Source organism: Tiliqua scincoides, chromosome 9 (genome assembly GCF_035046505.1).
Source record: "Tiliqua scincoides isolate rTilSci1 chromosome 9, rTilSci1.hap2, whole genome shotgun sequence".
NCBI lineage: Eukaryota > Metazoa > Chordata > Lepidosauria > Squamata > Scincidae > Tiliqua > Tiliqua scincoides.
The window spans coordinates 122,521-188,502 of record NC_089829.1 but is presented as its reverse complement, the minus strand read 5'-3'; the positions used below and the strand labels follow the sequence as shown (position 1 = coordinate 188,502).

The following is a 65,982-nucleotide window of genomic DNA, read 5'->3' as shown; positions in this document are numbered from 1 at the left end:
GCATAGGATCGAGCTGTTTCCAAGCCTCAGTTTCCCCCTTTGTGAAATGAGAATACCAATGGCATAAAGTAGGCTAGATGGCTCTTCTCAACAGGAGCCACATGGCCCCCTGGGGTGCTCTGACACATTTGAAGGGGGCACAGACTAAATGCTGAAAATGCTACATGATTGTATGTTTATCTGTTTTGTTGTATCCTTGTTTGATAGGAGGGCCCTGAGACCCCTCTTAAGAGGAGCCACACAGAGCTGAGAATGGCTGCGCTAGAAAGTGTTTTTTACTCTCATCAACCTCATCCAGTTTTTAGGTGCCAGCAAAAGACCTTTGCGATTATTTAGCATTCATTAGAAGATTTTGTTTTATAACTTCTTTTGAATTTGTTCCTAAAATATGCATTTTTTTAATCCTGAATTTTTCTTTTTAGAGTATGAGCAGAATTTTCTGACTTTTCCCACTCACCTTTGTGATAAAATGAATTGTAGGCACCTGGAGAGGGAAACCCTGAGCAAGGCTGCAGCCCCAAGATTCCAGACCTCAATGGATGATTCAAACCCATTTTAGTGCAGCTCTCACGATTGTAGACAATTCTTTCACTGTTGTTTGCTGTCGTTCTTGCCATCATCACCCAAAATTCTGCAGCAAGAAAGCAGGATTCTGCAATTCTGCAAAATTATACAAATCAATATTGTTGGTAGCAAACGGTTGCAGTTTATTTTAGTTTTTGCACACCCATCTCCCCCTTTTTCTACCCCCAGACCTTGTCTAGACTGTTAGAGGAGGATCTGGAACAGCCAGTGGGGTCTGAAGAAATGGACCAGGAGCAAGATGAGACCCTCCTAACAGGGGCTGTGGAACAACCAGATGCTCCGCTTCAGTGGTCCAGAAGCCCCCGGGAGGGGCTTCCCCTCCCAGAAGGCTCTTTCCAGAGGCTCTTCAGCGACCTCCTGGCGTCCTCCCGGAGGTACAGAGGCAGAAGCAAAAAGGGTCTCACAAGGGGATGCTTTGGTGTCAAACTGGACCGGATCGGAACCTTGAGTGGTCTGGGATGCTAAACTGGGATGACGATGATGGTAAGAGAGTGACAGACTGGCACACGTTCTGGGCATGGCAGTCAAAATGAAATAATGTCACACAAATGGGAAATGTGCCAGCCAAGCATTGTTTCCAGGAAGTGGCACAGGGTGATATGGAATGTCTGTCCAAATTAAAACCTCTCCTGAGCCCAAAGTATACCCACCTGCAGATGAGGCTGCCCATTGCATCTCTGGATTAGTTACATACAGTCAGGCCCGAGTAGTATGTGGAGGGATGATTCTGCTTCATGTGTGATGGAGCATTTAGTTAGTCCTAATGCAGAGACTTTAGGGAATGACTGGTGCTCAGAGGAGACTTCCTATAGGGTCTCTGCATGAGTCACTGTCCTGGACTGGTCTCCTAATCACTGCTGATGCAGAGACTCTGGAAAATGTCCTACTCACAGAGAAGGCCGCTTACTGAATCTCTGAAAGAGCTGTTGAGGGTTACTTTTTTCCATTGTGGTGCATGACAGGTTGATGTTGATTTTTTTAAGAGCTGTCACTCAGTTACAGTATCTTGGTTGAATAATCCATTAATTATCTTTTTAAACTTGCACATGGGCTTTGCAGAAGGGCTTTGATTTTTAGCTTCTACCCACATGTTTTTCATCAGTCTCATAAGAGGCATTCCTTCCTATGCTCAAGAGAAGAGGGCACATCTCTCTTAAGATAGCATTTCCCATTGGTTCTGACACTTGTACAAAAAATAATGTTGCTTTAGAAATCTGCTGCCTGATTAATTGGGAGGGAGACACCTTTTCTGTGAATCTCAATCAGTTCAACCAGCCAATGCATCAAGTGTTTCAACCTCCCTCTCCTGGCTTCTACAAGTGTTCCAAGGTGGGGATTTCAGACTGTGATGCTTCTTTTCTTTCTCTCTTCCCAGGACAATGCCTTTGGGACCCCATGCCTTGCATCAAGATCATCCAGCCCACTTTGTCCAGGCCCCCATTCAATCACCTGTCAAGTAACCCCTCACAGCCCCCCCCTCCAACACAGCCCCAGTATAGTTGATCTGTACAGGCCGATTCACATACCTACAAGGAGTCAAGAGAATTGCAAGTCAGTTCAAAGCAGAGCAGTGAGAGTCTCCCATCTCCATACAACTCTCAGTTCACTCTCCCTTCCCCCCCCCAAGAGGCCGTGATGGCCTCTTGCTGAGACAGCTTAAGGAGAAGGTTCTGTTGGAAACAGGAACCTGATAGAGGCCTTGGTCCAACCCAGCAGGGTTTTCCTTTTGTTCTTATATTAGCCACCATGGTTAGAAATTTCATGACCAGTGAACCTTTACGGACCAGAGGCTGGAGACAAACAGGAGGGCTGTTGATTTTGTGCCCTGCTTGTGGGACCCCTGAAGACAACTGGTTGGCCACTGAGGAGAGGTGGATGCTGGGCTAAGGGGAGCCTTGGGATGAGGTCCAGCAGAGCCACATTCTTACCACTTGCACATGTGAATAAAGCAACAAGATCAAACTTTCAGCTCACCTTGGACACCACCAGCAACGTCAGTTCTCTGCTCAGCTTTGCCTCACCAAGCACTGAGTAACACAGAGAGATTCAGTGATGAACACACACCAACCAGCTCTGCAAGCCCAGAAATGACTGACTCTGCCTTCTTCTGCCCCTTTGTACCAGTGTATTAATTTATGAGGAACTGTACCCAATTTCATTTCATGTCTCGTTCACGTGCGACCAACAAACTTGCAAACATTCCATGCAAACTCTTGTCTAATAAAATTGATTTTCATAATTTATCCAAATTAGTTTCCAAAACCCAACTCCTCTTCTTTTTGGGGAAGGAAGAAGAGGAGCAATCCTGGTTCACTTTCTAATTCCAGTGATTGTTGTAGTATAATCTTTTCAGTCTTCAAATGATATTGGAAATATATTGCCAACATATCAATCCACAATAGAAAAACAATATGCTTACTGTCAAAGTTAAATTGAAGACAAATCAAATACAAAAATGGTATTTTCCAGTCTTTAAACAGGGAAGAAAATCAGTCTCTATAGAGGTCTTGGAATGATTCAAACTCTGTTTAAAAATAAAAAGATATCTGAATTCTTGAAGAGAAATATAGTCAAAAGGTAAAAGATCCTCAATTCATGTCAGAACTGGAGTTTCCAACTATACAAAAGTTTTTAAATTATGAAAGGTTGTTAAAAATTTATTGATCACATTGCAAGTGACATTTTTCAGTATGAAACCTGAGGAAATAATTAAAACCCATTTCAAAATATTCCATTTCAAAATGTCAAGATCAGGTTAACAATCCTTCACGGATAACACTCAGCTTTCTGCGCATAAGAAAGTCCAATGATTGTTGAGAAGCCTGATGTTTCCACTAACACAAGGGATTTTAATTGGGAAACCATCTACATTTTAAACCAACCAATCCATTAGTTTATTGATTCAACATCAACACATTTTCATCTTATAATATTATAAAAAACTTCAGTGTGGTAGTTTGTCATATTAAAGGAAGTGTTGGGAAATCAGGACCCACAAAAACCATCACCCATTGTAAGGAAGGATATTCCTTGTAAAGTAACACGCCAGAAATAAATTGCATTAAAAATAATAATAAATGTACCTTTGTTTTGAAGCCTCTCAATTAAAACTGGTCATCAAATAAAACTTTAGTCGATTACATCAACCAATTAATTTTTTCAGTGCTAGTAAAAATGAGTATTTTGGCTGCTGTGTGCAGTGTAACTCACTTCCTTGAGCCATCTGATTTGCAGGTCTCTGAATGTGGAGCTCCTTCTTAGCATGTGTATGCAGGCAACCTTCAGTCTCGAAAGACTCTGGTATTGTGCTCTGAATGGTGGTTCTGGAACAACGTCTAGTGTGGCTGAATGACAATCCCTTCCACACTGGGAGCAAGTGCAGTCTGTCCCTGGTCTGTCTCCCTGGCTATGGGCCTTCCTTCTTTGCCTCTTTGCCTCAGACTGTTGGCCAAGTGTCTCTTCAAACTGGGAAAGGCCATTCTGCACAGCCTGCCTCCAAGCGGGCCGCTCAGAGGCCAGGGTTGGCATGTGACACACATGGATTTTGTGGGGGTAAATCTGGAGTGGAAGGAGAGGCTGAGGGATTCAGACTCCTTCTTTAGGACGGCAGCAGTGCCCTGAGCTGATGATGTTCGTGTTCCTTGAAGTCCACTAGTTCTATGACAAGTAATGTTTTCAGGACCAAGAAGCAGATGAACAAAATAACATGAAGCAGTTCATAAGAGGGAGAAATGGAGAGCTTCACTCAACATCAATTAAAGATGCCCTAATTGACTGGAGTCCAGGTGTTCATTGCAAGGTGAGAGGATGTCAGACTGCAGTATTTTCCTGCATAAATTCATTGCAAGGGAGTTGTTCTGTGAGTAAAAGACTGAAAAAGAACAAAGATGGGGGCTGGTTTCCAGCAAGGCAGCGTGGGTAGCAATGTGGCTGGCAAGCGAACTGAAATATGGGCACTTCACATATGTCAAGTGGGAGGAAGAGCAAGGGAGCTGACATGGGCTTCCTTCAAACCTTTCAGCCCAGTTCTAAGAAGAGAACTGTGAGGACCAAAGTTCAGCACATGGAGAAGAAAAGGTTTGACATTCACATTAATATTGGATGCTGTGAGATGCCTGAAGGCTTTGCAAAAATAAGCAAAAATTGTTGCTTTCTTGCTGCAAAGAACAGGAGGGGAGAAAATGACAAAGCCACATCTCCGGCGGTGCAGTGCAGGCAAGCGCTCTGTGGCTGTGCATTTGAAAGATACTTCTAAAATTGGCAATCAGTGTTTGCAGTGATGCTGATCATCAACACCCTGGACGTCTTGTGAGTTCTGTGAGCTCCTAGCAGGGAGGATGGGATACAAATGGGATAAAAAATGAGTGGATGTATACAAGATAAATGACTCCCATTTTACAGATGGGGGATTGAGGGCTAGGAATTTGTCCAAGGCCACATCATCGAGGACTTGTGTGTGTGTCCTCTTGTACTGACCTACACAAACGAATAAACTCAAAACTTCAGATCACAAAAATTCAGAGAGTGTTTCTTAAAGAAACTGCATTATACAAAAAAAGAACGTCTGCAGATATTTCCCCTGTTGCATTTGGCCTTTTGACCAACCATTGGAAGAGTAAGCCACCATGTAGAGAACTCAGGAGGGCACCTAACCACACAAAACTCAATAATTCACCTTTAGTTGAGCCCCCTGCTGTAGTTTCTCTGCTTTTGGCAGAAATTGCCCACCCTAGAGATGCCAAACTTTCCAGTGTACTTTTGCAGTCATAAGGGCCAGAAACGTGGATTTATTTTTTTTTTAAGGAAAGTTGAAAAACTTTCATTAAAAGTTTTGTTCTGTTCAACAAGCTGAACTGAGTAATTGCTGCAGAACTCTGTACTTGAACAGAGAAAGGGTTTGAACTAAGCCAATTTTCCTAGCTAGTGAATTGGCGACGGGATGTTGCACCCTGGTAGAACCCTTGCTTTGCACATAGAAGGTCGCAGGTTCAATCTGTGGCAGCGTCTCCAGGTAGGGCTGGGAAAGACCCCTGCCTGAAATCTGGAAGAGCTGCTGCCAATCTGTGCTGACCAACAGAGCTAAATAAACTTTGCAAGGAGGTCTGGTCTAGAGGGTAAAGCCTCCGTCTGCCTGAAGATAACATCCACAAGGTCGCCAGTTTGAGGCCACCGGCACCGTGCGACCTTGGAGCAGCTGGCAAGCTGAAGCCGAGCAATTCCATCTGCTCGGAGCGTGGGAGGATGGAGGCCAGAATGTGAAGCCAGATCGGAATGAAACACCTTGAATGTAGTAGTTCTTGAAAGAAAGAACCTTTTTTGAAATTGTAAAAATCCCTATTTAAATAGGGATTTAGATAAAGCCTGCCTATGTAAACCGCCTTGAATAAAGTCTTGAATAAAGACCAAGAAAGGCGGTAAATAAATACCTGTTATTATTATTATTGCAAGTGACACACTCCCAGTGGCAGGCCCCCCCATGCAGTGGGCGGGGCAACACCCCAGGTGGTGGGTGTGGTGTGGTGATGTACCATCACTCTGCCCCCACTGGTTTTTCGGCTGTACCTTTGATAGAACAAAGATAGAACACCTTCTGCATGAAATTACACATTGATTGATATATAACATGATGGTATTATTCCTCCAAACTGTGATTTTAGTGATTTTGGTCACTAGTGGCAGGAGGTCTGGTCTAGAGGGTAGAGCCTCCATTAGCCCAAAGTTAACATCAGAAGGTCGCCAGTTCGAGGACACCGGCAGCTCCCTGAACGGCGAGACCTTGAAGCAGCTGACAAGCTGAGCCGAGTTATTCCATCTGCTCTGAGCGAAGAAGCGTCTTGGCTGCCCTCCGTGTGGGAGCTGCTGTCAGCTTGCGTGGGAGGCACTGGAGGCCAGACGTGAGATCAGACCTGGAAAATCCACCTGAAATGTTGTTGGTTCTTGAAAGAGAGAACCTCTATGATTGTCAAAATCCCCTTGAGGGATTTAGAAACGCCTGCCTATGTAAGCCGCCATGAATAAAGTCAGAGGAGTAATCCGATGACCAGAAAGGCGGTATATAAATACCGAGTTATTATTATTATTATTATTATTATTATTATTATTATTATTATTATTATTATTATTATAGTGGTGTCACCCCCCCAGGGTGTCAACTTACTAACACTTTATTGCAGCAGTTCTCAAACTTTTAGCACTGGGACCCACTTTTTAGAATGACAATCGGTCCAAGACCCACCAGAAGTGATGTCATGGTGGAGTGACATCATCAGGCAAATTAAAATAAAATAAAATAAAATAAAATAAAATATGTCCTATGTACATAAGTATTAATAATTAAAGTAAAACAAATAATTAAATAAGGGGAAGTCAGCCCTGTTCCACAAAGTGAATTTTCTCTGTAGCCTGCCTGCAATAACACCCCTCCCCCCCCAAGAATCAGTAAGATTTTCACCCCTACCCAGTACCCAGTTCAATTTAAGTTCTTATATTTCAAGCATATCTCTATCAGGACCCACCTGGCTTTGCAAGTCCCCAAAAAATTCACCTTATCAGCTGAAGCCTCTGTTTTGATCCTTTTTAGTGGGGGGGGGGGCTGCCTTCTGGAGGATTTGTTGAGCTCATCATCAGATCAGGACCATCAGATCAGGACCATTCTGGTGGCTTCCCATTCCCCTTTGCCTGGCCTGACCACCAGCCAAGGCATGTTTGCTTACTCGTGAGTAAACATGACAGTGAGACTTAGTTTTGCTTTCCATAGGGCTCAATACATTCGACTGCTTGGAGGGAGGGACTTTCTTCTCAGGTGTTTTTGGGGGCTGCATTCATTAGATCAGGACCATTCTGGTGTCATTGGATTCCTCTCAGCCTGCCCTTTCTGATGGACTAAGGCACGTTCGCCTACTCATGAGTAAACACGCAATATGGCTCAGTTTCACTTTCTATAGGGCGTCATGCATTTTTTGTTCTCTGGTTTTTTGGCCTTAACTTTTGATAGAAAGGAAATATTTCACTCTGGTTTTTTGCATTGCATTCAGCTGGACAGCACGCATCCAATGGTATATAATGTGATCAGGTTACCCCTAACCAGCGTGATTTTAGCGTGTCACTCCCCCCGTGCACATCACCCCCCTGTGCGTGTCACCCGGTGCGGCCTGCACCACCTGCATCTCCCTAGCAACACCACTGCACCCTCCTATGTACATGGTGTGAAACCAGCATGAGTGAGTGGAAAACCCTGGTTGCTGGTGCTTAAAGAATTTTTAAACTTCTTTCAAGAATACGAGCTTCGTTCTTGCCAGAGGGGACAGGGCAGTGGCAAAATCCAGATCAAAACCTCTCTATCTGTTCAAACTATTTATCAGCCAGCATCCATCTTCCCCTCACACCCTCTTGGAAATATCAGTCCTGTTCCAGTGCACTCCAGGACCGGCAGGCCAGAGACCCATGCATTAAAATAAATGCATGTCATTATTGGTCCATCTTGCACCACAATTCTCTCAATTAAAATGTGCAAGAGAATGCATTTCCCTCCTGCGCATAAAAGACACTCTAATTAAACGCTACAGTCTGAAGCCCTGGGTGATGTGTTTGTTCCTATTAGCATATAAATGATGACAGGCGTCCTTTGATGTTGACCAGGGTGCAGGATACATAGGGAAAGGTTTCCATCGGTAAGGGGGCTGGTTGCCACCAACGCACGGGGTGAGGAAAACAGCAGTGCACCAGTCTGGCTGCGGAAGGAGGCATCGGCTTCTAAGGAGACCAGAAGGTGCTTTCTTTTTTAATGTTATTTTTAACACAGCTGAGAATCTCATGCAGATTGTTGAGGTCTTTGTGCTGTGGCTCAGAACTTGCAAAACAACACTTTGGAACACCCCATCATAAAACTCTGTGTTATAAAAGGCCTGTTTTTGGAAAAGTCTGCTAGTACCAGACAACCTTCAACATCCTTCACCTTCAAGAGCCTCAAAGGAACCAGCAGGAGGACACCTTTGGCTGAAAGTGCTTTCCTCCATTCTCCCTCCAGGTGTGAGAGCACAGCCCTGCTTCAGGAGGCTCCAGGAGAAATCAGGCTCCTTAGGGTGTCCAGCCAATAAGCTATCCTTACTCTCCTTCTCAAGAGCACTTAGTGTGACAGCAGAGAGGCCAGAGAAGCGGCTTCCTTGGCCAGAGCACTCTGGCACAACCTGTCAGAACAAGCCTAATGGTGATGAATAGACCAGCCAAGAAGCTTCAGCTATGAGCTTCTCCCAGCTGGAAACTCCCTGCAAGGTTCAAGGGGGAGCAAGAGCTGCAAATGGCTTTGCCACATCCAGCGGGAGCCAAGGAGTTTGGTGGCACAGGAGACAGGCTCTAATTGCTGCATTCAGGGTGGGGGCTGAGCCCTGCTGTTTCTAACAGGCAAAACTCCTCACTCTGCTGGCTGGAACCAGTTTCCTTATCAGAGCAAAATGGCCTTGCACACTGGTGTCTGGCCGGCTGGAAGCAGCAAGGAAACCTCCTCTCCAGGGGCTATAAAGGAGGCTCTCCACTTGCACAAGAAGCCGTTCCACATCCCAGGCCGAGGCTGAACAAATCACAGGTCTGAAAGGAACAGGCACAATGAACAGCCCCTCCATGGTTGGCTGGTTCTGTCTTGTCTTGGTTTTCCTGCATGCAGGGCTGGGTTCAAGCCATCCGGTGACACGGAGTCCTTCTAGCCAGGAGCTTCAGTCCTTGCAGGTGAGAAAAAGGGGGAGGAGAAGTGCCACATAGGGAGTGTTCACATGAGCAACGCATTCTGTACCACTAGTCGTGAGGACAGCTCTCAGCTTAGAAGGCTTCCAAAGGGGAGTACTCAAATTCACGGAGGAGAGATTTAGCTCTGTCTTGATGGCCAGGTGGAGCCTCCATGTTCAGGAGCAGTATTTCCCTGCATGCCAATTGATTTTGCCTTGCTAGTAGACTCCTCACAGGGGCATCTAGTTGGGCACAATTCAGGGTTCTTCTTATGGAAGAGGACTTTTCCACATTCTTAGGGAAAAGTCCCTTTTTCTGGCTAGGATGGTGCACAGCATTTCACCCGCCACTTGTTTGCAGCTCCTCAAACCTCACAGCGGTCCTATGGTTGACTCTCCAGCAGTCCGATGAGTGGACAAGGAGCTCCGGGGCGGGGGGGGCCCTCTCAAGCAAGGCACCCCCAGTGGTTCCTTGGCCCACTCGCATCCAGCTTTCCAGTGCTGGTGCAGCTGTGCCAATGGGCAGCACCCTGCAGTGGGGAGGTAGTCACGGAGAAGGAGGGAAGGGGGAAGAAGGGAACTTTTGTTCCCTGAACTGGGGGCTGCATTGCGGCTGCACCAGGGCTGCAGGTTGGATAGGAACGGGCCTTCAATCTGGAAAAGTAAAGGCAAGCAGAGAATGCCTTCACAAGCTCTGATCCTCTGGATGCTCTCAACACACTCACCTGTGGAAGAGCTAGTAAGGCAGTGAAGATCTTTGCCGGCCCTGACACAATGGCCCAGTCTAGACAATTCTGAGTGCAAGAATCAAATGTGAGGGAAAACTGGAAGGGGTCCAGTCAAACACCCCTTTTGGGGATTTCTTTGCCCCCAAGAAGGAAATCTTTTTTAAGCAGAAATTTATCCAGTCTAGACTTTCTTTCCAGGTTTTCAATTTTGATCCTCCTTCTTCAGTTCCTTTTTCCCCTGATGGATCATGTTCAGTACAGGATTTTGGAGGGGAAGCAGAGGTATTAAAAAAATACTGGATTTGGCATGTTGATATACAATAGGATTGCCTGAAAATCCATCAGGGGCATTTAAGAGCAAGCCTGTGAAGTAACCCTTAAGGTCACACTTTCAAAGGGGGAAATAGCAGTTTTGCCATTTTGATGCAATGTGGTTTCTCCATGAAGAAGGATCACTGTTGGTGAGTATCCAGTGTGCGGATAGCAGCCAGCCGTGTCGCCCTTCACAGCACAGCAAACAGAGGCAGTTGCTTCCCTGTTGCCCTTGCAGAGATGCTTGATGTGCTCTTTATTTCCTCTTCCACTTTAGGACCTTCTTGAGCAACTGAAGGAGAAATTTCAGCAAGGGGAAGGGGAAAACCTGGATCTTCAGGTTCCCGATTATGGGGCCGGAGATGTGGGCGACAGCTTGTACTCTGACCTCTATGCTGGCCAGCTCTGGTCTCCATCTCCCCTTCATCAGGCTGAAGTGGTGGACCAGTGGAGGAGATTCCTGGCCTCTCCAAAGCGGAGGAGGCATTTCTCTGGGTGCTTTGGGACTCGGCTTGAACGAATTGGAACCCAGACAGGGCTCGGCTGCAACATCTACAAAGCCCGTAGGTATTGTTTAAGAACTTTACTGAGGGGGAAGTGTTTCACACATGCCATAGAAATAAACCTGGGTTTGCCATCAACACACATTTGGCAGGGAGTAGCAGCCACTCCTAGCTTTCCAATGAGCTTGACGCACATATTTCCAAAGGCTCATTTGTTGCATTCATGCATTACATTGCTAGGTATGTACATCTAACTATGCTGTTTCTGTAAAAGCTACTCCAGTTTGTCTAAGGTTTGTAACACTTTGAAATGTAGTAGATTGTGGTCACCATGTCAGATAGTAGGAGACAAATAAGAAAAACAAAATTCAGTAATTTCAACTGGAACAAGCTAGCCTGCTCATGTCAATATGATTAAGTGGGGGCTATTCATATTTTAAATAAACGAATAAATTAATCAATCAATGAGGAAGGAAGGAAGGAAGGAAGGAAGGAAGGAAGGAAGGAAGGAAAGGTCTTTGTATTATACTGTGATTGTTCTAATTTCTCATCCTGCTGGATGAAGTTCAACAGCTTAAATATTCTTACAGAAATCGGAAAAAAAAACAAAAAACTGGACAGGTTTCACAGACAATAAGAAGACAGCAAGAATTCCCAGAGTTCAAAGACCAGAGCATGTCATTGCATGTGCTGCTTAGTTTTTGAGTGGGGAGAAAGAGGAAACAGGCAGAGAGGACCGAGCTGCTGTATCTGATGACTGTTCTGCTGAAGAGTCGGTTCCACAGAGGTGCTGGCAGCTGGCGTTGAAGGGTCCTATGTGTGCCTTGGAGTAGAGTCACATGTCAGCCTGCACAAGAGCCTCACTCCGCGGTCACATCTGGTGGTTTCTTATCTTGCCAAAGCAGGGATCCTGTGTGACCAGGTGGCACCCCATTCACTCATGGGAACAGTTTTACTGCTCAGGTGGTTTCCTGGTGCAGTTTCCAGTCTGACTCCTGGAGAGGGAATAAGAGCCAGCCTGACTGCTCTCTTGTCGCAGAGCTGACCCCTTAACTTACATGACCCTCATTGCTTCTCTTTTCCTCCTCTTTAGGTTCCTGGAGGAAACCCAGAAGCTGAACCCAAAGCAGAATCTTTCTTTCATTTTCCCAAGGACTTTTTGAAAAAGGATTCTCTTTCCAATGAACTGTTAATCTGTTTGAAAACTCTCCCCTCTCTCAGAATCATGCCCATCCTCACACTGTATAAAACCCATCTTCACAGACTGTAAACAGTTTTTATATATTTCATGTTGGTGGGACCACGTTCTCTTTTGTCTTTTTACTGGGTTGGGGGCTTTGGGTGTGCATATCAATAAATGTTTTGTAGAAATGGAGGTCTTCGCATGTATGGGGCTTTGGAAAGCAGCAACACCAAAAATGCAGGCTCTCAGAGAACTACAAACCTCCCTTTGAAGATAATAACAATAAATAACAATAATTGAAGGAAGAACAAGCAATGTATGTTTCATGATTAAAAAGTCATATACCTTTTCTTGGTAATATTTAACCATCTCCTAGTAGGGCAGAGAAAACTTCCTGCCTGCCAACTGCCTTGATTCTATGTGACTTAAGCCTACGAGTCTTCCAGAAACGCAGTATAGAAAGACTATAATGAATAAAGAGAGCCTTAGAGAGCCCCTGCTGGTCAGTGTTGACAGCAGTGAGCTCCATGGTTCAAAGGCCTGACTCCATATGGCAGCCTCCTTATGAGAGGGACGTGACTAAGGCTTCCATGTGTGGCTCAGAGCAGAATTGGTATCTGGTCTTCTTGGCTCATGCTTCTAGCAGCAGCACTGGAAGAAGCTCTCCTTTTCTTGAGGCCCTAAACAGAATCCAGGTTCCAGAAGCCTCATGAAAGGAACAGACTTCACTGATAACTGCGGGGGGAGGGGGGGAGATCCGCCGTTAAACACCTGACGTGTTCCTTCCAGCCAGAGGGCAGCAAATTCAGGACCTTGGACAGCAGCCAAGTGTCATTGGCATTTCAGGGAACATGGAAAGCTGCCTACCACTCAGACAGGCCCCGAGTCCATGTCTTGACCTATTTCTCTGCACTGACTGGCAGCATCTCTGCAGGAATTCAAACAACAAAGGGTCTTTCTCAGTCCTACCTGCCCATCAATATTGGGGCCTTCCTTATGCATTACAAGGGCTGCACCTCTGACCTACACCTCTTCTTGCCACCTGCGAGGAGTCCACCCCCTCTTGTTCTCCTGAACTGCTGCAGAAAAATCACCCCAGAATTGCTTGTGAATTTTCCTTTTGCCAGGAAGAAACAATTCCCCAAATAAAGGGATTCTCTAGACACAAATGTGGGGGTTGAAGCCCTGCTTAGCCAGCTGTCTTCCTTCAGGGAATATTTTTCACATGGATTGTGTGCTGAGGAACCTCAGCATGTTTTGGAGTGTCAGGGATACAGTCCAGGACAGTCAGAACTATTGGAACTCACTGTTGCTAAGTGTGAATCGAGATTCCATTCCAGACTATATAGTACTCCAAATTCCACCAAAGCTGCAGCCTGCAGGGGAAGATAATGCTACTGAATTAGCATATATATTGCACTTTCCAAGTGTTAAACATATTGTCTTGCTGCAATCCATACAAGAACCCTATGAGTTTAGTATTGTTTTGCCCATATTAGGGTTGGCAGTTAAAAGCATGAGCTGGGAGCCCTAGGCTCCAAATGAGGGTGTTTCTTGCTGAAGACACTGAGTTCATCACTGTGATAAGATCTGGGAGGTGGGGGAAGTCTCAATTCACACTCACTCTGACAGTGCAATCCTAGGCATGTCTACTCAGAAGTAAGCTGCAATGAGTTTAATGGGACTTACTCCCAGATAAGTGTGTGCAGAATTGCAGTGTTAGCCACTATGCCACACCAGCTCTCATCACATCACATTTGGCCTTAACTTTAAGGCTATAACCCTATACGCAATTTCCTGGGAGTAAAATCCACCAAACACAACAGGACTTTTATTTCTTTAAAGAATTTTTATGCCCCTTTTCTAAAAAAACTGCATCCTTACTTCTGAGTAGACATGTCTAGGATTGCGCTGCTAGTCCTTATTTCATGATTTATACTTATTCCCAGTCACAGAAGCTCTCTGGAGAAAGATCATCTCAGCTTTTCAAAAAGATGGCATTTGAGTTGTGCTTCTGCCTTGGAACACATTTTCAAGACCAGAACTTGAACCCAAAACATGTAAAGTGGTTGCAGCAATGTCTCTGAGCACATGCAAAATGCCTTCTTTGGGTAACAAGTAGTCACAACCTATCCAAGCACATTAGGATTAGAAGCAAGAGTATTTGAGCCAACAGGCCACAACTCCACAAGGCCTGAATTAAGCACTGCAAGGAAATGAACCCCAAAGGAATGTTCAAGAGACGCTCAAGAGAGGAGTCATCCACAAAGGCACTCAGAAAAAAAGGAACCACAGCCTTGGGTAATCTGGCACCCTCACGATTCCATATATAGGAATGGCACTTTGTAGAGCTTGCTGTGTCACCCGACTCCAGCCCTCTCCAAAAGCTGCCCTCTTGCCCCACAGCTTTTTCCTATACAAGGTGATTACTCCATGGTGTACTTTTTCCGGACATTTGAGGGTCGTCCCTCCCCAACAAGCCATCAACCTGGGAAACTCATAGGTAAAACTGCAAGAATGTCCATCAGGGCCCACGTAATCTCTGCCCCGGTATCAGCAGCGAGGGCAGACGGCATGAAATCATTGACTTGTGACTCGCATGCGGTCATTAGCAGCTGCCTAATGACACCCTAATAAAGGGAATCGTCTCTGGCAGTAGCTGCATACCAGAGATGGGACTGGAATGTGCCCTAGATAATCCCACCGATAGCCAAAGGAAGCAGGACTCCTACCCAAAGGGTATATAAGAGCAGTCGGGATACGGAGCCAGCACAGGGCAGAGAAGAGGAATAGAAGACAGAAGCTCCTCTGAAGAAGGACATTCACTCTTCAAAGCCTTTTCAACATCCAGAACCTGTCCAACAGCATGGACACCAAGGGGTCATTTCTCACCAGTCTCTCCTTGCTGCTTGTCCTCTGCTTCCAGCATGCCAGGGCCCACCCCATCAACATCTTCAGCCCGGCCAAGGAGCTGGCCAGCATGGAGGTAAGAACTGTGGGTTTTGTAAATCTAGATTTTAGAGGAATGGAGTCCTTTGATTACCATTCGACGTGATATTTAAGAGCATAATTTAAATGATGGAATCAGTTGCCACAATGGCCACTGGTCAAGAATTGGAGGCACCCACAGAGAACAGGGCTATCAACAGAGATTAACCAAGATAGCTAAATAGGAAGTCTCACTTCCAAGTGTTCTTAGTGATGGTTGCCCTATCAGTCTGTCCTTCCACCCGCAATGTGCCATTATTAAATTCATTACTAGGTAATTAGCATCCTTAAAAATGGGATCAGACAAATTTTTTGGGGGGGAGGGTAATAGCTAAAGTAAAGCCTGCATGTAGGATCCTTCTGATTATCAGATGCTGAAGAAGGGGCTGCTATTCCATGCGATATTTGTGAGCTTCCCAGACACACCTGCCTATCTGCTCTTGGAGACAGAGAGATAGGTTTTTGATTTGACAAAACAGGTGAAACCTTGTATTCTCAGAGGGTCACAAACTCAGTGGCATAAAATATGGTCTTGTCTCTCCCATGGTTGAAAGATTAATTGTAAGCTCCATGGGGCAAGAACTGGTCTTCTATTATTCTCTAATAAAGCACTTGTCTACATTCACAATACTTGGCTCTTGTTATAAACAGAAGTATTTTTGTTACCCATCCACTGTTGGGTTCTTGTTAACATAGATTTGGGTTGCTAGGAAAGGCCAAATGACTGGGAGGGGAACCTCCAAACACTGTTTTTGGAGCAACATTTTGAGTTGGGGAGTCATGTGTCATTTCCCCCTCCACTGAATTTCCCTGCTGGGAAGAGCTGCATTGGTTGAAATTGTTTTAGCAGGCATGGGAAAAACAAGAGAGGTAGAAAAGTTTGGAGGAAATTGGTGGTTAAATTGGATTGACAAGAAATTTTCATTCCATCTCAGGCACTTCTCGAGAGGCTGGATGAGAAAATCTCCCTAATGGAAGAGCTGCAGGACAATGCAAACTTGGAGGACCCTGAAATCCAGAAGGGGAACCTGGCTGAGTTCCCCAGTGACAGCTTTGACCAACAACCAGAGCCCCGGGTGGAGTCCAGCCCCTATTTCTCTGACCGGAGCTCCCTCCTCAAGCGCATGAGAGGCTTACAGGCGCCAAAGAGCATGCGGGAATCCGGCTGTTTTGGGAGAAGGCTGGACAGGATTGGGTCTGTGAGTGGCATGGGATGCAAAGGTGAGCCCCTCTGAGCTGCGTCTGGTCTGCAGGGCCTTCCCACTCCATTAGCCGCACTTAGATTTCTGAATCAAAATGCAAGACTTGGTCAGGCTTACTCAGCCCCAAAGGTTGACTTTTGGTGCCATTTAGAGCAAGAATGACCCACCCTCCGCAGAGCCCACCTTCTGTGTCTCTGCTTGACTCTGTGTTCCAGATGTGCCTTTTGACTGTAAGGAGACAAGCTGAGAGCAGCAATTCATGCAGAGAGAGCAAGCGAGTGAGAGAGAGATTTTAATTGGGACATGGTAGAGAAAGGAAGGCTCTTTCTCCTCTCCCTCCCTGTGCCATGACCCTCATCCAAATTGGCAGCAGCTTTTGAAAAATAAAAAGATTTTGGGAATTCCAGTCATGAAATGATCCCAGTCTCACATAACTGTGAATGCTTCTCTCTCTCTCTCTCCCCTTTTCTCTGGAGGTAGACCTCCTTTTTCAGCCCCTGAGGGCTATTTCAAAGCACAAATCTGGGTCATCAGTCTTACTGTAAAATCTCTGAAGACAAGAATAAGGAAATAAATAATAATAGTAATCATCAAGGCTGACGAATATTTCATCATTACTAGTGTTTGTTCATTAGAAAAATGACTCCTGAAGTCAAATGAGGCGATACCTTTATTAGGACCAACTAAAGCACTTTTTTTTCTTCTCTTCCCCCCCACCTTGTTTTGTGTAACATCAAGCCTGAAGAAGAGCTCTGTGACACTCATGATCTCATGAGGGGGGAAGAGAAGAAAAAAAGTTGCTTGTGATGTCCAAGCCTTCAAATCTGCCAGTAGGAAGATGGAAGACAAGCGTTAGGCAGACTTGCAGTGCAGTTCGATGCACGTGCGATTCAGCTGCAAGTCTCACTTTGTCTCAAGGGGCTCGGAAGCCTGCATCGGGCTGCAGCTGGAATTCAGTTAATCTCTGTTAAAGTTCACTTTGCACAGAGGGGCTTCTGTGGCTCTCCGATTTGGAATAGAATTGAATGGCTATCCCCCTCATTGGAATCCCCCCATTTGGGGGAAATGGCTATTCCCACATTGTGGGGGGTGGAAATATAAATTGTGGCAGTTACAGGTCGTCCCTTGTTATCCACTGGGGTTCCATTCTAGAAGCCCTCATGGATAAAAAAATCAGTCAATAAAAAAACAGCGGAAAAATCAATTTAATGACATACTTCCAGGTTTCTTGCCCCTCCATTGCTCCTTGACATCCTCAGGCATTTGATTCTGGAACCCCCTGCTGATACCATAAAATGTGTTAAATAAAAGTAGTTTTAAAAAATTAAAAAGTGTGTCCCTTTACAATTGTGGTTTAAAAACAGCTTTTCTTACAGTTTTAGAGAGGCAGTCAGCAATTAGAAATGCATAGGACCCCCTTCCATTGCCTGTCTCAGCTGAAGAATGGAATGATAGAAAAGCAGTTTTTTAAACTGTGATTTTAAAGGGATGGATTTTTTCCCCTTCTCCAGGGATCAGCACATTCCTTCTCATTTGCAGTGGCCATTCATGTTGAGTGAAATCCGTGTATAAAAAATCTGTGTAAACAAGGTTGGACCTGTACTTTATCGCCAGTGCAGTCAGCAGAACACACAGATCCCTTGGGAGGCAGAAAGTAGAAGTGATGCAAGGACTCTTTCTCTCCAGGTGCCTCCTCCACTAACCACAGTGTTTACACTTTTTGCTTCCAGGGGCCAGGAGAAATTAAGAAAAAGACAGCTGGGCTTGCATCACCCCTCTCCCCAATCTTGGAAAGAAAAGGAGTCTAACTTATGAGTCAGCACACGGATTTCTGAAGATGCTCCAGTCAGCAGCGTGTGCTTTCTAGAAATTGTGTAAATGTTCCAGAATGTTCCACCTATTTATTTATTTATTAACTTATTTATTTGACCTCTGTTGGCTTGGGTTTTTTTCTTCTTTTTTGTTTTGTTTTGTTGTTTTTCTAAAAGAATCTTTCTTATTTTCTGCACCAAGACAATGCTTGAAAAATAATTAAAAACAAACAAAACACTCAAAACACAAAAAAGCTCTTTTTTCTTGTGTTGTCCAATTTGCTTCCCCTATTCCCTCCTTCCTGTTCGATCAAAATAAATTTTGTTAATTATTTTTCCTTATCCAAAGAGGCTATTTTTTAAAACAAGGATTACTTGCAAAACCACACCAAATTCAAGTACCCCATCTGCCAATCAAAGTTTCAAAGGTTCTCCATGACACGATCTCTACTAGCACTGAAACATATTCAATACAATGGGGAGGATTTATAATAATAATAATAATAATAATAATAATAATAATAATAATAATAATAATAATAAATTTATTATTATTATTATTATTATTATTATTATTATTATTATTATTATTATTATTATTATTATTATTATTATTATTACTTAGATGTCCATGTATAAACACAAAGATGGAAGTTAATATGCTTCTGCTGCAACTATGCAGTCCAAGTTCACATTTAAGTAATCAGTTTCTAAAAGGGGGGAAACGGGTTGTAAAATATTATGTTATTAGACAACAATAAAATTTACAGCATGATATATAGCAAAATCTGTCAGAAGGATTCTTAAGATCATTGCTTGAAAAAACAAATTTTTCCAAGGATCAAATGGGAAAATCTGATGAAAACTTAAAATGGTAAATCTCATGGAGCTGAAACCCCTCCAAATTACCACAGCACTGTCAGTTCTCAAACTCCTTCCAAAACAGCAGGCACCACAGAGAAATAAAACAGATCCCTGCAGGGAATTCCAGTCTGGGGCTAATCTCAACATCCAGGCGAGTTCATAAGACCAAAACATGAGGATCAAAATGCTCAACTTCTGCTTTCCTAGTGTCATGTTGGGCTGTGTGAATGGGTGTCATCTGGATCCCATGAGGGAAGTTCTCAGTTGCCAGGGTTTCTTGCCACTATCTGCTGGGAAGGCCCTGATAGAATGTTGCTTCTTCCTTTTTATTTATAACAAGAAAACTTTCTGACCATGGCTGGCAAGCTTGGTTGTGGTTCTGTAGTGCAGGCATTAGGAAAGGGTGTGTGTGTGTGTGTGTGTGTGTGTGTGTGTGTGTGTGTGTGTGTGCAAATCCCTGCTTCCTCTGCTTCTCAAAGGACTGCAGGCCAGGGCTTAGCCACTCTGTAGGTCCTGGGAGCACCTTCACCTTGGAAGGCCCAGATCCTCTCTGTGGCCTCCCCCACCCCAGCCACTTGGGCTCATGCTGTTTTGGGGCCTCGCTCCAGCCTGCTTCATCTTCCTGAGACTTCCCTCCACAGCCTCTGGGAGCCCCTTTCCACTTTAAGCCCCTTTCCTCTTTAGGAAAGCCTCCACAGCCCCTTTCCTCTTTAAGCCTGGTACCTTTCCCAAAAGCTCTACTTCCACCTGGTTGGCCGGTCCCTGTGGAAGGTTTCCAGATTGGCCAGTGGTTCAGCTCATAATAGACCTCGACCCAATTTTACAGATTTAAGGTCAAGGAGGGGCTATGTGGGTCATTCCTCATTGCCTCTGAGAATTGTATGCTTTTTTTGAGGGGGGCTACAGATGATCACTAATCTTCAGTCCCCAGAATCTTTGGGGGGGAAGCCATGATGGTTAAACTGATGCAAAAGAGGGGTAATTTGGATGTGCCATTCAACCTGTGTAGACTCACTGTCAGCTTGTCTCACCTTGTTGCTATGCAAATCAGAGCCTACAGATGGGAGAGATAGACAAAAATTCAACAACGAGACCAAAAAGGCATGGAGCATGGAAGAATTACCTCATTAGGGAGCAACAATGATGGGGACAAGATTGACATAGCAAAGACTTTTTTTACCCCAAATCAGGGCATCTGAGAGAAATTTTAACAGGGGGTACAAAGTTTATTTTGGACCCCTTCCCAAAGGGGGAAGGGAGGGGATGAAACAGAGCAGGGGTGGATGGTGACAAGAGTAGGAAGAACAGGGGTGGGGATGGGGCCAGACAGAGCAGGGAGAGGATGGGGGCAGACGGAAAAGTCTTTGGAGCCCAGATCTACAGGGCTTCCCAATACGGAGCCCAGGTCTACCTGCCCATGCAGTGTTGGCAGCTAGATACAGTAAAATGAAAAAAACCAAATACACTCCCAAGTCTCTCTAAAATCTTTTAAATATAGCAAATCATTGCAGAAAATTAGCACCTTCGTATTTAGGCCCGCACTAGAATGGAAAGTGCCCTGCCTGCACCACAACATACTTCTGCAGCAGCTGTAGCCCCTCTACTGTGTCCCTGAACTCCTATACACTCCTTCATGGCAATCGGATCTACACACCAAAGACCTGCTGCAGCAGACCAGTTTTCTTCCAGGTTTGACACTGTGTTAAGGAGCGTCATGTGTGCATTCCTTGGCCCAGCAACAGCCACACTGGCAGCAAATCAAGGGAGAATAGGAGAATGTGAGATCCCAGGAAATTTCTGGGGCCCCATCTTTGGCTCCTGGGCCCCCTTGCTGACTCTGGGCCTGGGTACAAATTATCCCCTTTACCCTCCTCTTATAGCCCCTGCCCCAAATTACCTGGGAATCTTTAGCACTGAAGGAGCTGCATGAACTTGATGGGGTCGTTAAGAGATGATGTTTGGGGTTTTTTTTAAGGATACATTTATGCCTTTATTGGCATAAATTTTTTAAGGATAAAGCGTTGGGCTTCTGCTGTGCTCAGATGGGGGGGATAACGTAGCTCGGAACCAGCATTGCTTCAGGACTGGCAACTACAGCAGAGTCCACTTTTGAGGGCTTTGGGGCAAAAGTCCTGTGGGAACTGCAATGGGACACGGTCATGAGCTCTGGGACCCTGCTCCTGCTACGGAGCCCTGCCTGGCTAGCCCAGTCTGCCTGTGTGCTTGACTCATCGGCTTGCTTCTTTTATACCTTGACATATTTAAAGGCTGCTTCTCTACTCCACTAAGGGGGTCAGGGCATCTCAATAAGGCCACCACTGTCATGTAAGCAAATTTGACCAACTGGCAGAACCAGCTGAATGGACAAAGACAGAGGCATAACTCAAGGAAAAGCCAAGTGGAAAAGGAACATTGGCACAGTCCACAGGGGCCAGCCAGGCCTCATGGGGGGAGGGAGTGCAGTAGTCAGGGAGGTGCCTTTGAATGCTCATTGTGCTCTCTGACAGGGGCACTTATTTCCATACCTTCCTAATTTTTCCACTGGTCCAGGGTCTCATCTGAAATGTGCAAGGCAGGCCCCCTGCTGTAATCAAGAGGGCCTGAGCTGGTGTAGCATGTGGGTTGGGGGAACTATGGATGCTGTCTGGGGTTCTGGCATGGAGAAAAGGAGGAGGGCTTTAGTGCTCCTGCTTTGCGTGCAAAACAATAAAGTTCAACCCTGGCAGCATCCACAGGTAAGGCTGGCACAGATGCCTGTTTGGAGAGCCCTGCAGGGTTGCCAAGACTGAATGAGAGGAATTGGATGGAAGGCGGTTCCACCCGTTCAGGAGTGGGCTCATCAGACAGGCACAGAAAGCCCCTGGTGCTCACTCGCCTCCAAAAGGAAGTCAGGAGGTTGCTCTGGCAACTGAGGATGCCCCACCTGTGCCTTTCTGCTACCTGCTCAACATTTCCATCAGCAGTGAGCTGACAAGCTGAAGAAGACAAAGGCCAAGGGTAGCTCTGAACTTCCTACCCCTTGAAGGGGTAGAGAGCAAAGACCAGCATCACGTCCTGCCACTGGAGGCACATAATCCAAACACAGATTTCCTGCCTGTTTGCTCATTATTGTCCCTGGCCAAAAAAGAGGCGGCTGCTGCTGGGAGAGATAAAGGGAGAGCATCTTTCACACCTTGGAAGTGTGAAGCCTCTTGAGATGAGTCAACAGGAATGTGATCACATTGTCATTCCAGCTGAACGGAAGTCAAGGAGCCTCTGCCACCCCAGCCACAGCTAACAAGGGGCAGATGGCTTTAAAAGGGAAACAGCTGCCAACTTCCTGGATCTCAGGCGGGTGATGGAATGTGGTGGGCTTCGTTCCTCAGGCATTATCATCATCAGTCCCAGGGGTATAAAGAAGGAGAACCTCAGGACTGATCCAACAAAGCAGCAGAAGGAAGAGCAGAGACCAGGAAGTGTGCGGACCACAACATGGGTGCAACCATCCCTGTCCTGCTGGTCTTGTTCTTTGCCAGTCAGCTTCCAGAGCAGCCCAAAGCCCACCCAGTCTACGGGTCAGAACTGGCAGACTTTAAGGTAAGAGATGGTACAGCAGCCTCGGTGTTTAGTGTGCAGCTTCACACATGCATGTTAATCACTAGATTGGCTGTGAACCATCAAGAGTTGAGCAAACAGACTTTCAGAAATATTGTGGGTGGGGTAATTAAAAAGTTCTGTGTTGGATCTGGGAAGGCACATTCACAAGTCACCAGCTGATGCAGCAGGTTCAGGTTTGTATGTGAGAACCTGCACAGTGAGTGTAGTACAGCAGGTGAGCTACCAATCAGAAATTCTGGATTCAAATCTTGCCTCTGCCATGAATGCACCTGTGAACGTATGAATCTGCCTTATGCTGGGTCAAGGTCTTTGTGGATTTAGCTCAGTGTTGTGGACACAGACTAGCAGCAGGCCTCATCCAGATCTCAGGCTTTCCCCACCAGCCCTACTGGGCAACAAACGGGTCTTGAAGCTGATTTGCATGCACAATAGGTGTTCTACATCAGTGGTTCTCAAACTGGTGGGTTGTGACCCACCCATTTGTGTAATGCTTCCCCTGTCCCTTTAAGGGGTGAGGGAAGAGGAGAGGCAGGAAAGCGATTGCTTCCCCAGGATTGTTTCCCTAAGGGGGGGGCGCTTCCAATTACTGGACTCAGTGAGGTCTGCTGGAGGCTGCAGGAGGTGTGGGAAGCCCGAGGTTTGGAACCTTGAAACAGAGCAATTGCAGAGCACTTCCTGTTTGCAGGAGATACATTGCAAGTGCTCCGTTTCAAGATTCCAAGCTTCAGGGAGTCCTGCAGGGGGCTGTGCCAAGCTCCCCACACCCCCTGCAGCCTCCAGCAGCCCTCACTGAGTCCAAGTAAGTGGAAGATGCCCCCCTTCACCTCCCCCGATCCCGGGGATTGCTTCCCTATCCTTGCCACTCCCCTTACTGAGGGAGTAAAGCTTCCTCAAAGTTTGAGAACCGCTGTTCTACATGACATGCTAGTATGTTCTGTTTTTCCATTAGAAGATGAATTTTAAACATGTGATTTAATGTGTGATTTGGTTAATTCTCTTCCATCAACATCAGTAGAGCTTAAAAGCCCTTAACTTGGCTTGATCCTGGCCCATGTTTACATAGCTCTCCCCCAGCTGGAACATAATCCCATTCACTTAATTGTAACTACTCTCCCCCCTCAACTAACCATATTGTCTTGCGAGTATTTCCACCTGTCTATAATAAGTCTTACTTCCATGCAAGTATGCAACTAATTGTAATCTATAATTACATTCCCACCCCCCACCCCATGACATCACTTCACTTCAGGCCCTTCTGGAGCGTTTGGAAGACAAACTGGAACCAGAGGACAGAGACTCAGGACTCACTCGAAGATTTAATGAGCCCAGTGAGGATATGGCAGGCGACATTCCCCAAACATTTGCGTCCTGGGATGGTGAATACCCAAGGCCTGAAAGCGAACAAGGGTTTGGCCGTGACCACTGGCAACCCCCGGAGAGGGCTCCAGTGGCTGAGAAGAACAGGTTAAGAGGGCTTTTCAACTCACCCCGCAGCCTGCAACGGAGTTCAAATTGTTTTGGCCAAAGGCTGGACAGGGTTGGCTCAACAAGTGGACTAGGCTGCAACAGGATCCGGGTAAGAGCTGGGACCTCTTTTGGAATTCCAGCTTGGAGGAAGGAATGAGAGGAAAGGGTCTGCACTTACCAATATAACCCCACGTTTCATATTTTTAGCTGCTTGGAATTCTATCCCACTCCATTGCTCACAATCCTAGCTAAGGAATGACTGTTTGATCAACAGGACTCATTTCTTCTCTTCCTTTGCAGAGCCGGAGCTAAAACTTCAGTGGTTTCCCTCCTCCAACTCTGATGACAGCAGACTGCCAAGCCTTTCCCAGAGCCACCTCCACCCTATGGAGCCCCCTAGCTTGCACCCCCTTCTTCCAGTGAAAGAACACAACCCCCTTGCTGTGCACGACGCTTTCGACACAGCTCACCTCAGTCTTGTTGGGAGGTTAAAATGAGGATTTATAGCTCCCCAGGACCTCTCCAAGCCTAGAGTGTGGGAGAAATCTTACCCCACCCCTTTTTGTACCATGAATTTGAATCCTGTTGTATGGAGTTAAATTTTCTTCACCATGTATTTCCATGCTGAAAGTCCTTTGCAAGAGGGATTTAACAAGATCAGCACCTTGGACAGAGATTATGCTCCAGGTTTGCACTCTCCCCCCTCCTTTCCAGGACATGGATCAAGGTGTGCCCCACTACAAAGATCTAAATGGTTCTGACTCCCCCACCCACCTTCCCACAGCCCAGCACTGGAGAAAATGGGTGCTGGAACCTGACCAAGTCCCATCCGTTGTTAAATCCCTTCCCTTCCTCCTCTTCCAGGAAAGACCATGGAGATTCTGTTCCCCCACTACACTCACTTCCCCCACCAGAGAGAGGAAGGGGGCAATTGCAGCAGGATCACACCAAAAGCCTCTGAGTTGATTTGACTGGCACTTTAGCATTTGAGAAGTAATAAAATAAAGTATTCTCACTCTATGGCATGTTTTCTTTCCCGCAAGATCCACCCACATATAAGCTGTGGTGGGCAAACTTACATCATTAGCCATGGGTTTTAATGACCTTCCTCCAGGCAAGCCTGTGTAAATTCCCTTTTGCTTGTAACAGAGTTGGGTAAACACCCAACAGGTTCGGGGCTGCTTCTGCCCACACTGGTCCCTGTGCCATCCCTACCGCAAATGGGTCCCTGTTAAATGCATTTTCTCAGCAAGGAGAGCCCTGAAGAGTATCTGCCACAACCAGGTGCCTCCTCACCCTCCATGCTCAATTTGTGCAGATCCATTGCAGGAGGCAAGCAGTCACACACGTGAAAGGCAAACAGAAGTGGAAAACCTCTGTGTACTACAAAATAGAAACCACTTTGAGTGTCTGGGTAGAAAGGTGGTATATAAATGCAACGACCAGCCATTGCTAGGGCGAGTGACATCAAGTCATGGTGGTTCCCCTACAACTGATATGGGGGGGGGGGGTAGATTGCTGCTGATCCTGGAGGCAGTGCACCTTTTCCTCTTAACTGCCCTCCTCTGCCAATTCTCTGGTTCTGCTTTGGAGTTGGAGCACTGCCTACACATCTTTCCCTTAGATATATGACCAGACACCAGGAGACACAGAAAGCTGCATTAGGCAGCAGAAAAGTCCTTATGTACCTGCAACTAAACTAAGCCTCCATAGCCAGCATACTGCTGAATGCCAGGCTATTGAGGAGGTGCAATGGGGGGGAGGGATATTCTTCTTGTGAGCTCCTTGGAAGCACCTGGCCAACCACCACTGAAAACAGGATACTGGGCTAAATGAAGCAGTCAGTGCTTCTCCTTGCATTTAAGTGACTATGAAACTCATTTCTTATTGAGTCGGGACAGCTATGAAAAATGAAGCTGAATGCTGGAAGGCCACTGAGAGAGGTGAGGAGGAGGAGGAGGAAGGGGAAAAATAATTGCAGACACCAAAAGTCAGTGAAAACACCCGGGAAGATTTATTTTTCAGACAAGTCATGGTTATACACTGCACGTGATGGAATGTAGATAACTGTATCTACACAGAATTACAAAAGTAAAAATGTATATATACACACACACACAGCACAGTTTGTTTTTGTTACCTGATCATGGGAACTAAGTGCAATGTGAACAAAAATCAATGCAATCTAAATTAAGATGGCAAAAAGTTGAGTAGTCATGATGGGGGGGGGGGGAGATAGGCTTATGCCTTGGTACTGCATGTTAACACTGCATGAGAGATGAGAGAGTGCAAGGTGACCCCCCCCATGTTCCCCAAGGCTTAGATTAACACTGATCTAGCGGATTAATGCTCTGCACCTTCTGGGAGTCTAGGCTAGAAGTCTAGGCTAGAAGAAGGGAAGAGAGAGGCACTCAAGTTACACCCCAACAGCTCTGTGTAAGTGAGGGGAGTTCAGAGCAGGCCCAGGCAACCAGACAGAAGAGCAACTTGGGGGAGAGGTTGAGGCCTGGAATAGCCATCTAAGGTCCAGTGTGCAAGACAGGGCGAAACAATCCTTGATATGCAGACACCTTGCGGCAATTCACACTGTGCTCCAGTTAACAGCCCCAGGGCTGGAGATTTTGCAAGTTTTGGAACTCTGGCTGGCTGAGGTTTTAGAGTTCAGCAGTGCGGCAGGCAACTCAAGAGGTTTTCCTCTACAAGCAGGCAGCTAGTGGCAGGGCTGAGACGCTCCCAGATGCAGCAGACAAAAAGCCCCTGTAATGCTCAGTTTTTGAGAAGAGGCACACAGGGAAGGGGGATACCAAGTGTGAATGCTGGACTTCATAAGTTGCTTTTTTTTAAAAAGGTGCACCTGGCAGAACTCGAGAAATCCATGCAGATTTCATACATTGTGAACAGTGGAAAGCAATGACCTCCAAAAGACCCTTTCTATCCAGCCAGGGAGTGAAGTGAGGAGGTGACTAGTGGAAAAGCAGCCCTGACATCTTCCTTTTCCTAAGGGCTGGATAGCATACTGAAAAGGTGACAGACCCATCCCCTTGGCTGGCATGAAGCCAGTCAGGCAGGCAATGAACCTTGGACCTGCTTGTACTGAAGGGAACTGATGGATGCACAGGGAGGGGTGAAAGCCCCAGGTCTGATGGTGGCACTCTTATTTAGCCACTCCAGGGAAGAGGCCGAGGCTGAAAGGCAGCTGTGAGCCTCGCTCCCAAGTGGCCAAGAGAGCAGCAAGGATAGGAAAGGAATCGGGTGAAGCAGGAAATCCCCTTATTCTCCTGAAATGTTTGATGCCCAGAGAGACGAGGGTATCAGGAACCCAGATGGGGCTTCATTGTGCAACTCCTACAAAGACGTCGCAAGTCTTCTTATCCCAGGTGTGACACCCACCAACAGCACACCATGAGACGTGGGGTTCACAGACAACTCAAAAGAAAACACAAACTACTTGACAGCTGGTGGTTCCAACCTTGAGGCAAATGAGAATACAGCCCTTCTAGCAAGGGAAAGCCTTGTACAAAATCATTAGCTGAGAACCGTGTCAGCAGCCCCGCTAACAAGCCCTGTGACAGCATGCAGGAGAAATGACGAGAATCACTCATCTTGATGGGGAAGGAAGATGAAGGTGCACCAGCAGCCACTCTGTCAACACAACTGGCACCTTGCAGCATAGCTGCCAATTCTCTGGGATTTTTAATGCATCAGAAGCACTCCATTTGGGCATCCCTGTTCCAGAGAATTCCAGTCAGCAGGACAGAAGCATTTTGTCAAAAGCTTCAAGTCTGCAGTTCCACAAGGGATGGAGTGGAAGGGAACAGCCCCTGATTGGGCCGACTTCCTACAAAATCAGAGGTCGGGCTGCGATGCTGCTCTGCCTCCACTTTGGACGCATGTGTCAACAAGCTAACTTACTGGGGCGCATCAGGCATCTTCTTGTGTTTGGAGAAATGAGCAGAAGCGAGCCTGTCTCGGGGCAAGAGCCTTAACCTGCTGGGTAGAAAAGTGCAGTGACAACACCAGCTGCTGCCCCCACCCCACACTCCTGCGCAACAAGGGTTCTCCTGGGCATGGACAGTGCCACCACAAAGACCAGCTTGAAGCCCTGGCCAAAGTACAAAGCTCCAAAACCAAATGGCCCCGTTCTGGCAGGTCTGGCTGGGATTCCAGTGTCCAGAGCTAACTGCAGCTACTTCCAACAGGTTCATGAGACACAGAACGACTGCTGTCAGGCAGGCAGGAAGGGAGGGGACGGGGAAGAGGAGGGAGACGGGTTCATACTCCGAACACTCCAGACAACCTCAAAAAACAGCAGCTCAAAGAGGTCAGCAGGGCTGAGAAGTTACCTGCTGCAACCAGAAATGTCCAGGAGGAAGGGAGCGCTGGAAGTTTTACACTTTGCCAAGGCTCCTCCCTCCCTATTTTTTACTTTTTCAAAATAGGAGAAGCAGACATTTGGGAGGAGGAGGGGAGAGAAATGGCCGGGGAAGCTGGCTCTGCTTTAGGAAAAAAAGGAATATGCCAGGAAAGCAGTCAAGAGTCCTGTCTCAAGCAGATGAAACCAGTCATCAGAACCATCTGCTTCCTGCTCCTGTCTGCCCCCTGCCCTTCTCTACAGCGTATGCTGTAGTGTATTGCTGATCACCAAAAGCCAGAGAAGGCGCCTGGATTGTCTGCTGTCTGCACAAGAGCTCAGCTTGAAGAGGACCACCCAGCTCTCCTCCGTGCTTCTGCACAAGGCTCCTGGGGTTGTTCCCCCTCCCCCCAGGGGCTTTGCCTCAAGGAGACCTTGCCCAGCCCAGCCAGCTCTCCAGCTTGTCCTTTCTGGACTCTCCCAAGACTTCCATGTTGGGATGGAAGCAGCCACACCTCCATCTCCTGTTTCTGCCGAGGTTCTTGGCCGAGCCCAAAGGTCAGCTCAACCCAGCCTGCAGTGTCTTCATTCTTCCTCCCCCACAAGAGCACTACTCTCCCTTGTCCAGCTGGGCACTGAGAACGCTCACAGCCAGGCAATTCAATCATCAGTTTTCACCTGCATTCCTGCACAGAGCAGGACAGTGGAAGAGGCAACGGAGATCTCAGCTGACAAACAGACCCCTGAAATCTGGGTATTCCAGGCGCCTCCTTTGTACGTATATTAGTTTTGTTTGTTGATGTTAAGCAACAGGCGTCTAGAAAAAAGCAAGCACTTAAACAAGCCCCAGATTCCACACATCCCGAAGCAAAAAAAGGTTTCATACAGGTGGACTGATCTGCCCAGAGGGAGCTGCTGGTGCCCCTGTGCCCTTGCTGGTAACATGCCACCCAAATCACTGATGCAAATGACCTGCCGTTGAGTCTATGGCCCGAGATGAACCCTGGAGTCTAAGCAAGACTCAGGCACTGGAGAGTTGGACATCGCAGTCCTGGCAAGGAAGCAGGAAGTTCAAGCCAGCAATGGCAGGTCTGAACTGGCTCTCATTTGGGTAGAGGGACCATTTCGGAGCTTATGTGACACAGAACAGAGAAATCTGGCACACGTTTTTCAATTAACATGACTGTGATTGTACACAACAGAACTCTCCACCTGTGCATGGCAGAGAACAGGCTAACAGGATGCTATGGAGGTCGAGGAGGGCTGCAAAGACCTCAGTTGTGGGATGCATTCCCTCAGTTACTCAGGGAGAGCAGAAATTTCAGCTGTGCTTTATCAAGCCCATCAGTGTTGCAGCCCCTGCCCTCTGAAGGCACGAGCTGGAGCCCCAGCAAGAAATTTATGCAAAGGTAAGAAAACCTACAAGGGCAACAGGAGCCTGCCAGAACACCACACAGGCCGGCTGGGATGGGACCTGCTGGAAGTGCCAGGCCGGCTGCAGCTGGTTCCAGCCTTCCAGCTACCTGGCTGTTATGAGAAGTCTCTCAGGCACTCCCCAAATAGCTGTGGCCAGCTCTCCTGCCTGGCCCTGCCAACTATTCCGGTCCTGCCTGGGTGTCATTTGCAACTTTTAAATGATCCCCTCCGGGAGAGGAGAGAGATGTCAAGCAAGATTTGTGACTTGAAAAAGGTCTTTCTATGAAAAACCGAGCTGGCTTTTGGTATCGAAGGATGGTGGCGGCTGAAACAGCCACAGCCTCGCAGTTTGAGGAAAGTGGGGGCCGCTGCTTGAGCATAAACCACACAGAACACCCCAGAAGCAGGCAAATTCCACGTGGGGAGGGGACACAGGGACAGGGACAGAAATGCAAACAGTAAATTCCTGGTACTTCCAACCGAGCAGCTAACCAAGAGTGCTGGAAAGGTCCTGGCAGGGAAGAGAAGACACTCTTTCCTTCTGGAACACACACGCACGTGCAACCCATGTCTAAGCACTCAGGCAGAGCCCTCAATGGTCCTGGGGGCATCCTCATTACTGCTGGAGAAGAAGAACACCACAAGCTCAAAGACAGACCCAAAACACCTATGTGAGATGCGTGGAATCACGGGACTCAGCACACCAAGCAGAACCTGTGACGCGATTCACACAACCACCAAGTCAGGGCAGCCACTCAAAATTCCTGCTGACAGTCTTCCAGTGCATGGTGAAGAACGGCTTTTAACTCCCCCATCACACATGACACAAAGTCAGCCAGGCCAACGTTCTATTCTGCAAGCAGAATTCCGCAATGGTTGGTGGAAGAGGCCAGTGGGGTAAGGATTTGCACTGGCAGTCACGAGGTGGGAGGTCCTGTGAATCATCCCTTTGAAGGGGGTTGCCCCCCCCCCAACCAAGAGATCAACTATTGTCCAGCAAGGAGCTGACTGCATGCTGGACCCCTTCCACTCGATTCCTGGCATCTGGTGTCTATCAGCAGCACACCATCACCCCACAGGACAGACAGCTTCCCAGAAGGAGCACTTACCATTTTGGTAAGGCAAGTCACACACAAAACATACACACACAGCTCCAAAGGCTCTTCTTTTTTACAGACACCCATTTCTGTATTTAACCCCCCCAAACGGTAACACTTGGTTTGAATTTCCTTGATCAGAGCCTTTTCAGCAACTGTGATCCCAGGCTTGAAGGGCATTAACAAAATCCATGGAATGATGAAGTGAAGCAAGGAGAAAAACTCACACATGCATGTATAAGGTACTCCAGAGTCCTCAGCAAGGAACACGCCCCTTTCATGGTCTCCCAAAAACTCATTGGCAAAGCACGGAATGATGACAAAATGCCACACCAGTTCCCCAAAGTCCTTGAGATGACGAAGTCTGGCTGATGGTCAGGCAAGAGATGCAGAATAAGTCAGGGAGGGAGACAACAGATAGGTGGTTTCTTCCTTGTCTGGGATCTGGCCTGGGCAGGGCGTCCAACTTCAGGATAGATCAATCCAGTGCCAGGAGAGAGAAGGCGCACATGGTAGCCTGAAAGGGGCAGGCAGTGAGCCCCCCACCCAGCGAGGAGCCAGCAAGTGCAGAAATTGCCATTCTGCTTTTGTCTTCTGGCCCACGTGATATTTCCAGGAAATCAAAAAAATGTCAGACTGTTTTCTATTAAAGTGCAGGAAGCCAACCCTTGGTGGGCTGAGTGGGGCAAGCAGCAGTGGCTTGGGGGGGGGGGGCTGGAAGCGGTCAGAGGGTCTGGTAGTGCTGCCGCAGCCGGGCCTGCAAGAACTCATGCGTCAGGTTGTGCCGGGTAATGATGCCAACGATCTGGAAGGAGAGCGCAAAGGAGGAGGGCGTGAACATGGGCTGGCTTGGACAGGTGGGGAGGCAAAACGCACTAGGGGTGCAGCTCTAATCAATTTTCCAGCACTGACCTAGCTGCGGTGCAGACCCAGGTCAGGTGACAAACTTGCCCTTACCTTGAGGAGGCCTCCTTGACTGCCTCCCCATTGCAGGATGCAGTGCACAGAACATTGGCACAGCTATGTCAGTGCTGGAAATTCGGGTAGGATTGTGCCCTGGAAGAGGAAAGGAGTCCAAGAAACTGGGCTATGACAACTGCTGGAGCTCTGAAAGTGAGGCTGGGGGGGCACAGCTGCTGGAGATGCCTGCCGACCCCTGCAACAGCTGCAATTCCATAGTAGCCACTATGCCCAGTGCCCCAGGGGGCTGCCTGGACAACTGCAGGATACAAACCATTCATTTAAACCAGTTAGAAAGCAGATCATCCATTAAACTGAGGGTCAGTAGCCCCAAGCTCTAGATTGGCAGCAGGGAACCCAGTGGCTATTTCAAGCACCTGGTCATGACCAGCTGTGACTTTGGAGTTCTTTCCTTGAAAGAAGGAATTCCTTCAGGCCACATCACAAACTGCTTTTCAAACTTCCTCTAGTTACTACATGGTATGTTACAGTGTGGGGGAGGCAGGACTGATATTTCAAATTCTAAAGTTCAGACACACACAGGGCGTTAGGCGGGCTGGCTGAGAACTCTGCTTTCTCCATAAGAAGCAGCCGCAAAGCAGCACACCCATGTCTCTAACTTTGGCCCAAACTTAATACAGCAGAAGATCCTCTACAACATGTGTGGAATTACAGCCTTAAACAGAAAGCAGAGCCTAACCCAGTTTGCCCTTGTAAGCTTGGAATTTTCCCACATGCGAATCGGGGCGAGGGTGGCAGGGCAGGATTGGTGCACCAGCCACTGAGGTCACGAAGGGCCTTAAATCTGTAACGAGGCCCATTTCCTTATTGCTATTCTGAGCAGGGTAGGTTGAGCTCCCTTCCCGGAAAGGCCACAGTTTTCCTAAGCTCTTCTGTTACATCCTATTCAATTCTGGTGGTGTCCTTTCTGCCAGCAAAATGATTCAGGTTGACAGATCTGCTCACCTGCAGGTATTTAGAACCATATTATAGACATCTCAAACACACACAAGTTGAATGCCTACATTTATCTGCCAGCCCATGCCATAATCAGAGAGAGCACCTGTTTGTACCCTTTTGTGGGTCACAGATCTCTTGCAGAATCTGAAGAAAGCTATGGATTGTTTATTTATTAGACTTGTATTCCACCTTTCTCCCCGAAGGGCACCCAAGGCGGCGGCTGCTCCTCCTCTGCCCGGAAAAATGCACATGAACCCAAAATGCTTTTTTGCCCCCAGCTTACAGAGCCATTCATGGACCCTTGGAGTCCCTGAATGCCAGGTTCACCTGGATCCAGGCAGTCTCTGAAATGCTAGTATCAGACTTTAGGTGCTTCTGCTAGAGCCTAGCCCCATCTAGTGGCTGATGTTGGTCAGGCTGTCTTAAGGCTCTGAGGTCTTCCCAGAAAGGATATCCCGAAGGACCAAAACTTAATAAGGAGAGGGGGAAACTCCCCATCAGGCCATCAAGCTCTTCTGAACAGTCTGCCTAAAGAGAGGAAGGAGAACAGACAGACTCACCTCCCCAACGGCGTTGACCACGGGCAGGTGCCGGAGGCCCATCGTCCGGAAGAGGTTGAAGACTTGCGAGACGTGGGTGTTGGGCGAAACGGTGAAGGGGGACGGGTTCATGTAGGGAGTGACGTCCTGTCAAAAGGGACAAGACGCACAAGAATGCCTCCAATAACTCTGGACAGTTATAATACAGGGTATAATGTGGGCTTTCAAGGGTTTCACATTCCATTTGACTTGCTGTTCTTAGAAAAAACCTCCAAGGTGTGCCAGTTTTACCACCCACCCCATATCATGAGTGGGACTGCCACCGTCCAGCCTGGCTTGCCTGTGATTGTTGCGAGTTTACAGCGGAGGAGAGACGTAAACTGAGGACTCCCCGATTCATAGCCTAATCTATTTATCACCACACCACAGCAGTGGTGGTGGCGGCATGTCTGCACATGCCCACTGGGCCCCCAAAAGTCTGGAACAAGTTGTGTCCAATGACTAACATGTTAGAAGCCAAATGAAGTCGACTCCAACTCTTTAAAGACAAGAACAGGAGAGACAAGGAACCTTCCACACTGAACAGAAACCACCGACGCAGGACGGAAAGCAGAACGCTTACCACAATCATCCTGGGATTCAGCAGCGTGAGGTCCAGATCATGGATGTCAGGGTAGCGAGGGTAGTCCTCTGCCGTCTCTGCATACGAGAGCCGAGGCTGGCTGGCACTCTGCAAGAGACAGCAGCCTCAGAAGGTCACCTGGCGCCAGAGCACTTCCAGCGACAAGGGAAGACGGAGGGGTGGACAAACTGTGACTTTCCGCTTTTCTCAAGGAAAGGGATGCAGCTCACATTTGGGAAGGCCCATTCCCCAGGCCCGAGACAGCAGTCCAGCCTGAAGCTTGAGGCTTCTCAGCACAGGGGAGAGGGGGAAATACAATCAAGGTTTATAAACATTAGGTGTGGAGTAGACCGAATGAAGAGAGGGAAGGCTTTTCTTCTCAAATACTAGAACCAGGCAGGGTCATCCACTGAAACTGACTGGCAGAGAGTTCAGATGGACAGAAGGAGGAACAGAGTCACATAGCACATCATTTGACTGTGGAACTGACTTGACTGCCACCAGATGCGGCAATGGCCACTGGCTTGAAAAGGGACAACTAGTCACAAAGACTGTGAGCTAACTCCAGTGGCAGTCTCTCTCTGAATGCCAACTGCAGGGGAGCAGTGGCGGGAGAGGGCATGGCCTCTCTCTCCTGCTTGTCGGTTCCCCCACTGGGGCAGCTAGGGGGCTTCTGTGAAACAGGGCCCTGGACTGAATGGGCTCCCTGGTGTCCGATTCAGCAGGGCTTCTCTTGTGTCCTTGCAGGCCTCATATTCCCATCTCCTGTCCAAAGAGGTGCATTTATCCCATGGGAATGGAGGGAGCGGCACCTGCCTTTTTCCTGCAAGCACAAGGTGGTCCTGCTTCCTTTTTTGTTAACAGGGAGCCCTTTCCAGGGTTTTGAAAGGTCTCCAAGCTGACATCAGAGCAAGTCCTTCCCATCAGGCATCCCACAATCATTCCGTTTCAGCTGACACAGCTTCACGGGCCAGCAGCCAGCCGACGGACACTCACCGACTGGTTCTCTGCGTAGCAGACCCCTCGCACAAGCAGGGTGACCAGCTGCGAGCGCAGCACCAGACCGTGGAAAGTCAGGGGCCGGAAGCGCTCCTCCATGGTCCACTCCTCACTGGGGGACTGGTCTGGGTACAGGTTGGGGTAGGGTGTATACCTGGAAGAGAAGAACTGCCTGTGATCAGGGCCTGGGCCATTTGGGAGAACTTCAAGATGTGTCCACGGCTGGCTCCACATACTGGGTCACAAAGGCAGCCAGTCAGCTGCTCCAGGGAAGAGCCCCCATCCCCCACCCCAGGCAGGTGCTCAGTGACGCAAGCACAAGACCCGCTCCCCCTCCCCGCAAGGCCCACCTCCGCTCCAGCATTTGCTGCAGCATGTCCTCTGTCTCTGGGGGCTCTTCTGTTGCAATGTGATCGTCGCACATGTTGCGCAGCTCACTGGACGGGTACGATTTCATGGACTGGCTGCGCTTGCGCTGTTCTCCAGCCCGAGTGAGGATGCTGGATTTCTGGAATGGGGAAGAGGAAGGGACGACTCATTCCTGCAAGAAACTCCTGCCATTCACACAGTGCTTTGAGAATTTGCCCGGAACACTTTAGGACAATCTGCAGAGCAAGGAAGATCCCCGCTCAGACTCTTTCCACCAGGGGCCAATTTCATTCGAGTCGCATTTTGTTCCTCTTCCACTAAGCACCATCTCAGAGCTGTTTCTTCCCTTTTACCCTCCTAAACCCTTTTCTAGCTTTTTTAAAAAAGAATATTTAAGGATATTAAGCTACAGAGAGTTCAGAACTGTGTTTACACACAGGCATCTTGAAAACTAATCAAGTTATTTCAAGAGAAGCTTTCGTGGATGACAGTCCATTTCATCCAATACAAAGAAAGAAAAACATAACTCCCACTGCATTTTCACCACCTGACATGCAAGGATATCACTGCTTGCCTGCTCGGGGTCCTTATTCCTTTTTCTTGTCTTTTAACATTTGGATTGCAAGCCTCTTGTGGCTGGAGCCTAGTTAACTTTCTTTAGTGCCCTTCAAAGTATTTTTAATGCGTTATGCAAGCACTAAATAAATCTTCTCGTCAAGCAAGGTCAAGTTCCAGAATTCAGGAGCAAAAGAAGACGTTTCGCCTGTAAGGAGATACTTCTCTGCATATCTTGTTGGCCCCACCTTGAACTTGATGTTGTTGCTAATCAGCTGGTCCCACTTCATGAATTCCCGCTCGTAGGCCCGGTTCTCCGTTACCACCGGGAATGCGTGATGCACCGTTGTGCGCAAGATGCTCACAAGGGATTGGATGCGGGTGTGGGGGTAAACGTACATCAGGTTGGGCTCCATTATATCGCTGGCTCTCAGCCTTTCATTGGAAAGAAAAACAGATCAAATTGGCATCAGGGCAAACATTTAACAGGCCAAAAAGGATATAGATTTAAATCCACTGAAGCTGGCAGGCAAGATGTTCAACACGCTTACTTGTCCATCTCGACCTCCGTTTCCCAGTCCAGAAGCGGCACCCCTCGCAAATTCACGTGGATGTCGTAGATGCCCTTGTTAAAGAAATCCCCTGTCCATTTGGCCACCTGGAAAGGGAGAAGAGGGAGGTGGTCCATCCTACTCACAAAATCCCTTTGAAACAATCCCCAAAAAGATGCTAGAGTTTTTTTTTAAAAATCCAGCTGGATTATTGATGACAGTCCTGTGGAAAGCAGCCTTAAGCAAGTCCCCATTCCCTCAGCCTCAACCTGACACCCTTCTTCTGTCAATCCAACTGACTGCTGGAAGTACTGCTGAAATAATGTGAAATGCTCCAAGTGTCTAATGTCACGGGGCTCCCTTACTCCATTTATTTTCCTTCCTGCTCCTCCATCCCCTTTTCCTTACATGTCTGTCATTTACATTTCCTTACAAGTCTGTATATTACCTTACCTTATAGATCTGCATATACCTGTATATACTTATATTTCCTTACAGGACTGCAATATGCTAAACTTGTGAGCAGGGACTTGTCATTATCAATTTCAAGTACATACAGTGCCTTGTTTTTGGAGCAAATAATGGCAATAACATTCCTTTTTTGGAAGAGATACTAAAGGTGATGGAGATGACAGTAAACAGTAACCTCACCATAAGAGTGACCATGATGGGGAGCCCATATGTTATCTCGTTTGTCGATTCGATCAGGATGACAGTGAGGCTGATGGTCATGCGGACAACTCCACCCAGGAAGGCTGCTGCGCCAATCAGCGCAAAGGTCCCTGAATAGATGTGGTCCAGACCAATGTAGCTGGAAGGTGGAGCAGAGAGAAGGCTGGGTATTAGGACCGGGTGGAACAAAGGGGGACAGGACTCCAAGGCTCTTTCCCATGACATGGAAACAAAGCAAAGGGGCACCTTTTGAGGAGGTTGGCAACCAGGCGTCCAAAGGCGGCCCCACAAAGCAGCAACGGGACAAAGAGGCCGCTGGGCACAGAAATCCCGTAAGTCCAGCAGGAGAGTAAGAAATAGAGGAGGAAGAACAGGGAGAGAGTGACAGGGCTGAAAGTACCTGCAAAACAAGGGGGAGAGAGAAGGCGGGCTGAGCACTGCAGAAGCTCCACCCTAAAACAAGAGGCCACGCCCACTCCACAATGGCTCTGTACGGTGACTATGAATTTATAAAAAGTTGAAGAGTGCATAAGAGAAAACATGGTCACTTCTTTCTCAACCAACCCAAGCTCAAGGAGTTCCCACAATCACAGTCCTTCCTTGCTTTGAGCCTTGCAGGAGGAGGAGGGACGTTTACCCACCCAGGATCACCCACTGTCTTAAGCCTTGACCAGTCACTGCCTTGTTAGCATCGTCAGGTCTCAGTGGGGCTGCGATTATGGCACGTCCAGGTGCCACTTCCGTGTCAATGGAAACCCTGCCTGTCAAAAAGCCAGTATGGCTGCTCGGCTTGCCCCAAGATCTACGGCAAGATGTCACTAAGAAGCCAGCCCACCTTCATCTTCAGCAAGCAGAGCAGCAGCCCGGCTCTAGGACTCACCCTCCTGATGAAACAGCTGCAAGATGGCCGCCTCTTGCGGGTTAAAGAAAAGCGTCGCCATGTCATTGTAGGTGTCATTCGGACAGAAGAAGGTCCTGATGCTGGAATTCACTTCGTCAGAAGATGTGCTCTAGAAAGAGAGAGGGCCGTGTCATGCAGAGCTTCGTCTAGTCCCTGCCCTGTCCTGGAAACTCAAAAGATGCCAGTGCCGCTGTTTCAGGGTTTCCCAGTGCAAAAGGAGGGAGGGGCCAAGGCTCAGCGGCAGAGCCCCTCTTTGAAATGCCAGACACAATCCCTGGCAGCATCTCCAGGCAGGGTAAGGAGTAATTCTTGAAACCCTAGACGGCTGCTGCCACTCAGTGCCAACAATTTTGGTCCACCTGGTTCAGGCGCCTGGCTCAGTAGGCAGCAGCTTCCCAGGCTGTTAATACCACTTAACAATCCAGCAGAACAGCAAACTAAAAATATGCATTTTAAATCCAAAATACTGTGATGAATGAGAATTGCTCCGTCTCTACTTAACTCTGGCCACTGAAAGCAGGAACAAGATCCTACAACATCCCTGGAAATGTAGCCAGTGGGAACAAGTTAGGAGACAGAGGAAAAGGTTGTCAGCGAATGTTTTTGCAAAATCCTCAAACACCAGCAAGATGCAATGCCAACAGTTGCAAGAATTTGATCTCAGCAGCTGAGAAGCAGTTATAGCAAGAACTTAGCAGTGATGCACGTGTGTTTGGTACGCTGTTCTCTGTCCAAAGGCTAGCTCAGATATTTTTAGGCCTCCTGGGATGGACCCCTCAGGCCTGGGCATGCACTCTCTCAATCACCTGCAGGACAGAGGAGCTGTTGTCTCCATGGTTAGCAGATGACATCGGCCGGCACTCTCCTAGAACCACGGAAGCGACAAACACCACAAGGGTAGTGGTCAGACCCACCAACAGGCTCTCCAAGATTCTGCAAGCAAGAAAAACAAACTGTGCAGGCAAAAACATGAAGCTCAGCTCTACAGTGGCTCGTGGTGCGCCCTGCGGTTTGTTCTTCCATGTGGCCTCCACACTTCTCCTACCCCAACTGTTTTGTTTAATGAATCCGTCCTAAAATAATTCAGGAGAGTCCTTGCCCTAAACTGCTGCTAAAAACACCCAAAGTTCAAAGAAAAATATTAAAAAATGAATGTTCTGAGCACCTCCTCTTTTGCCCAGATGAGTCTGTGGCTTTTTAAAGAATTCAACTTTGCACCGTTTAGGTGGATGAAGTTCTGCACAATGTGCAGCCTTACCCTAAACTTGTTTCTGGGACATCCCATGGGATTTAGTCTCCAGCAAGCATGCAACAGATAGAGACACCCCTCTCTTTTGGCCAGGGTCCTAACAGCCAAGCAGACTGCAAGAGATGGGGGAAGCAACTTGGAGGAAGCAGAGATGTATCTATCTGCTTGGGGCAAAGCCACGCTTGGAGACCGGCAAGCCCAAGGCACGTGTGCTTGCATGCAAAAACCCTTCCCCTCCCATATTTCTAGGCTCCTGCCCACCGAGGTCAGTGTTGCCACCCAAGGGAAGCCAAGAAAAGGTGCAGGTACCTGACCAGCTTGGGTTTGGGGTGGACGTTGCGCATGCGGTACTTGGCCAGCCTCTTGTTGATGCAGTTGAAGGTGGCCCCTAAGAGGCCCCCCACAATGCCCATGAGGATGAAGAAGCCTAGGTCCACAGCTGTCCACAGGTGGCACTTTTTATCCGACTCCAAACACTGCAGGTGGAAAGGATGAAAGAGGCAGTGAGGATGGAAAAGGAAGAGAAAGGCCCCAAAATGCAAGAGCCAAGACGGGCAAGAGGAGGGAGACTCACAGAGACACACAGGGTCAGTTCATACTGTCACAGTGGAATGAGTGCTGTGCCACCAGCCTCCATTCCATTCCACAGCGCGTTTCATGTGGGGACGCGCTGAAGGCGGCACTGGGGACATGATGCCTCACAAGATCTAGGGCCCCTGATCTCTCCTTCTCACAGAGGCTCACCCTTGTGCCTGGAATCCACAGCTCCAGGAAGACACCATAATCTCCGAACAGCCCAAGACAGACCAGCAGGGCTGAAACACACCACAATTCCTTCTTCACGTTGACAAAGGCAACGGCTTTTCAAGTCCTCCTGCTTAATCTGGGTTGTGTTGACATGATTTTCAACTGCTGCGCTCCAGAGCACACCTACCAACCTTTCACAGCACACCACTGTCCCACAGCACACTGGTTGAAAATCACTGCTCTAAGTAAATTATCAGCCTCTCCGACTGAAGGCTTGTATGTTTTACCACTGGCGCACGCTTGTTTTTGAAGTGACCAAAGGGAGACAGGCAGCAAGGTTGAAAGCACCCACCTTGAACTCTCCAAAATTCAACAACCCGGGGAGCTGAAAAGATCCCCAACTTCCAAACTGAATCCCAGAGCGGAAGAAATTCAGGGTGAAGGTGGCCGCCATGGAACAGAAGAGCTGGAAGAAAAAGCAAAGTGTTTACAGCGCTGATTTGGGCACTCGTACAGCACGGCACAGTCCTTGCGCAGCAATGCTACTACGGTGCTTCAACTAACAACCATGCAGATAAACCCAGAGTGGAAAATGATTCAAAGGTTGTGATGCTGGAAAGGAAAAATAATTATTTTGTACATGAACTACATCAGGACCTCACCACTTTCCATGTCAGCCCCTGGTTCCAGAAAGACGAGCCTTCTTCCAGGCTGAAGAGGGTCCCCCCAATGGGGGCTCCAAAGGCTGCAGCCACCCCAGCAGCGGCTCCTGCAGACACAAAATCTCTCTTGTCCCTGAGCAAAAGAGAAAAGACCAGAAAAGGGAGTGTGAAGCAACAGCAGCCATTTCAAATGCAAGATGGCTCTGAGTAAAAGAGGGCAAGAACGCAGTCAGTCCTTAAGTCATAACTGAGCTATGTTCTAGGATGCCAAATATATGCCCTTGGCTAAGAGCAGGTGGAACCAGCAAAACAATTCCCTAAGCCAGTATCCTAGCATTACGTAATCCACAAGAAACCAGTGGATCCACAAGAATTCAGTAGACTGCCATCTATCTTTTTTCCACCCCCCCCCCAAGTGTAAACCACCAGCCTGAAACTATGACCCTTAGGCAGCAAGCCTACCTTGCTCAATGCCATACCTGTCACTGCGGAAATAAGGGAAGTTAAACTGGATTTTCTTTAAGGAGATGCTCTGAAACTGGAAAGAAAAGATAGGCAGTCAGAGAAGTATGCAGTCCTAGACACACTTCCCTGGGAGTAAGCCCCAGTGAACTCAACGAGACTTACTACCAAGTAAATATATGTAGAATTACATTGTAAGCTAGCCACTTCAGGGGCCAAAAGGAAACATCAAAAATAACCAAAATAAAGAAATTAGCTACTAAACAGCATGCTTGCAGGCTCTTTGTGGTCAACAAGCAGGCTTTCTGCAGTCTGCAAGCTTGGTGTGCACATAAAACTCAAAGATATGGGGCTGGGCACACAAGATCAGCTTCCTGAGAATCACAGCCTTTGCTTATTTAAAAACAAAAAGCTGCGCACAAGTGTCTAGCCCTCATGGTTGCAAAGAGAGGTTTGAAAGCGTATGGGCAACACCTGCTGAAATATTAGAAGTCAGATTAGCAGTTGAATAATATTCCTAATACCTGGCATCACACTTGGCCCCACCTCATGAACAACAGTGACAGAATAAATCTTCCACAATAGCAAAAAAAAATGGAGAATAAAGTTATTTTTTAAAAACTGAGCAGTTACGCAAACATGCAACATTTTTTAATGGTCGAAGAATTGAGCTAATCTTGCTGGGGAGGGCAGGTGTGTTATTTTCAAATACAGCATCAACTACAACAGCAATTTTAGACTGGTGTGCCCAGCACACTGATGTGTTGTGAAAAGTCTGCACCATGGGAGTTTGAGCACAGTGGCTGAAAATTGCTGAAACTCTTCCGGGTTCTGCAGCTATTTCTAGGGCAACTGACTATAGTAACAAATTGTCCATCACACAATTTATTACTATACAGACGGTTGCCCTAGAAGCAAAGCCACAGAACCCAGAAGTCTCCAGGAAGCTGGAAGAGACAAGAGGTGAAGATCATAGAGGTCAGTGTGGCATGAGATGAAAAACACTGACAATTTTCAATCTACAGACTCAGTGCTCCAAGGAGTTTGCGAACTAAAATCTATATAAGGGAGACAACAGATGAAGGGGAGGAAAATGGAGGCAGGCAAGTTGGGGGAAGAAAATGCTTTTGTATCAGGCTTTGTGACAGAGAATGACATCAAGGAAGCTGGGCCACAGGCTTCACGCAAAAGAGTTTAGTACAATGCTTCTCAAACTCCTACAAGTTAGTTCAGAGCACTGTAAGTTGTTGCAGGGGAGAGGCTACAGTAGCAACACAATCCCCAGGAGTGTGCTGCTGCCGGGGACGGGAGGGTTTTTTCCACTTACCTGCAGCCAGTACTGTAGCCCTGGGAAGTCTGGGGGGGGGGGGGGAGGTCCATGGAGCCCTTCACAGGGCTCCCTGTGCCTGCAAAAGTCTAAGAAAAAAATGGGCACTTCCATGCCTGATGAAGCCAGAATGACTGATGAAAACAGAAGTGCCCATTTTTTGGTTGTTTTTTTTTAGTCCTTTGCAGACACAGGAGCCCTGCTGCGGTTTCCCCAGACCCCCCAGGACTGCAGTACTGGGTGCAGATAAGTAAAAATACCCTCCTGTCCGCAGCAGCAGCACCATCCTGGCGCAAGCAGCAGTGCACCCTTGCCTGGCACTCACCTGAGGCAAGCCAGCCCCAACCACGGCCCCGCTGTGGATCATGGGACCTTCCTTCCCCACGAAGAGACCTGGAAAGGCACATGTGATCAGTTGCCTACAAAATTACACAAAGCTAAGCGCATGCACACTCTCTCTCTCTCACTCACACGTTGTTGCTGGCAAAACACACGTTTTGGGGATCTCATACCTCCAGCTACACTGAAGAGCACTCCAACAGCTTTGCAAATCAGAGTCCGGAGCCGAACTATCCCAGGCACCTTCACTCCATTCAGGTAGCATTTGATCTCGGGAATTCCAGAGCCAACAGCCACAGGCTGAAAAGACAACACACTTGAACGCTGTGATGGAAGCACAAGGAAGGGGCTGCAGAGTGCATGAGATGCACCAAGCACATTCTTTGTCAGAATGTAATTAAGTCAAAACAGCCGGCTCTTGTTGTCCAGCACTATCACGCCTGTGTGAAAGTACTAACACAGCTGTCAGTTACTCAGTTAATTTGGGGACCCAGTGTAATTAACTGCCTAGTCACCTATGGTGAACAAGAAACAATGGCAGGCAACTAGACATGAAAGCTTTTGCTAGCTTGCAAGAAAGAGGGTTCTCCCCACATCAAATTATCAACAGGTGACAAACCATGTGTCACACAAACCAACAGTGGCATGTGTGGGAAGACCGACTAGCATGAAGTTCTGGGCCCAATTCTAGAGAATTCACTGGCAAGGCCAGCTGCGATGCATTACCTGGATCAAGACGAGGAGGCTGGCCAGGAAGACAAAGGTCAGGTTGAACCCCAGCAGTTCCAGCAGGGACACAGCCAGGCAGCCTTTTTCACTGCATTCCTCCACCGCTGCAGGAAGAGAGTCAAGGAGATGGACAAGGCAGCCTGTGTGTGGCATGTTAACGTAGGGCAGACCACATGCACAAAGCATGTCAAAACCACTGCGACTCCTCAAATCAACAACACCTCATGTTTCCCTGAACCATTATCCTACACAAACGGTCCTCAAAGCCACACAACATAGAGAGGATACAGCTCTGCACAATGTGGAACTTGAGCCTGGAGAACAGCCGGACAAAGAAGTCCACAAAGAGACCCACCTGGTAAAGGAAGGATGGAAGAGGTCAAAGGCCACTTGATTGTACCCAGAAATCATCAAGTCTTTCACCTTGGGAAGGGAAGGTTAACATCTACCCACCAGGAGGCAAGGGGCATCTTACCAGCCCTGTGCAGATTCCAATAGCAAACACCATCAACCACTTCACCGCTTCGTACCGCCGGCTCTTCTGTGAGAGAAACACACCGAATCTGGGGTTGGCAAACCAGTGCTACAAGAGGTCTCTATCAATGCAACCTAAACATTTTCACAGTGTAGGGAAATATTGCACAGAACACAGCACCAGAGTGTGGGGAGGGAGGAGTCAACAGTGAACGAAGAGACATGTCTCCAGGGGCTCCTGTGAGACAGTTTGTTTTCCCCCAAAAACTGCAGCTCTGAAGAGGATCTGAGTGATCTTGTCAGGAGAGACAAGATTAGCTACGGTGCAAGGTACCTGGGAGACTGAAAGCCCAACCCGGGGGGGGGGGCTTTCTTCTCAGGAGAAATCTAACCGTTAGAGGCAGCAATGGGGGAGGTGCAGTGATCTGCAATTAAGCTGCTGGTTCCCTGCTGAGATACCATATGAAAGAAAAGCGTGAAGCGTGAAGTTCAAGTTAGAAATTTAGATAAGTAAGTGTTAATATTTTCCCCGGTTCTGATTGACTGATTTGGCTAAAAGCCTTGGATATATTGGAGGCATTAATGAGAGACTTTTTAAGGATTTTGGAAGTGCTCTTTCTATTTGTAGTGGAATAAATTGGTGGTGGACTATAAATACAATTACAATTTGGTTGTGGATTAAAATTCAGAATTATCTTTGGATATAATTCTTATTATATCTGGGAAAGTTTTGTCTTCTTTGTACCAGAATATTAAAAACAGTAAAATTGTTTTTTTTCATGCAAATTCTCTCTTCACTAACCACAATGGAATGTGAGATACAAGAGGAATTTATGGAAAGTGCAGTTAGCAGAACTGTATTGAAATGGTGGAAGTGAGGAGAATAATACGCTGTGGACATCTAGTGGATTAGAGAGTAATTGCAAGATGGAATCAGTTTCAGAAGTTTGGAGACAAAAAGTGTTGACAAACACAGAGAGATTGCTTGCAATGGGATGATAGCGGCTGATTTGGTATTTGCAGATCCTGAACCTGTGTTTTCTTCAGGCTGATTGTCAGTCCAAAATCTTGGCAGGCCTTGCTAAAATGATCCATGAGCTGCTGGAGATCTTTGGCAGAGTGGGTAGTGATAGCTGCATCGTCGGCAAAGAGGAAGTCACGCAGACATTTCAGCTGGACTTTGCTCTCAGTCTGGAGAGGTTGAAGAGCTTTCCGTCTGATCTGGTCCGGAGTTAGATGCCTTCTGTTGCAGTTCCAAAGGTCTGCTTCCGCAGGACAGCAAAGAAAATCCCAAACAAAGCTGGCGCAAGAACACAGCCCTGCTTCATTCCGCTTCAGATGTCAAAGACAACAGTGCCCTTCATGTCCTTGTGGAAAGATTTGATGATGCTGAGGAACCTGGGTGGACATCCGATCTTGGGGAGGATCTTGAAGAGGCCATCTCTGCTGACCAGCTCGAAAGCCTTCGTGAGATCTATGAAGGCTATAAAGAGTGGCTGTCGTTGTTCCCTGCATTTCTCCTGCAGTTGTCTAAGGGAGAATACCATATCAGTGGTGGACCTGTTGGCTCGGAATCCACACTGCGATTCTGGATAGACGCTCTCTGCAAGTACCTGGAGCCTCTTTAGTGCAACTCGGGCAAACAGCTTTCCTACAACGCTAAGGAGAGAGATGCCGTGGTAGCTGCTGCAGTCACCCCTGTCGCCTTTGTTCTTGTACAGCGTGATGATGTTTGCATCCCTCACGTCTTGAGGTACTCCACCTTCTCTCCAGCAAAGACAGATTCAAGTTGGTTTGGAGACTCTCTCCCAACAGACAGATGTGTGCAAGGAGCAAGTGGGAGATGTGAAGAAACAAGTAGAAGATGAACAAGGGTGTAAGAAAGGGTGATGGTGAGGGATGGATCCACCATCAGAAGAGCAAGAAATTGACAGGATGAAGAGGAGGTGCTGATGGAGATCAAGATAGATAAGATGGACAGAGTAACATGGATGCACAAAATACAAAATTTGTTGGAACAAAAAGGAGAAAATATATCCCAGTTAACTGGAAGAATGAACACATTTTATACAAGAAAGTGTAGATCTATTAGACTCTTATAGAAATAAACTATTAAAGATATTACAGGAGAAAAAATGGAAAGAAAAAGAAACCTGAGGGTTAACCTGAGAGTTAAAGAAAACTAGAGAATTTACTTAGTTAATAGCAATGGCTCAAACTGATCTAAAAAAAAAAAGGAAAAAATGCATGAAATTAATAAATATGAATTAGAATGTATTAAAAAAAATAACAACACCTGGAAATAAATGTGTGGAAGAACTGTTTTATATGTGGCTATTAAACCAAAGGGGAAAAAAATGTAACCAGATTAGAGAATGGTAAAGAAAATATTATAAGAGATTGTTGGTTTCATCAGTTTAGAAATTAGATTATTTTTATTTAATATTAATGAGTAATTGAATTAGCTGAAGATTGACAGAAAGTCAATATTTAGAAAATATATTATGGGGAGTCTGAAAATTTTTATATATGGTATAAGAAATGTATAAATGATTAGAAGTGGTAAAAATAGATGGAAGAACTGTTTTGTATGTGGTTATTACTTTTATATATATATATATATATAAAGATAGATAGATAAAATAGATGGAAGAACTGTTTTGTATGTGGTTATTACTTATATATATATATATATATATATATATAGATAGATAGATAGATAGATAGATAGATAGATAGATAGATTTAAAACCAGAATGGAGTACAGTAAAGAATCGATCACAAGAGATTGCTGATTTTGTTATATTCTGATAATCAGATTATTTTGTTTTAATATTAATGAGTAATTGAAATTAGTTTATGTTTGTTAGAAAGTGAATATTTAGAAAATATAGTATAGGGTATTAGGAAGAACTTATCGTATATGATATAAATAAAAAGATAAATCAATAAGAGGTAGAAGTAAATGAATAAACAGATTAAGAGGTTTAGTATGATTAATTAGTAATGGTATATGATATTTAGCACTCTTAAATGTATGTTATATGTTTGTATGTCTGTGTGTGTTCTATAAACATTTTTTTAAATAAATATTTAATAAAAAAAACACAGCACCAGAGTGAATGCCTTGATCCTCCCAGTTTTAACTTTTACTTGTTCTTCAATCAAGTTGCTAGACCTCACTGTCTCCTTTCAGAAGCATGCGCGATTATTTCCATAACCTCGCCTGTACAGCAGGTCTTACCTTGCTGTCTAGGCTTTCTAGGACTTCCAAGTAAGGCTCATTGATGCAACGGTCATAGTCCAAACTCTGAAAGAAGAGGTAAAAGAGAGAACACCATGTCTGCACAAGAAAGGAGAAAACAAGATGGGAGAATATAGGACTGCTACATTCACATGGATGTGTTCAAACAGAAGTAGTTTAACCTCCCCACTCCCTTAAATTTCAGCAGTCAAATGCTTGACCTTTGAAATCCAAGAACAAACTGGATTGAGCATGATCATGAAATGCGCAGCACCAGGTTTATAAACAGCAGCTCGCCTGGGATGAATTTAAATCATCCCTAAGCAATCCAGCAAGGAAGGTTCTGAAACTGGAAAAAGTTATTTAAAAAAGAAAAAAGAAACCATTGCTTTTTGGCTTTCAATCTGCCTCATAAATCTAGGCACATGTGGCTAGTGAAAAAAGGCAATCTAGTAATTGTGGGATAGTAACTTTTCTGGACTGCTTTGCAAGGCTGCTCTGTGGCAATATTTGCTCTCACCTCATAGTCCTTGCGTGGGAGAATCTCATCATCTTCATCCTGGGTTTCTCCAAGAATGGTCTAAGAAACAAGTTTAAGAATTGGCAACTGGCAACATTTTTTGTGCAATAACCTGACTTTTTGGGGGAGGGGGTACTATCAGGTAAATCAAATTGGGAAGAAAACCCAGCTGTGGGTCTGTGGGGTTTACTATGTCTCTGGACCATTAATCCAGCAGAGTTCAACCTTTTTGTCTCAAGGGACCCATCACCCTTCTTGAACTCAGAGTGCCCCACCCAACACTTCTCAGGGCTGTCTAGTCCAAGGAATGGCCGGTGATGGAGGACGGACTGGCTTCCAGGGACATTTACCTATTGGCAGGGATTACCAGCGATATTTGCCCTATCGATTTTCTTATTGCAGACACACACACCCCAATTTCTGGAGAGGGAAGACAAAAGAGTCCTATCAGGTAGCCTCATGGGCTGTCCTTGGCACCACCGCATATCTGGCCAAACAGAGCAGACCAGGCTCCAAGCAGGCTCACCATTTCTGATGAAAGAGGCTTGCTGGAGGTCATAAATCAACCTGCAGCTGGTGCCATCTCCTGAAATGGTGCAACTTACAGGGGACCTTCGTTCCAAGACAATGGAAGGAATTAATAAGTTCTAGGCAGCTCCCCTCACTGGTAAACCTTTTTTCTTTCACTATAGGACTGGGATAAACTTGCGTCCTGGGGTGACTGAAGCAGAAGGTTCTCTTGTCCCCCCCCCCAACTTTTCAGTCAGATCTGCAAATAAACATGCCTCCTGGAGGACAGAATGGGTGAATACCACAGAGTCCGGGATCACTGGAGCTGAATTGGGAAATTGGGAAAAATTGGGAAAACTCCAGATTCCCTAGAAGATAGTTTGAAATTGACTGAATTCATCCACTCAACACCTGAGGGCAGAAGAAATATCTGTGCTAAAAAGAGATACCAGAACCAGCCCTCCCATGTTCTTATAAAAGGGATGGGACAATAAACAAGAGGGCACAATTACAATCCCTCAGGAGGTGAAGGCAAATTCACACCTGCATGGAGATCCTATGCAGGGTCAGAGATGTCACTCCAAACAGCAGGGTCACACTGCTTGCCTCATACCATGTAATATCTTTTTTCTTTTAATTTGACATGCCAGGAGATTGAACCTGGAATTTTTGTGTGCACATCACAGGCTCATCCTTGGGGTTATAGCCTGTCTAGAAAGCAAGAAGCAGCAGCAGCAGTGGGGGGGGGGGCCCACAGGGAAGACAAAAGATCCACAACTCCACTGAATGCAAAGGAAAGGGAGGGGCCGCCAGGGAGCTCAGATGAAGGAAGAGAAGGGTTGGCTTGCCCACGGCTGCCACGGAAACCAGGGATCAGACACATGGAAGGCTCTGTCTGCATTTCACAACAGGAGCTGCTCTTGAAAGGACCTGCTGCGCAAGGCCTTGTGGTGGCTGTCCTTGTTTCTATTCCAAAGCCAGGATCACCAGCAGCCAGCATCCTTGGACCACTGTCTCTCTCAGGGCCATGCCTGCCCTTTGTCTGCTGCACCATCTCTTCCCCTCCCCCTGCATCCAGCACCATCCAGAAGGGCAGAGAACAGGGAATTTTGGAAGGCATGCTTTGTCATGCAAGCAGCAGGGACCTGCTCAAGATCCCTCTTCCATACAACTGTGAGAGACACAAGAGCCCCAAGACATAGTGGAAATGGAAAAGGTGCAAAAGAGAGCGACCAAGATGATTACGGGGCTGGGGCACCTTCCTTATGAGGAAAGGCTACGGCGTTTGGGCCTCTTCAGCCTAGAAAAGAGACGCTTGAGGGGGGACATGATTGAGACATACAAAATTATGCAGGGGATGGACAGAGTGGATAGGGAGATGCTCTTTACACTCTCACATAATACCAGAACCAGGGGACATCCACTAAAATTGAGTGTTGGGCGGGTTAGGACAGACAAAAGAAAATATTTCTTTACTCAGCGCGTGGTCGGTCTGTGGAACTCCTTGCCACAGGATGTGGTGCTGGCGTCTAGCCTAGACGCCTTTAAAAGGGGATTGGACGAGTTTCTGGAAGAAAAATCCATTATGGGGTACAAGCCATGATGTGTATGCGCAACCTCCTGATTTTAGGAATGGGTTAAGTCAGAATGCCAGATGTAGGGGAGAGCACCAGGATGAGGTCTCTTGTTATCTGGTGTGCTCTCTGGGGCATTTGGTGGGCCGCTGTGAGATACAGGAAGCTGGACTAGATGGGCCTATGGCCTGATCCAGTGGGGCTGTTCTTATGTTCTTATGTTCTTATTTCCAGCAGTTGGTCGCCCTCTCTAGCCAGTAGTTATTCTGACAATAACTCCACACTTTGTATTCTGTTGCAATCTAAAATTCTGCAGCCTGCAGCCTAAAAACCTGATGCAATTTATACCACAAGCAGTTGAACCCAGGAGTTATCCCAACACTTGCTATCCAACAACAATCCCAGCTCTCCACACCTCCAACTCAGTCACTTCCCACCTCCACCATGTCAACCCCCAAACTCTTTTGAAACAGGACAAAAGACTTCCTCCTTTATATGAAAAAGGATTGAATACCCTGCAGGGTCAGGGCAAAGGAAGCCCACAGAGTCCAGTATTATATTTCCCCACAATTGCCTCTGGGAAGCCCACGAAGGCACACCCTCTCCTGCCACTGCTCCCACCCAGCTGATATCCAGAGGCAGACTGCTACTAAACCTGGAGGCTCCACGCAGCCATCAAAAGACCTTTGGACCTCCATGAATTTGTCCAGTCCCCTTTTCAAATCATTCACATCTGTCAGTCAGATGCAGTCAGTGTTGGCATCCTTTAGTCTCGGAAGACTATGGTATCGCGCTCTGAATGGTGGTTCTGGAACAGAGTGTCCTCTCCAGTGCGCGAAGCCTGGGTAAAGTAGGTATGGAGGATAGGCCATTACCCATGCAGCAAATCCCCCCTCTCCACGTTGCTGGAATGGTCCAGTGGAAAGGCAGAAGCCAATACGGTTGGTTCCAGCGGCATCGCAGGAGTTGCCAAAACGTGACTGTTTTCAGCCATGAACTGCCTCAGGGACTCCGGCTCCGGATTTTGCCTCGAGGTTGACTCCTGAAGCCTTTTCCATAACTGGATGTAGCCACAAGGCAGTGGAGGTTTGGGATCAGAGTTTTCCGCCTTTTACGACAAATACAGCCAAACGCTTTGCATTTGACAGCCCCAGAGGGCTGTCACAGTTCACGAAGAACAAAAATGTGGTCCTTCAAGATAGAAAAGTCTGGATTAATAATCCATACTTAATAAGTGTCACCTGATCAGGCAAAAGGCTGGATTCAGCGGAAGCAGACTGCAGGTTGACCTGTTCCTCTTTAAAGGTTGCTTGTTGCTTTTCCAGCGTTACAATATAGCAACTCCTCTGGAAGCTGTTATGCTTTTCCAGGCCCTCAGGCAAATAGTTTTTAATCTAAGCTCCATTTAGTGCTTTTTAATCCAAGCACCAACACAGGCTCTACCCAAGGTAGGGCCACAGCTCAGGGGCAGACCCCTCCTTTGCATACTGAAGGGGGACCAGGGATGTGCGGTGGGTGCGTGGAGCGTGTGGGTCGTGGGTGCTTGGGCACCTCACATGGTGGCAGCACTTTCTGAAGGACTCCAGTGGGGAGGCCCTGCCTCGAAGGACTGTGGTGGGGAGGCTCTGCCTGCTGCACATCCCTGCTGGAGACCCCAGCTGCAATCCCCAGCAGCACCTCCAGGGAGGGCAGGCAGAAGCCTCCTGTTTCTAATCCCAGAGAGCCGCTGCCAGCCAGTGTGGACAACACTGAGCTGGATGGACCAAGGGTCTAACCCTGGAGGAAGCAGCTGCTGTGTCACTTGCAGACTTACACTCTGGTAGACACAATGCATAAAAGGGGGGAAGAAAGAGGCGCATAATCTTAATACTATAATCATAAATGCACAGTGCACGGAGAGGGAACAGCTGGGCGTGTGAGGTGACGCACAGGAGGAAACAGCCAGAGCTGCCCCTGGAGAAGGAAAAGGAAGCACTCTGTGCGCGCTCAGACACACTCTTGGGGTCTCAGAACTATTTCTAGAACTCTGAACTAGAATAGAACTATGCCAGTGCTGAAGCCTCGCTTGGCCCTTCCTGGGGGCTTTGCCCTGGTGGGCGTGTGAGGTGACGCACAGGGGGAAACAGCCAGAGCTGCCCCCGGAGAAGGCAGAGGAAGCACTCTGTGCGTGCTCAGAAGCACTCTTGGCTGCTGTTTCAGAACTGTGCCAGGGCTGAAGCTGTTCCTCGGGGCTTGGGGCGCGCGGGGTGAAGCTTGGCAGAAGGGCGGCCCCCGCCCCGGCCCCCGCTCCTCACCAGCTCCTCCGGGGTCCGGCTGTCCCTCTCCGCGCAGCAGCAGCAGCAGCAGCGACGGCAGCACCCGGCCCCGCAGCCCGCGGCCATCCTCCTCCTCTCTCCCCGCCCCGCCGGCAGCAGGCAGGCCGCGCATGCGCTCCAGGAAGGGTCCTGCTTCGAGAGGCGGCGCCGGCAGCGCGAGAGCTCGTGGCCGCCTCTGTCTCGGGCGGAGGGAGGGAGGGGCGGCTGCGTCCGCCCAGACGCGCGCCCAGGGAGCGGGGAGGCGGCGCGGCGCGGCGCGGCGCGGGGCTGCCCACCGGGAGGCGTCCGCAGCGTCCCGCGTGGGCCACGTCCGAGGCGCAGGAAAGCGAAGCTCCCGGGAGCTGCCTGGGCCCGGCGCGAATCCCCCAGGCCTGAGGCCGCCCCGCTTGCAGACGCAGGGCTGCCCAGGGGGCGGGGCGGGGCGGGGCGGGGGAGGCAGGGCCTCACCAGCGGGGGGGGGCGCAAGCCTGCTCTCTGCCTCGTCTGCCTCCCCGCCCACCAGGTCCCTGCGAAGAGTCTGGTGGCCTCTTCAAGGCTACTCCTCCGAGGAGGAACAGGCTCCCGAAGGCATCTCTGGCTGGGGGGTTCCCTGGGAGTGGGTTTCTCTGGCTGCGATTTCCCTGGGAGTCTGGACTGCAGCTGGCCAGGGAACACAGAGGAAGGGCCTTGCAGGCAGTGTGGCTGCAGGAACAACAGTATGCTCAGCCCCCAGCCCTGGTTCCCCCTCCCCAGTTGGCAGGATTGGGTCCCTGGCTGTGCTCTTCTAACGCCCAGGGGTGGAGCAAGGGATCCAGGCAACCAGGTTCCGGCACCCCTTTTGGAGAGGGAAACAGGCAGCACCTCTGCAAGCTGCCGACTTGGGGAGAAGCACCACCGTAGCAAAGTACAGCAGGTGCAACCCCTGACTCTTCCTCCTCAGAGAGCAGCAGCAGCTTTGTCCATGGGGAGCCCTCCCCCACCCCACACTTTGCCAGTTCCCTATCTCCTCAGATTGCAATCCTGTGCATGCTTACCTTGGAGTAAGCCCCATTGACTGTAATGGGACTTCTGAGTAGACATACCTAGAATGGGGCTGTCACACTGTGGCTGTGAAGGACTTCTCCAGAAATTTCTCCAATCCCCTTTTAAAGGCATCTAGTGTAGACACCATCATCACATCCTGGGGTGAGGAGTTCCACAGACTAATGGCAGAGAGGGCAGCTGTTGTTTTGTGGCTGCAGCCTACCTATAGGCTTGCTCGTACTCTCTTAGCTCCAACCAAAGTAGTCCACAGCTAGAGCATGACAGCAATTAGACCAGGAAGTGAAGAGAGGCTTCCCCCCCCCCCAAGACCTTGCAGTGCGCACCAAAAGGATTTTTCTTCCTGAGCCATGCTGCAGCCATTCTGAGATGTCTAGCTGAGCTGGTGCTTCCTTCACAAGTCTCTTCTCCTTCAGGAGCCGCCTGCCAAAATTGTGTTGAACACTTACCTAAGGACTCTGGACTCACAAGTGGGGGGTGGGAGAGGAGAGGAAAAAACAGGAGAGGAAAAAAGTAAGGGTGGACTCTCCTAAAGGGACCAAGGAGACCCCCCTGACTTCTATGAATAAGAAAAGGGACTGCACTTTTGCAGAGTTTACTCAGGTAGAATATCTCCTGGGAGTGTGGAGGCAAAGGATGAAGGAGGCATCTTCCCCAGAAAAGGAGAGGGAGATCCAAAAGCTAGAAAAAGAATGGGATGCTCTTTTGGCCCAGTTGGACTGTATAGACAAGGAGCTCTGGTTGGTGAAAACCAACAAAGTGCAGGGGATGAGAAAACAGTTTCTAAGGATGTGAAAATTTCCACAGTTTCTCAAGTACACAGGCCACAGAGACAGGAGGGAGGAACGGAAAATACTCTCGTCGGGGAGGCTGGGACGGAGGCGGAAGGTTCTTTGGGGATGTCCGAGGAGAACTTGATCTCGCTCCCTGCCTCAGACTTTGTAGTGGGGTCTGAGATGCATGAACAGGATCTGCCAGACCTCCCAACCCACCAGTGTAAGGCTACACCTAGGAGGGGAGGGGGGGTCGTCAGTAGCCAACGCCGACAATGTTTACATCCTAATAAACGATGAGAGGGAGATGTCTGCCCTTCAGGGCATCATCAAAGAATACTGTAGCATCTCGGGCATGGCAGTGAAGGAAGAAAAGACCAAATGCTACACCCTCTTGTCGAAGGCTCGCAGAATAGTTAGGCGATCCATGATTGTCGGGGAAGGGCGGGAAGGTGACTCTATCTACCAGGTGGCCTCTGTCAAAATCCTAGGAGTCTCTTTTAGCCTCCAGGCCAGGGGCTGGGAAGACAATTGGAGAAACTGGGTGAACAGAGTTTAAGCTGGAGACCTGGAAAGGGTGGAGGCTAAACATTTATCAGAGAGTCAAATATTTCAACGTGCACTGCCTTCCCATGGCTTTGGGCCTGGCGGCCATCAACCCCCCCCCCAAAGATGTTAATGGACAAGGTGGTGGGGAACGTCTTCCGATTCGTCTGGGGGATGAAATTCTTTCCCCTAGTGAGAACGGTGGCGTATAAGCGGGTCAAGGAAGGGGGCCTGGGGGCCTGGAACTTGGGACCGCTGTTCTTATCCACCTTTTTTGGCCCACAACTTCGGCAGGGTGGCGCAGTGGGAGAGCGAGAAGGAGAGTGGGACCCTGACCTCGAACGCACGGACGATGTGGGGGAGTTTTGCTGCGGGTTGGGTGAACTCAAGGTGGGGAAACAGATGGTGGGTGGACGGTGAGACCGACTTCGTTCTCACCCAAGCCCTGAAAGTGCCGCTGCCCGAACACGTCAGGGAAGCCGCCCTTTGATCAGGGAGCTCGGCGTAACATCTGCTAGCTGCAAGATATTAGATGCGGATGTGAAACAGTTAAAGAGTCTTCTCTATGAATCTATAATGGAGAAGGGCTTTCGACATCTAAGGGAGGAGAGGCAGCTTAAGCGGGCCAGGTTGTCATCGTACCTGTTCCAAGAGGAGGCGACAATGGCTTACTCTGGGAATAAAAAAATCCCTTTCGCACTATGGGAACTCCGGTGGAGGGCATATCACCAGGTGTTAAAGTTAGGAGTGACGTGCCCGTGGCTGGCAGTGAACCAGAGGTTTTGTAAGAGGGTAGAGTGTGCGGGCCTCTCCACCACGGGGGTCGGGGCTGCCCAGGTCAGCGAAATGGTAGAACATTTTGTTAAGCAGCGTCACCTGGCACAACAGCTATGGGACAGTGTGGCAAAATCTGTGAACTGGCTCAGTTGGTCGACCAGTCATAGGAGGATGTGGTCTCAGGGAAGGAACCGAAAGGAACATGAGAGGTCTGAGAGTGTGTCCCTCGAGAAGATCTGGTGGCAAAGGCCAGGGTGGGGCTTTTTGGAAAGTCCCGTGGACGGTGGGCCATCTCATCAACTTGTTTGTTATGTTGGCCCTCAGTATTCAGAGAGAGAAAGAGCTAAGGAACAGAACACCAGCCAGATCCCAACCGTGGGTGGATTTTGTCGTGTCCAGGTTGCTAGAGGTGGCGGAATACCAAAGGGACAAAATGGACAGAGAGGTGTAGGAGAAATGGTGGGGGTGGAAGGAGCTGATCCATCCGCCCATAACGTGATTGTAAGCTCTACTTACCCATACTTACCTGGCATGTAAACTGTGATGCCAACGGTGTTTTAACTCCTCTTGCGAATGTAAAGTGATGTAGTTTGGAACGTTCATAAAGCACCAATGCTGTTGTAAATAGCATGTAAATACCTTGTAAATAGTTCTCCAGAACTGTAACTGAGTAGTGTGAAATGTAGACTGGCCATTTTAAAATAAAAATTCTATATTTCCTAAAAAAAAATTACATATTTCCTAACCCTAACCCTGCCAGATGCTGGAGGGCCTCTGGGAGGTAGAGAGTGGGGAGTAACGCACCACCCCGGAGGGCATGCTGTCAGTCCTGCACCTGCACTACCAGGAGCTCTGCTGGGGGAAAGGGCTGGACCCGGGGGCCGTGCAGGCCTTCCTGCAGGGCGCTCTGCCAGAGGAGAGGAACTGGCTCAGTGCGGAGGACAAGGAGGGCCTGACCCAGCCAGTGGAGGTGGAGGAGGTGCCGGAGGCCATCCGGCAGGGCAGGGAGGCCTTGGCCCCGGACGGTCTGGGCTACGCCTTCTATAAGGCGTTTCAGCAGCACCTGGCCCAGCCGCTGACGGAGGCCTTCAACGAGGCCCTGTTGGGGACAAGCAGCTTTGGTGGGGAGTTCTTTGGTGGGGCATTCATCTTCCTGTACAAGGGGGGGACCCATGCGAGTTGCCAAGTGGCGGCCCATCACCCTGACCAACGTGGGCTACCGCATCCTCGCCAAGGTCCTCAACACCCAGATGGCGAGGGTGGCCCTGAAGCTCATACACAAGATGCAGACCAGCGCGGTCGCGGGGCGGCAGATGGTTGACTCCCTGATCGTCCTGCAGGAGGTCTTCCAGGCGACCCTCACGGGCAGGTGGGGCGGTGCGGTCCTGCAGGTTGAGCAGTTGAACGCCTTTGACTGGGTTGACCGGGGCTACCCGGAGCGGGTGCTGGAGAGCAAGGGTATCCCTGAGGCCTTCATGGTGTACACCCACACCCTGTACCGCCAGGCCTACGTTACCCCGTGGGTGAATGGGCACCCGCGGAAGGCAGTGTTCTTGAAGTCCAGCATCTGGCAAGGCTGCCCGCTGAGCACCTTGTACGTCCTGGTGCTGGACCCCCTGCTGGTCTGGATCCAGCGGGACGAGTGGATCTGGGGCATCGACCTGTCCGGGGGAAGTGAGGGGGCCGTGAAGGTCATCACCCACGCCAACGACGTCTCTCTCCTGGTGTGGAGCGCCGGGGAGCTGTGGGCCATCCATGAGCAGATCCGGGAGTACGAGGGCATGTCCGGGGTAGTGGTCAACCCAGAAAAGTCCAAGGGCTTCATCCTCCGGCCCTGAGCGGACTCCATGGCCTCGCTGTGGGACAAGGAAGCATAGGCGGTGGCAGTGGGGGGCTCCCGGGTGCCAGGCAAGGAGGCGGAGCACGTCCAGATCCTGGGGGTGTGCTTTGGCTTGCACGGCCGGGGCTGGCAGGCCAACTGGTGGGTCTGGGAGAAGGCCAAGCTGCGGCTGTGGCAGCCCTGGTGTCTTGGCATGTACCAGTGGTTATGCTACTATGACACCTACTGCGCCCCGATGGCGACGAGCCATGTGTACCTGCCACCCAAGTCTCTCCTGGATGCCGTGATGGGGCAGCTCTTTGAGTTCCTGTGGGGCACCAAGTTCTTCCCCCTGGCGAGAGCCACCTCCTATGGGCAGGTGGGCGAGGGCGGCCTTGGTGCGCGGGCGCTGGGCCTGTTCTTTCTGGCCATCTTCCTGGTGGCCAACTGCGGGGGCATGGTCTGGTGGCAGCAACAGCGGTTAGGAGGAGGAGGCGGGCGTTTCCCTGGCTGCGGCGAAAGGTGATCGGCGTGGACCCAGCTGCGGGACGTCTTCGAGGGCATGGCCTGGGGCGCCAGTGGTGGGCGGGGGAGGAGACGGGCTTTCGCCTCTCAGCGGTGCTCAAGCTTGGTGCTGGACGTGGAGAAGGTCCTCAGGCAGATCATCTACGGTGCCCTGGTGGAGGGGCTCCTGGAGATGGCCCAGACGCAGAAGCACCTCAAGCGGGCCCATGTCTCGGGGTACCTGCTGGAGGAGGGGGTGGCCAAGGACACCTTTGGGGACCGCCAGATCCCTCAGCCTGTGGGAGCTGCGCTGGCGGACCTTCCACCAGGTGCTGCGGGTGGGCACCATGAGCCCCTGGCTGATGGAGTCACGGAAGCTTTGCTGGCAGCCGGCTTGCGACCCACGGCCTCGGCAGCGGGAGACCATTGCGCACTGTCTGGAGTGCGCCCCGGCCCGGCGCCTGTGGGAGGAGGTCGCCCGGGCCCTAGACTGGCCGAGCCTGTTGAACCAGCACTGGGAGATGGTTGTCTCGGGGGTGGAGCCCGCGGCGGGGGCCTGGAGAGGGCCCAGGCCTGGGGCCGAGCGTTCCCTCCCCCTCTGAATGACTGTCTTCACCTCCTCTTCTGCCACTGGTTGAATCAAGCTCTCCTCCTCCTCAGTCAGCCAATCAGCCTCTTCCGGCACTGCCCCCCGCAAATACTTGAGCATCCGTTCTCGATTTAACTCCTTCCCTCCAAAGAGACCCTGATAATAGTCATGGAGTACTTGTAACAATCCCGCTTGCGTGGAGCGCACGTCTCCCTCTGTTTGTCGCAGACCCTCAAGCTCCTGCCGCGGCACCTTGGGCCGCCTGTTCCTCTCCCATTCCCCCTGCGGTACCATCAACCCCTTGGTGCGATACCACTGTTGGCTCCTCCATAACTTCCTCCTGCACTGATGTAAGCGCTGGATAGCCTCACCGTCCTTTGCTAACTGCTGGTGGTCCCACGGACGGCCTTCATTCATGTGCTGATGGGCTCTCAGAAAACAATTGAGAGCCCGATGGTATTCAGCAAGCTCTTTTCTATGGGTTCTAGCCACCAACAGCTGACATCCTCTTCTCACCTTCCTCTTCAGTTGTTCCCACCACACCACCATTTGCTGCTGTTCCGAATGACCGTTTACCTGAGCCACCCCCGTCATGACAGTCACCTCTACTACTTACCTCCTGCTCCTTCCTTAGCAAATGGGGGGAGAGTCTCCACCTCTGCGATCGTCTGCGAGATGGCATGTGTCCTGCACAATAATAATAATAATAATAATAATAATAATAATAATAATAATAATAATAATAAACTTTATTTGCATCCCGCCCTTCTCCCTAAAAGGGACCCATGTCACATGTCACATAAAGGCAACATGTCACAAGCCTGTGGTCCGACCACGGCATCAGGCTCACCAAACACTTTCCAAAGGGGCAGCGCCCACGCCCGATCCAGGCGGCTCATGACACATGGAAGGAAATACGTGCAGCGCACGCCCTTCCTCTCGGGGTGATGTGCTCGAAAGGCGGCCCTACACCATGTCAAGAAAAATCTCAGTCTTTTCTCCATCTTAAGGGCTTTATCTTCCAGTGCCAGGTCTTCCTCAAGGAGTCGCCGCAACTGGCGCTCCTCTGGCGTCAGAGGTGGATCGTGTTGCTCGCGTTGTTGTGGCTGCTGCTGTTGCTGCTGTTGCCGCTGCAGAGACCACCGATCCTGCTCCTGGGTGCAATTGTTAAGTCACCAGCGACTATTAGCGACCTCCGGAAGGTCACGGTATGGTTCCTTAGACAGGTCCACAAACTCCGACGTGATCCCATCTGCATTGGACCATACAAGGCACATAGGCGGAAGTGTTGCTCCACGGGCTTCCCTGACGCATCATGGCCCCTCAAATTAAAATCTAGAAGACCCAGATATCCCAGGGTCACCCCAACCCACCGCTTCACTTCGAGGCCCACACCAGCACCGCCGCTCCTCCTGTACCCTCTGATGAGTAGGTCCAGAAGGACGGGCCTTCTCTCCATTGCTGCTGTGCAGCACTCCGGTCACCCTCTCCATGAAAGTGCAGCTCTTGCAGGACCACAATGTCATGGTCAAGGCATGCGAGCGCCTTCAAAATGTCCCCCCTTCTCTCCTCTTGCTGCAGGCCTCGTGTGTTCCATGTCATAATGTTCAGTCTCCAGGCTGACACAGCCTCCTGCCCTCAATAACCATCCCCTATGATGGTGGTGTCCCCCACCACATGCTTCCCTTCCTGTTCCATCCACTCTCTCTTTACAATGGAGTCACCTTCACCTCCTTGACTCCTAGGAGATCCGAGGTCTGAGAGTCCCGGTCCTCCGCTCCATCCTTGGCCTTGCTGGCCTCCTCCAAATCTACCCCCTCTGAGCCCAGAGGTGTAGCCCTACTGTTGTTTGTCTCCCCGCCACCATGGGAAGGCAGATCGCAATCCTGTTCAGCCCTTTCCTCCGAGCCTCCCTCCGGCCTCTTCCCCTCAGGGGACGGGGCCATCCACAACTGAAGGGTCCCCTGACTGCTCGTCCCCAGCACACCAACTTCCTCCTTGTCCTGTCACAGCTCCTCCTCCTCCTCACCCATCTCCTCCATTCTTCTCTCCTGCTCACTTCCCTCCTCTGCTTGCACTGCCAGCACTGGAAGCATCCTCTGTTCGTTGTCTGTAGTTGTTCACTATGTACCTCTAGCGGCTCCTTCCGCCGCTTTTTCTTTCACTCCTTTGGACTCTGCTTTCCCTTTTCCTTGGATTCTGCAGCTATACTCCCAATTCTTTGCAGAGAATCCGGGGACTCGGAACCGCCCCGTTTCTTCCCCGTCCTCCTCCTCTGCACCAGTCGTTGCAGCTACGGTAGCATCAACGGCATGCCATCCTGCTCCGCTGCTCGAGCACCCCTGGCGCCCTCTGCACCACCTCTGCTCCTTTGCTCACTCTCCTCCTATGAGGAGGATCCGTCTGTGACCGAGCTGTCTTCCTCCTCTTCCCCAACACAATGTATCGCGATCCTGACCGTACTCCCTCCTCCGATGCCCCTTCACAACTTGACTCTGTGACTCACATGCATGAACTTCTCCACCCTCACCTCCTCCATCTCGCCCCACCTTCCGACCACTCCCCACAATCCTCCACTCCTGCTGTCCACCACCTCCGTCACTGGTCCCTGGTCTCAGTGCACCCACGTCTGTGTCCTGACCCTGATCGTTATCCTCTGCGCCCAACCGATAACTGCTCAAGGAAGGTGGTCTCCTGTCACTTTGTCTCCCTTTGCTGCTTGCACTTTCGGGCCTCCATCTCTTCCCAAGTACTGGCATCGTCCGCCGTCCTCCGCTCCCTCTCAAAGAATTCCGGGTGCCTGATGTTAACTACCGACTGAGGGCATAATCGATATGCGTGCTCACGGGCCCCACACAAACTGCAGGCAACTGGCCAGTCACACACTGATGTGCGATGACCCCACATGCCACATTTAGAACACAGTTCCGAGGCACAGTTTCGCCTAATGTGGTCAACTCCACCGCAAAGAAAGCAAGCAGGTGGCTGACCGCTATAATGGGTTACCCCCCGATCCGTCCCATAAAGAACTTGGGTAAATGGTTACCCAAGTCTACAGTCTACCTGTACCCACGTCGCATTGCAATGCCACCACCGCCCTGTACTCCTCTGTCCAATATCCCCTGGAATCATATCGTCATTCCGGAGATCACAATACTGTGCAACGTTTTGAAAGCCACAGCCAAACACCCTCTTCCAGAGACACAGTGGTCCAAAAGAATATAGTGAGTACCTTCTCTTCCCCTCTAAACAGTGGCATCAGTGTCAGCTCCTGTGCAAATCTGGGGTCCCTACGGAAACCAGCCTGAACCCGTTCCCAGAATAACCGATAGCCTTGGTCATCCTTCAGGCAGATAGCAATTTCAGGAATCCCCAGGGACGAAATAACGGCCAACACTTGTTGTGAGGAAAGATCCAAATGCCTCTCTATAAATTCTTCCTTCACCCACTCCTGTGTTAAGTTGGGCGCCCTTTCCACTTGACGATGGCATAGAGACGAACCACAAACTGTTGACACGGATCCAATTCTTGCGGCAGTTCTTCGAAAAACCTGTGGAGGAAGTCATCCTCCCACACCTGCTCCTGCTGCCTTGCCTCCTCCCTCCCAGAGCCCTCCCTGCGGATATCGCGCCTGTAGTTCCGCCTCCCACCACCAAGGCGTAGCTCTGTAGAACCTGCCCCGAGTTCCACCCTCAATCCGTGGTTTTCCCACCACCTTTCCCTCCGCTCGTCCCTGGACGTTGTGTACCCCCAACTGCCCAATCCACCTCCCTGCCCGCAGACACAGTAGCAACGCTAGCGGAATTAACAGCGTCTACATTATTGTCATTGTCCCGATCAGCATCATTGTCATCAGTGCCAGTATCATTATGCCTTTCAGTGTCCTGAAGGGGGGGCAAAGTCCACACTGCCTCCAAGTCCCCTAGACAGCCCCGCCACTGCATCGTCCTCCTCGGTCCTCGCGCCCACCGTCTCCATCGACGCTACTGTCTCATCGTCTTTCTCCTCCATCTCCACCATCACTTCCGTCTCCACCTCCATCAGCCTCCTCCTCTCCCATCCTGACTCTGTCCACACTACCACCATCTCCTCCTGTCGTCCACGCTCCACTCCCAGTCCTGATTCTGACCTCACCACCATAGTCGCCACTGCCACCACCGCCACTACCGCGTCATCATCCGTCCTGGTCCAAGAGAACTCCATCGCTGCTCATGTACAGCCAATTCCCATCCGTCTCTCCATCCATGCCATAGGTCCGGGCTACTCCAGTGTCCCTCCACTGCCTCATCAGTCACCCTCCTCTGCTGTCGCCGCTGTCGTCTCTCCTCCAATCCTTCCGCCAACAGCTGCAAGCCTCTTGCAAAGGCCACGGATGTCAGCGGTGATGCACCGTCCCCATATGAAAAACGAGACCTATTTTCCTGTTGCTCCCCTTCCTTGTCTCCCAACTGGGCAGCCCTGCACTCCCAGTACTCTGCCACTTCCCCCAGTAACTGAGCCATTCCCTCTTCCTGCAACCAGGCCAGGGGTCTGGTCCTTGCCCTCTTGAATTTTCTAAACCTCAGCATCCTCTTTGCAGCCAACAGGGAATCCACCTTCCCTTGAAAAGCCCGGTCCAACGGACCTGTCCACTGTTGTTTCATAACTGCCACTAATACCTCCTTCCCTGACTCCAACACGCTCTGGATCCCTTTTTGTCCCAACTTATCCACTCTTGATCCGGACACAATCCCCTGGCACCTAGATACAATGAACTAAATCTGCCCACGTGATCAAAAGATCATCCTCTCCCCAAGGGAGCTCCACCACATCTTGTGCCCACTCCTCTAACATCCTACGTGGGCGTGTTTCCCATTCCCGAGACTCCTCTGTCTCTTCCACCCCTTCCATACTTGCCTCTTCCTCCACATACCTCCTTTCCATCTCCTCTTCCCCCTCCCTCTCCATACTGCCCTCCTCGCTCCTCAAGCTACTTTCTGAGGCCAAGGAAGCCACCTCCCTGTCCCTATCACATCATCTCCGTTCTCCAGAGCGACCTCTGCCAAAACCATGCCCACTTGGACGAAATCCACCCTCTGGTCCTTTAAGAGTTACACTCTCTGGCCCTTTAAAACTTCCACTCCCATGTTGCTGCTGCTGGTGCTGCTGTTGCTGCTGCACCTGCCTCCATTCTCCTCCCGGAGAACAGTTGGCCCAGAAAGTATGCCTGTAGTGTGTGGGGAAGAAGCCCAGTGCAGGGCCTAGTCCTCGAGGCCAAGGTCGCCCTCCAGTATCTCCTGCAAGCTCCGCTTCTCCGGCGTCAGGGGTGCCGGGGCTGGCGCCGCCCCTGGTCGCAGCAACTCCTGCTCTTGGGCCCTGTTGTTAAAGTCCCTGGCCACCAGCAGCGACTGCTGGGTCGCCACTGCGTGGTCCCACAGTCGCACCCGCAGGCTCTTGTGGAGCCCGGTCCGCTGGGGGCCGTAGACGGCGCAGAGCCGAAAATGCCGCTCCTCCGGTTTGCCGGACTTGGAGAGTCCCATCAGGTTGAAGTCGAGCAGGGCAAGGTGCCCTGGGGTCACCTCCACCCAGCGCTTGACGCTCAGGCCCTTCCGGGCCCGCACCAGGAGTGCCACCCCGCCTGTCGCGTCCGGGGCGAAGGACAAGAAGGACGGGCCGCCACCGCCACTGCCACTGGGTGCTGCTGCGCTCCTCCTCCCCCTGGAAGTGCAGCTCCTGCAGCACTATCAGGTCCAGGTCCAGGTGGACCACCACCAGGATCTCCCACTGCCTCTCCTCCTGCCTCAGGCCCCTGGCGTTCCAGGTGGCAAGATGAAGCCTCCAGGCTAGACCCCCTTGGCTCTCCATCACAGGTGCTCTAAAGTGGTGAGGTCACTTAACCAAAGAAAGACTGTACAAACGAAAATGTGCTTGACTCAGCTGCAACGACCAGAACACACAGGAAACAGATAGATGGACATATTCCTAAACTAGGTTCGCTGCATATTCCGGCATTGCTTTATGCTGATGATGCAGTGCTAGTTTCATGTACTCCTATTGGACTTTTCACTTCCACTACAATCCTTGCTGGGGTACTCATCAAAAATTGGTTACAAACCTAGCCCGTGTTAGTTTGCAGAGCACCAATCAATTCTTTTTTAGTCAGGGCAATTGTTATATACCAGCTGCTCTCAAGGTATTTAATGCCAAGGTATTGGCACAGCTCCTGTACGGGTGCCCTATCTGGATAAGTGCTATAAATCACACCTTTGAGAGTATCCAGGCTAAATTTTTGAGGGCTATCTTGGGTTTACCAAAATCTGTACCATACTCTGCATTATGTTTGGAGACCAGACAATCACGCTTAGTATCAAGAGCATGGCTTTTAACCATACGCTATTGGCTCCAGCTATATTATAATGCTAAACCAGGCAGTCTCCTATCCAGAATGTTATTTGAGTCTGGTTCTTCTAAATGGTTTAGCCAAATTAAATCAAAAATTGAATAAATTGGTTTTTCATTGGATCTTCTAAGCTTCTGTCCATTCCCTGGAGTTTATCAAAGGGTAAAGCAAAGAATGCTAGATGTTGAGGCACAAAACCTTTTTGAACTTGCTGCTAGAATTTGCTCCCCTCTTAATTTCTCTATCCCGCTTAAGTATGGGCAAATGGCTCCTTTTTTGAGTATTTTGATCAACCCTTCTGAACGTCGTGCAATCTCCTTGTCAAGATTCAATGTGTTTCCATCCAAGGTCACAGAAGGCAGATATAGGCAAACACCATACAAAGAACGCCTCTGCCCTTGTAATTTGGGAAATATTGAATCAATCATACACATTCTTTTTTATTGTCCTCGGCACACTAGATCCCGCCACACTTACATGACTCTATTTCTTGGGAAAATGAGTGGTCTTACGGATGAGGCAAAACTAAAGCGTCTCCTAAATGATTGCTCACCAGATGTGCTAGAGGGAGTTTCTAATTTTTTACTTTTAGCGATTTCTAAGCCTTCTCAATGTAAACTGTCAAAAAATTGTTATTTTATGATGAAATGTAAATGTATTATTAGTAATTTAGTAACTCCACTTTTAAGAAACGGGACTAGGACTGATTATGTTTGCTTTTACGGTTTCACTCAGAGGCCGCCCATTCTCGGGTTGCACCTGTTTTGGGTCCGCCCTCCCGCTGTGGCTCTCTGCTCAGAGAGGGGTCTGGAGCCTCTGACTGGCACTCCATGCCCTCCCCAGTGTGCTCCTCTACCCCCCAGACTCGCATCCGGGGGTGTAGCAAGGGGGGTTACAGGCAAGGGGGTGGGGTCCATCTCGGCGCCCCCTTCGCCTGGCTCTTCCCTGAGGTCCCTCTCCTTTGGCTGCCACTCAGGAGAGAGCGCCAGTTGCAGGTACTGGTCGCTCGTCTCCATTTCTACATACGTCGGGTCCACCTCCCCTTGTCGCCTCTCTCTGCATTCGGCCGTTCTGTGCCGGCCCTCTCCTCTGCTTCTCCTCCCGGCATGTCGGGGGCCTCCCTCTCGGGAGTGGGTGGCTCTTGGGCCGCAAGGACCGGCTCCTGCTCCACGTCAGGGGTCGGCGAAGCCTTCCGAGGCTTCTTGCGCCTCTCCTTGGGGCTCTCCCTCCCTTTGCCCCCTCCAAGCCCTCCAGAGACTCTGGCTCTGCCTTGTACCCCCTCCGCTTGCACAAGCTCTGCCACTGCCCTTGCCGTTGCTCCGCTCAGCTGCTCGCCAAGCTCTCCTCCAATGAGGAGCTCCTGCCTGCTGCTGGGGCCTCCCCTTCCTCCTGCTCTGCCAGCACCCTCAGCACCCGATATCAGGACGGGCCCGCCTCCTCCTCCACCTCCGGGCTGCCTTGCGGCTCTGCTGGG

General features: G+C 49.2%; 5 protein-coding genes across 7 annotated transcripts in view; 4 read left to right on the top strand and 1 right to left on the bottom strand.

The window, feature by feature from the left end:
* The window catches only part of LOC136660569 (C-type natriuretic peptide 1-like), a 12,411-nt gene extending 9,583 nt beyond the window's left edge, over positions 1 to 2,828 (top strand). The window contains exons 2-3 of the mRNA XM_066637829.1: positions 754 to 959; positions 1,961 to 2,828. Coding sequence (XP_066493926.1) covers positions 754 to 959; positions 1,961 to 2,045 — 291 coding nt within the window. The 3' untranslated portion in view covers positions 2,046 to 2,828. The remainder of the gene's footprint in view (positions 1 to 753; positions 960 to 1,960) is intronic.
* Positions 2,829 to 9,145: 6,317 nt separating this feature from the next.
* On the top strand, positions 9,146 to 12,327 carry LOC136660574 (natriuretic peptides B-like). The gene is made up of 3 exons (XM_066637834.1): positions 9,146 to 9,306; positions 10,620 to 10,905; positions 11,939 to 12,327. The coding sequence occupies exons 1-3, from the start codon at positions 9,187 to 9,189 to the stop codon at positions 11,962 to 11,964; spliced, it is 432 nt and encodes a 143-aa protein (XP_066493931.1). The 5' UTR covers positions 9,146 to 9,186; the 3' UTR covers positions 11,965 to 12,327.
* A 2,404-nt stretch (positions 12,328 to 14,731) lies between these two features.
* On the top strand, positions 14,732 to 18,371 carry LOC136660475 (natriuretic peptides A-like). The gene is made up of 3 exons (XM_066637678.1): positions 14,732 to 15,014; positions 15,952 to 16,237; positions 17,949 to 18,371. Exons 1-3 carry the CDS (start codon positions 14,895 to 14,897, stop codon positions 17,963 to 17,965), a joined length of 423 nt encoding a protein of 140 aa, XP_066493775.1. The 5' UTR covers positions 14,732 to 14,894; the 3' UTR covers positions 17,966 to 18,371.
* A 3,935-nt stretch (positions 18,372 to 22,306) lies between these two features.
* LOC136660482 (natriuretic peptides A-like) lies at positions 22,307 to 24,944 on the top strand. Its single transcript, XM_066637688.1, has 3 exons — positions 22,307 to 22,469; positions 23,740 to 24,066; positions 24,258 to 24,944. The coding sequence occupies exons 1-3, from the start codon at positions 22,365 to 22,367 to the stop codon at positions 24,267 to 24,269; spliced, it is 444 nt and encodes a 147-aa protein (XP_066493785.1). The 5' UTR covers positions 22,307 to 22,364; the 3' UTR covers positions 24,270 to 24,944.
* Positions 24,945 to 30,885: 5,941 nt separating this feature from the next.
* Positions 30,886 to 52,168, bottom strand: CLCN6 (chloride voltage-gated channel 6). 3 transcript variants are annotated; one of them, XM_066637098.1, is made up of 23 exons: positions 52,081 to 52,168; positions 47,703 to 47,762; positions 47,183 to 47,281; positions 43,940 to 44,005; positions 43,753 to 43,819; positions 43,462 to 43,568; positions 42,909 to 43,035; positions 42,722 to 42,789; positions 41,087 to 41,145; positions 40,608 to 40,740; positions 40,298 to 40,411; positions 39,508 to 39,674; positions 38,756 to 38,882; positions 37,929 to 38,058; positions 37,295 to 37,448; positions 37,028 to 37,187; positions 36,377 to 36,483; positions 36,074 to 36,260; positions 35,252 to 35,409; positions 34,899 to 35,055; positions 33,903 to 34,010; positions 33,302 to 33,427; positions 30,886 to 31,626 (listed from the first exon to the last, which is right to left on the bottom strand). In XM_066637098.1, exons 1-23 carry the CDS (start codon positions 52,165 to 52,167, stop codon positions 31,546 to 31,548), a joined length of 2,649 nt encoding a protein of 882 aa, XP_066493195.1. In that variant the 5' UTR covers position 52,168; the 3' UTR covers positions 30,886 to 31,545. The 3 variants fall into 3 exon arrangements, with proteins under 3 accessions (XP_066493195.1, XP_066493196.1, XP_066493197.1); XM_066637099.1 differs by having other exon boundaries at positions 47,183 to 47,248; XM_066637100.1 differs by having other exon boundaries at positions 43,940 to 44,002; positions 47,183 to 47,248.
* Positions 52,169 to 65,982: the final 13,814 nt, after the last annotated feature.

What these genes read in the sequence shown, in the direction of transcription:
- LOC136660574 (XM_066637834.1), top strand. Translation starts at nt 9,187, where the DNA reads ATGAACAGCCCCTCCATGGTTGGCTGGTTCTGTCTTGTCTTGGTTTTC. An exon ending in AGGAGCTTCAGTCCTTGCAG is followed by an intron (nt 9,307 to 10,619) that starts GTGAGAAAAAGG and finishes CTTCCACTTTAG; the next exon opens with GACCTTCTTGAGCAACTGAA. An exon ending in CTGCAACATCTACAAAGCCC is followed by an intron (nt 10,906 to 11,938) that starts GTAGGTATTGTT and finishes CCTCCTCTTTAG; the next exon opens with GTTCCTGGAGGAAACCCAGA.
- LOC136660475 (XM_066637678.1), top strand. Translation starts at nt 14,895, where the DNA reads ATGGACACCAAGGGGTCATTTCTCACCAGTCTCTCCTTGCTGCTTGTC. An exon ending in AGGAGCTGGCCAGCATGGAG is followed by an intron (nt 15,015 to 15,951) that starts GTAAGAACTGTG and finishes ATTCCATCTCAG; the next exon opens with GCACTTCTCGAGAGGCTGGA.
- LOC136660482 (XM_066637688.1), top strand. Translation starts at nt 22,365, where the DNA reads ATGGGTGCAACCATCCCTGTCCTGCTGGTCTTGTTCTTTGCCAGTCAG. An exon ending in CAGAACTGGCAGACTTTAAG is followed by an intron (nt 22,470 to 23,739) that starts GTAAGAGATGGT and finishes ACTTCACTTCAG; the next exon opens with GCCCTTCTGGAGCGTTTGGA.
- CLCN6 (XM_066637098.1), bottom strand. Translation starts at nt 52,167, where the DNA reads ATGGCCGCGGGCTGCGGGGCCGGGTGCTGCCGTCGCTGCTGCTGCTGC. An exon ending in GCAGCTGTTTCATCAGGAGG is followed by an intron (nt 37,449 to 37,928) that starts GTGAGTCCTAGA and finishes CTTGTTTTGCAG; the next exon opens with GTACTTTCAGCCCTGTCACT. An exon ending in ACGGAGGTCGAGATGGACAA is followed by an intron (nt 36,261 to 36,376) that starts GTAAGCGTGTTG and finishes TTCCAATGAAAG; the next exon opens with GCTGAGAGCCAGCGATATAA.